At 53.0% G+C, this 70,922-nt stretch overlaps 1 protein-coding gene across 1 annotated transcript; it reads right to left on the bottom strand.

Moving 5' to 3' along the window:
* Positions 1 to 12,223: 12,223 nt before the first annotated feature.
* LOC125634749 (L-gulonolactone oxidase) lies at positions 12,224 to 58,486 on the bottom strand. Its single transcript, XM_048845881.2, has 12 exons — positions 58,264 to 58,486; positions 53,189 to 53,290; positions 52,170 to 52,295; positions 46,547 to 46,641; positions 44,384 to 44,474; positions 37,024 to 37,209; positions 27,488 to 27,595; positions 26,772 to 26,848; positions 21,790 to 21,939; positions 19,947 to 20,111; positions 18,662 to 18,752; positions 12,224 to 12,626 (listed from the first exon to the last, which is right to left on the bottom strand). Exons 1-12 carry the CDS (start codon positions 58,264 to 58,266, stop codon positions 12,498 to 12,500), a joined length of 1,323 nt encoding a protein of 440 aa, XP_048701838.1. The 5' UTR covers positions 58,267 to 58,486; the 3' UTR covers positions 12,224 to 12,497.
* Between the last annotated feature and the right edge of the window lie 12,436 nt (positions 58,487 to 70,922).

The raw sequence follows: 70,922 nt of genomic DNA, 5'->3' as shown, positions 1-70,922 counted from the left end.
GGGAAAGCTGAACATAGTGAACTGCATGAAACTCAATATATCTATACATACATATAGTTAGTTATGTTTATCTAAGAAAGGGAAAGCTAATAGAAATTAATATAAAACAGAAGCTAGGAGTTATAGAAAACTGGTAAGGGAAGCACAAGGATAACAGGAGAAAACTATGGTCAGCAGGGTTAAGGACAATAAGAAGGAGTTTTAAAAATATTTTAGGAACAAAGAATCCTAACAATAGCATTATTCATTATTGTCCATTATTGAATGGATGTATGGTAGTGGACCATTACTAGCTGAAAATGATAAAATAATCTATAATAATTCAGAAAAGGCAATAGAGTTGAATAAATATTTCTATTCTGTATTTGGGGAAAAACACACAATCTACTCATATCATACAATGATTATAACACACTTTTCATTTTATTAGTGTCTTGGGAGGATGTTAACAGCAGCTTCTAAAATTAGACTTTTTTTAAAAACAGGAGGTCCAGATAACTTGCATCCAAGAGTATAAAAAGAGCTGGCTGAGGAGCTCACTGGACAGTTAATGTTGATTTTCACTAAGTCTTGGAACATGGAGAAGTTCCAGAAGACTGGAAGAAAGCTAATGTTGTGACAATATTTAAAAAGGTTAAACAGGATGACCTGGGAAATTATAGGTTTGTCAGTCTGGCATTGATCCTCGGTTAGATAATGGAGTGGCTGATGCACTCAACCCCTGGCTATCAAACAGTTACAACCCATATTTGATAGTGATCACATCCTGAAAGAAATTTTTCCCCAAGCCACCTCTGCTGGCTTCCAAACAAACCACCAAATTGGCTAACCTCATAATCAGAAGCAAAATCCCCACAGAGCAGGACACACCAACTCAAAGCAGCACCAGATCCTGCAGAACAGATGCAAGCCTGCAGACATGTCTCCACTGCTGAGATGACCAATACTCCCCCAAAACACACCTTTCATGATCCATGGGTTCTACATATGCCTATCACAACGTGTGGTATACCTCATCCAGTGCATCAAATGCTCCAACTGCCACCATGTGTGTGAAACCAGACAATCGCTATGCCCTTGAATGGGCTCACACAGAAAACTCATAAAATCACCCTATTACCTATGGGCAAACATTTTTTATGAAGAGATCAATCCTCCTCTGATCTCTGTCCTTTTCCTCAAAGGAAACCTGCACAACACATTCAAAAGACAAGCCTGGGACCTTAATAACTCTCCTAGAGACCAAAAATCTTGGACAGAATAGAGACACTGGATTTATGGCTTATTGCAACAACCTGCAACCTAACCAACCCTCCTTTGTCCTATGACTGGTAATTAGGTGTTAATTGCCCACGTCATTTACAATGGTCTACTGCTACATATTAAACCCTTATCCTTAACCATCAGTTTCACCTTGTATTTAGCTTTGACACACTGGTTACCTTTTCCAGACCTGAAGAAGAGCTCTGTGAAGCTCCAAAGCTTGTCTCTTCCACCAACAGAAGCTGGTCCCATAGGTGCTGAGCACCCACCTGCCACAGCTGTTCCCCGGCCCCGCTCATCAGCTGTTGGGGGGGCGCCACTGTCCAACAGCTGATGGGGGATGGTGCTGCTGCCAAACAGCTGTTTGGTGGTTCTGGGAGGAGCTTGGTGGAGGGCAGAGAGCAGCGGGTGGGCAGAGGCCTCAGGGCGGGGGCAGAGCAGGGGCAGAAAGAGGCAGAGCAAAGGCGGGGCTTTGGGGGAAGGGGTGGAGTGGGCATGGGGATTGGGGTGGAGCACCCCTGGGGAGAAGGGAAAGCCAGCGCCCGTGATTGGTCCAATAGAAGATATTACCTCACCCACCTTGTCTCTATTAGGGGACAGCATTTACAATGTCACCAGAACCGCTTGCATCTCACAGTTGGTTCTTGTAATAGCTAGGCAGTAGCTATGCTCAGTACAATCCACAGAGGTAGACAGGGCTGGTTCAACAAGCTTTTACACTCACTGCAGGCCCCATCAGTTTGCATGTGTAATCAACCTGCTTGTTTGTATCTTTTAGTGTCTTGCAAATACTTGGATTCATCTACAAACCGATGTGCTCACAGTTGCCACGGGCACGTAGCTTTAAGGAGCTGGTGGAAACTGTTGTTCATTGCACTGTACCAGATGTTATAACACTGCTTGCTATTCTATATGAAGAAGACATGAGTTGCTGGAGCATACACCTACTCTCAGGAAAATAGTGCAATCACTCTTGTTTCTTGCTACAGCCTTCATGATCCCTGCAGTTCACTGCAGAGAGATCATTTTAGGCCCCGATCACCTGTTGTCTCGTCTTATACTTGGATCATATGCTCTCTGGGGCCTGTCCTTTTGTTCTGTGTTTATACAGCGCCGAACACGATGGGGTCTGGCCAGCACCGGTGCTCCTTCGTGCTATGGTAACACAATAAGAAACATGATAATGATTCTGCAAACATACACGCACTTATGTTTAAGCTGTTTGGGGTTCCATTGGAGTCAATGGTCCTGTTCAATTAGGCACATGTGTGTTTGCAAGATCAGGGCAAGTTTTAACCTAAGCTAGTAGAAATAAGCTTAGAGGGTGTTTCATGCGGGTCCTCACATCTGTACCCTACAGTTCAGAGTGGGGAGGGAACCCTGACAGGGGCCTTAAAGGACGCCTTGAATATCAAGGTCACATTGTGTCTACTCTTGGTGGAAACTGAACATCCAATGAAGCAGGGGGTTTGCTCCAATATTTTTGGCCTACATTCTGGCTGGGTAGCTTGCTCTGGGCCGCTCCCTCTGTGGACACTGTACTGTGGCCAGACAGCACCACCCAAACCCATAAATACAGCCCCACAGAGCAGGGGGGAGCATCCCTCACCTTCAGTTTCTGGAGCTGCATCTTCATCTTCTCCTTTGCCGTCTCAAACATTCCACCCGCCGCCTTTTTCTCAATGCTCTCCTTGAGGGTATTTTGCATCCTCTGGCAGGATTGCGGCCCGTGGATCTTAGCCACCTCTGTTGGAAAGATGGGAGCAGTCAGAGCTCTAGACAAGAGTGGGCAGGATTTGGGCAGGGAGGGTGGCGGGTGCTGGGTTTAGGTGAAGAAAAGAATGGCAGCCAATGGCAGTGATGGCACCACCGGAGGGGACATCTCGCTGATTCTTCTAGTGACAGTGACTTTAGTGCTGGAGAAAGGAGCCAGCCTGGCTGCCCCGGAGAATGACACTCCCTCATATTCCTCAATGCAAATGACGCCGCCATGTTCGCACGTGCCCCAGCCCAGAGTGGGAGAGGCCTCACCGCCTCAGGGCACTGCAGAGATGCCAGTGAAACTCTGAGCAGGAATTGATTTGTGCCAGATCCCAATTCCTGTTCCAAGACTCCTTCTCCCATGCCTCTTTAATCCTTCTGGAACTCCTCCACCCATCCACAAGGATCTCAGACTGACCCCTGTAGTAGAGAGAGAGAGACAGCATGGAGTATGGGGCCTGGTGAAAGACCTGATTTGAGCCCTGAATCAGAGGCTGGGAATCAAAGTCAGGCCATGTATTAAAGCAGGCGCTTACAAGTTCACTGTCCGGTACATGAACTTGGCAAGGCTCCTGCTAGTGTTGCTAAAATACAGGCATTCCTAGAGTACGTAAACACACTCCAGAAGGCTAGCACTGGTACACCCCAACCTAGCAAAAGAAAAGAGGGTTTGACAGAAGAGATGAATGGGAATGTTTTGCCTGAGACATCAGAAGAAAAGTAGAAGGGGAGGTAACAAAGAGGTGTCATGGAAACACCTAAGATGGTATGTAAGTTGTTTGTCCCAGTCTATCAATGTCGGGGTACCTCACCTTAACCCTTAGAGTGGCCGACGGGACAGCAGAAATTCCCCCTGCTGACTGAGCCGCTCCTGCCGTGGGGCACTCATGTGTTTATGTTCCCATCATCCCAATCATTAATGAAGATGTTGAATAAAACCGGCCCCAGGACCGGCTGCCAACTAGACATGGAGCCGTTGATCACTACCCGTTGAGCCTGACAATCTAGCCAGCTTTCTATCCACCTTATAGTCCATTCATCCAGCCCATACTTCTTTAATTTGCTGACAAGAATACTATGGGAGACCGTATCTAAAGCTTTGCTAAAGTCAAGGTATATCATGTCCATCGCTTTCCCCATATCCACAGAGCCAGTTATCTCATCATCGAAGGCAATCAGCTTGGTCAGACATGACTTGCCCTTGGTGAATCCATGTTGACTGTTCCTGATCACCTTCCTCTCCTCCAACTGCTTCAGAATTGATTCCTTGAAGACCTGCTCCGTGATTTTTCCAGGGACTTAGGTGCGTCTGACTGGCCTGTAGTTCCCCGGATTCTCCTTCTTCCCTTTTTTAAAGATGGGCACTATATTTGCCTTTTTCCAATCGTCCGCGACCTCCCCCATTCACCATGAGTTTTCAAAGATAATGGCCAATGGCTCTGCAATCACATCAGCCAACTCCCTCAGCACCCTTGGATGCATTGCATCTGGCCCCATAGACTTGTGCATGTCCAGCTTTTCTAAATGGTCCTTAACCTGTTCTTTCATGACTGAGGGCTGCTCACCTCCTCCCCTTACTGTGTTGCCCAGTGCAGCAATCTGGGAGTTTACCTTGTCTGTGAAGACTGAGGCAAAAAAAGCATTGAATACTTCAGCTTTTTCCACATCATCTGTCACTAGGTTGTCTCCCCCATTCAGTAAGGGTCCCACACTTTCCCTGACCTTCTTCTTGTTGCTAACATACCTGTAGAAACTCTTCTTGTTACCCCTAACATCCCTTGCTAGCTGCAACTCCAATTGTGCCTTGGCCTTCCTGGTTACACCGCTGCATGCTCGAGCAATATTTTATACTCCTCCCTAGTCATCTGTCCACGTTTCCACTTCTTGTAAGCTTCCTTTTTGTGTTTAATCTCACTGAAGATTTCTCTGTTAAGCGAAGCTGGTCTTTCTTTCTGCACATCGGGATGGCTTGTTTCTGCACCCTCAATAAAGCTTCTTAAAGTACAGCCAGCTCTCCTGGACTCCTTTCCCCCTCATATTAGCCTCACATGGGATCCTGCCCATCAGTTCCCTGAAGGAGTCAAAGTCTGCTTTTCTGAAGTCCAGGGTCCGTATTCTGCTTCTCTCCTTTCTTCCTTGTGTCAGGATCCTGAACTCGACCATCTCATGGTCACTAACTTTGTAATCAATAAACTTGTTTTACTGTTTATCTTTACCAGTGAGTTTGCCTAACATGCTTGACAAATCTGCTCAGGTTTACAGAGGCTGGTGTATATCCACTTTCCAATGATGAAGTGGTGAACCAATTAATAAACTTGCATTGCTCAAGAAAGGGTCTTGAGCAGTGCAGGACAGTATATTCCTGAGGTACGAGGCTGGGAACTAGGGGGATTTGGCTGGTGCCTCTCTCTTTTTCTGAAACCTGCAGTCTAAAAAGCTCCAACTTGGCAATGGCTTTGCTGCTTTCACTCATTTTCCTGCTTTTCTGTCCCTTCTTCTCTAGCCCAAAAGAAGCAAACAGAAAACAACGAACTGGCAACCTCCTCCTGACTGTCCTTAGCCACTACACTTAAATCTCACTTAAAATCTTTACACCAGTGTATGAAGTGCAAATCTCGCTCAGTACAACAAGCTGTGTATTTCACCCTGCTCGCTGCACCACTGTGACAGGATCCCCCGGGGGTGCAGCCTGGGACTGTGGGACCACTGTGCCACCATAACTCTCCAGCCCGGGCTGTCAATGCTTTGCTAGGGACAAGCAGCAAACCCCTCCAGGTGCTGTGATCACTCAGCACAACCACACGTGAAGGCCCACACCCAGCTAGATCGCATGAATGCTCCCAGAGCCACTCATGAAACCCACAGAGAAAGGCACCAGGGGTCAGTTCTGGTCCAGGGGGCTCAATGCAGGAGACGTGAGGAGCTCCATTTCCGTGAAGGGGTAGTAGACAGAGTCAATGCCCAGGAAATGTTCCAGAGAGGCCAAGGGAGGAACCAGTGCTGCACCCCATTGAGACCCAGGGAAGCTTAAAACTCCCAGGGATCCAGAGGCTTGGATTCCCCTCACAGCGGTCTGCTGGGGGGCTGGAAGGGAGACCTGGGCAGATCAGCAGCACCACCAAAGTCATTATGCCCAAGAACACCAATTTACATATGTTGCTCAGGCTTAACATATGAAACTAATGAAACTGAGATGGCCCCTGTAAGTAGTCCCCAGTGAGAGGCAACAAGAGTTCTTCTATTTGTCTGGAGAAACATCTCAAGAGGCCAGAGAACCAACTCTTCTTCTTCTTCTATTTCCTGTCCCATGTTAGTCAGGGTCAGTTCTTTGTCTCCAAGCATTCCTGTCTCGTGTATCTTCTTTATGTCTTCTTCCAGCATCTCAAACCACCCTTTTCTGGGTCTTCCTCATGGTCTTTGTCTTGTGACTACTAGGTCTTGAACTCTGGCCAACATATGCAATGTCTCATCATCTCATGCAACCTGGCCAACTCAGTCAATGCTCCTTCAGCTTTTCCCTGTTGCGGGCTACCTGCATCATGGCTTGTACCGTTTCACTAATTAGCCTCTCAGGTCTGGTCTTACCCATTGTCCACTTGAGCATTCTTATTTCAGCAGTGTGAAGTAGTTGTTCTCTCTTCCTCCTTGGCCAGCATTCTGACCTGTATGTCACAGCTGGTCTAACCATGGTCTTATGCACTTTGCTCTTTAATTTTCTTGGAATGTTTTTATTGCTGAAAATTCCCTTTTAGCACCAACCCAATTAGTCTGAGAGCTTTGTAGAACTGAAAGCTCGTCTCTCCCTAGTTCCCATCTCTGTGGCTTCGTTAGTCATTTAGCGCTTTACAAGACAAAGCGTGGTCCCTGCCCCAAAGAGATCACCGTCAAAGGCCCCCATCCCAACATGGGAGCCTCCCAAGTGACTTTATTATTCAGAGTACAGTAACACCTTGAGGCTCCAACCAAGATTGCACCAGGCACTGTACAGACCTTACCAAGAGACTGTCTCTATCCCGGAAAGCTGACTGTTAGAATCGAGGTGGAAGGGGAAACAGATGGGAAGCCCGTTGCTCCAGGTCACTCAGCGGGTCAACGGCACAGCTGGGATTAGACCCCAGGTCTTGAGTTCCAGTCCACTGGCCTACCGGCTAGAAAAGCCTGCCTGGAGTAGGACGGTGCATGGACACCAGTCCACGGCAGTGAGCATCCCCCTGAAGGCGGACTTGGAGCTGAGGAGATGCAATGGGAAATCCACAGGGACTCATTCAAATGGGTTTCGAGCTTTTCAGGGCAGGGACTGTGTTTTTACAGCGTGTCTGCACATCGCTTAGTAGCACATGGAGCCCGGAGCCCTGATTGGTGCTGCTGTAACGCAGATAAACAGCAGTAACAGTGTGTGTGTGTGCAACACCCCCCTCCCCCACCCCAGGAATCGGAAAGTTCAGAGATCCTGAGGACTTTGTCAGTGTCTAGCAAACCAGCAAAGCCTTGAGATTCTGCACCAGTCCCCTTGGGGCAGCCCAGCTGAGCAGAGGCAGTGCCAACAAACCAACCCCTCCATTCTCCCCGCTCGCTCCCAGGAAGAAACTCTGCCTGCTGCAGTAATCCCTGGCCGGAGGGCGTGGTCGTGTTAAGGACAATTTTTCTCTCACCTTATCGGTGCTGGAGAAGCTGCTTCTCTGGTTCCGTTCCCTGCTTCTCTCCAGCCACAGCGGCAGCTGCTTTGTGCTCTGCCCCTCCTGTTCGCTCCTGCATCTCCTCAAGGCCTCGGTGCTCCACGCCTCAGCAGCCCCCTGCGCTGGGATCAGTGTGCGGCACCAGCTGGAGGAGGTGCTGAAGCGGGACCCAGTGACGTCTGCTCTAGCATCAGTCAAGGAGCAGCATGTGCAGAGTGAGCCATTGGTTTGTAGTGCCTCACTCTAGATGGGTCAATCCAGCCGTTGTGAAATACTAAGAAACCGGGAGACGTTAGTGGAAGACTCGGATATGAGACGCTGCGATGAATGCCTAGGTCTGCAGAGAATGCTTTGTGATCTTTTCTTCCCTTCTTGGATCTAATCTACTGCAGTGTTGCTGTATCTTGTTCAAAAGCTGCTAGGGTTCATCCCAGAGGGGGCTGCATTGCAGTGATGGATAAAGTGATTTTATATATTAGCTGGTTATCTGCTTGGGACTGGGACTGGGCCCTGCTTGGCCCCTTTGGGAATTGCTGCAGTACGGATGTTAAACAATCAATACGCACATTTCAGCACAGCCCCAGAAGTGAGGCAGGTGCTTAACGTCTGCAGAGATGAAGCTCCCGTCCGACATTCTCAGGCCTAGATTCTACCTGTGCTCACCCCCAGGCATGGTGCCAGTTACCGTTACTACTGTCTGTACTGAGCGTTACTAGTGAAAACACTGAGCACCTGCAGGATCAAGCCCTAATTTCAGAGGGGATTGAACCAGGAATTCCCAGACTGGATCAGACCCCAGCTCCACCTAGGCCAGGGTCCTCCACTCCGACAAGGGACAGCACCAGCTGCTTCAGAGGACGGGGGGAGAAATCCTGCAGTCAGCAGTGATGGGGCAACCTGCCCTTGGGGGCTCTTTCCTCCCGACCCCCAGCACTTAGTTTGGTTTATGCCCTGAAGCAGGAGGGTTGACGTCTCTCTGGTGCAATGGGAGGGTGCCAAACAACGGAGGGGCTGGGGTGAGGCTGGGCGAGCGCTGCAGGCCTGGGACTGGCTGGCGACTCGTGGCGTGGCAGACCTTAGGCTCTGTCTGCACTGCACTCGGGGCAGCAGGGGTCGGCACACCGAGCTAGTTTGCTAAACGCAGCGGCGTAGCCACCGTGGCACAGGCGAGCAGCCCGCGGACGTCCCCGGGGCCCTGCGGCAGTCGCACCTCCTGCGGCAGAGCGGAGGGACCCCCAGAGATCTAGACACTGTTTTAAGGCAAGTACCTGCCGCGCTCCGGTGCTTCTCCAGCCCCCATGACCGTAGTACTTGAGCACCCCCGAGTCTTTACTGTATTTACCCTCACAGTGCCCCCGCGAGGCAGGGTAGGGCTGTGATCCCCACGGTACAGGCGGGGAACTGAGGCACAGAGACAGCTTGAGAGTGACTGCCCCAAGGTCACCCGTGCCACAGCAGGTGGCCCGAATCCCACGCTAGCCCCAGTTCAGCCTTCCCCTCCAGTGCCAGCCAGGAGAAGGCAGGGACAAAGACCCACATTGCAGGCCCCTGCGTTGTTTCTGAAAGGGAGGTTTCCTCCCCAGAACCCGTCATCTTCCTCACGAGATCCAGTGCCTCCCAGCTGGGAGTCACTGGCAAGTCACCCTTTAGCCCTGGCAGCCCCGGGGATCCTCCCCCCGGATGGCTAGCAGCATTCAGAGCCCCCATTGTGAGCCTTCTCCCAGGGGTGCCTCCACCCATCAAATTCTTCTCATGGCGTGTACAGCTGAGCCGCTCTCACGACAAGGGTCACTGCCGGGTCAGATTTCAGTCACTGGCCCTGCATCCCTGTGTGCCAGGCTGCAACGCCACATTGCAATGCCACTCAGCTTTGCGGAGCCTCTCAGACAGGGGGCCTGGAACAAACTGCCCCTTTTGCCCCCGCTCTGGGATACACCCTGGGTTTAACGGGCATATGGCTGTGGGTAGCACTGCTTTCTCCTGCGTATAAATGGAACCCACTGGCTCAGTTGGGTCTTCCTCTAGTGGCTGGTCCACAAAAGAGGATAACAGCCTGATAGATCTACCAGCGAAAGGAGCGACTCCTTTAGCTCACACAGTAAAGCTTGTGCCAGGGAAGCGGATTATTCACTGTTATAGGTGAGCAAACAAAGACTTTGATTACAACAGAGGAACTCGGATCCCCTGCACTAGGACCACTTAGGACAGTGGTGTGGTCTAGTGGAAAGGCACTGGGCTGGCACTCAGGAGACGTGGGGGTCTGTTCCCAGCTCTGCTGCTGAGTTGCTGTATAACCTGGGGCAAGTCACCTCATCTTTCTGTGCCTCAGTTTCCCTACCTAGTCTGAGGACAGTGGCCCTCAGCCACTGTGGTAAAGTGCCTAGAGCTCTCTGGATGAGCCGGTACCTAGCAAATCACCGCAGCACCGAGGCGGATGCTGCATCAACCCAGCAAGGCTGTTCCTGAACAGAAATTCCCTGTGTTATTACTGAAGAAGCCTGGAACATGAGACTCAGTGGTGAGATTCTGACCGCAAGGAAGCGGTGCCAGCCGCTCTCTGGACAGGAAGTGCCTTCACTGGCTTCTCCTGCTGTTTCTCGGAGATTCCTCTTGCAAAGCATTGCCACCCAAGAGCAGTCTCTGAGAAGCAGCCCGATCTCCACGCAGGCTGATTGCCCAGTGGTACTGTCATAAATACAAAGGGAAGGGTAACCACCTTTCTGTATACAGTGCTATACAATCCCCCCTGGCCAGAGGCAAAGTCCTTTCACCTGTAAAGGGTTAAGAAGCTCAAGTCACCTGGCTGGCACCTGACCCAAAATGACAAATGAAGGGACAAGATACTTTCAAATCTGGAGGGGGGGAAAAGGCTTTTCTCTGTCTGTGATCTGATTCCTTTGCTGGGAACAGATGAAGGATGCAAGCCCTCCAGCTCCTGTAAAGTTAGTAAGTAATCTAGCTAGAAAATGCATTAGGTTTTCTTTATTTTGGCTTGTAAATTCACTGTGCTGGAGGAAATGTGTATTCCTGCTTTTGTGTCTTTTTGTAACTTAAGGTTTTGCCTAGAGGGATTCTCTATGATTTGAATCTGACTGCCTGTAAGATTATCTTCCATTCTGATCTTACAGAGTTGTTCTCTTGTCTTTTTTTGTTCTCTAATAAAGTTCTGTTTTTTAAGAATCTGGTTGGGTTTTTTTGGGTCTTAAAAATCCAAGGCTGGTTTGTGCTCATCTCGTTTATTCTCAAGCCTCCCCAGGGATATTTTGGGGAAATAGGAACTCCAAGTGGTCCTTTCCTGGATTGTTTGTTAAATCACTTGTTGTTGGCAGCGTTTACCTAATCCAAGGGCAAGGACTTTGTGCTTTGGGGAAGTTTTAACCTAAGATGGTAGAAATAAGCTTAGGGGGTCTTTCATGCGGGTCCCCACATCTGTACCCTAGAGTTCAGAGTGGGGAAGGAACCCTGACAGGCACCTTCATTGCTCATAACTTGGTTGGGCTCTCATCTTGTTTTCATGCACAGCACCTTCCCAATTACCTTTTACATCTGGCAGGGGGAAAATAGCCCTTGTAACAAATCCACTGCTAGCCTGGACTTCAGGACTGTCACCATGCTGCACCGCACAGACACTCAGAATTGCACACTGACATTTCAACTCCTCCTTCTCTAAGAGACTAGACAAGTCTGCTCTGAAGGAGAATCACCCTTAAATGTTTACACTATAGGGCCTGTGGCACACAGTATGGCAGTTCTTAATCCATCCAGCACAGGGCAGTAATAACCCGTACACACACAGCAGTTTATTACAATATCAATAAGCTATCTTACGGCTTGTGGTTTAAATTGCTATGCAACAGCCGCTGCCAGCTTTGGGTGCCCCGTGCCCGTTTACTGTAAGAAAGCTGCACTCGTAGAACGGTGAGAGGCTCACAGATCGGTGGCAGAGCCCTAGGATGTACAGGAATCCCTGCCATAGCATGCAGGGAAAAAATGTGTATGCATCACTTCCCCCCCATGCTTAAGACTCTGCATCTCCCAACACCTCAGCTTTGTACTTGCTACGCAGCCCATCGTGCTCTCCGCCTCCCAGCCCCTTGGAGAGGTGGGGAAGGAATTTTGCAGCTAGGGAACAGATAGATGAAGCCACTTGCCTAAAGTCACACAGACTGTCTGTGCCAAAGCTGGGAACTGAACCTAGATCTCCGGGTCCTGTGCTTCAACGCACTGTCACACTCGCTCTCCCCAGCACTGGCCCTTTTCGCCTGGCGCTTGAACCTGTGACCTTGTCATGAGAGATGGGCCTGGATCCAAACACCCTGGACTCTGGGGAAGCCAGGCTCTGAGATACCAGAACCAGCCATCTGTCTAATGGAGCTAAATCTGCCTCCTTTCAAACCTGGGTCAGAATCCACAGAACTCCTGGCATGAAGATAACGCCCTGACCAGCACTTTCTCCAGGAGTGGTACCTGGGCAAAGGCCCCTTGATCAGCACATGATCCAACAGCACAGAGCCTACAGACTGTTTCCATTCACTGCTGGTTCTTTATTGATGTGTTCTCTCTGACAATGTGTTCGGAGCTGTACAGGACACTAAATGTGGACAGTCCCTGACTCAAGAGCTTCCAGCCTAAGAGATGGAGATGGGACATGCTGGAAGCCCAGAGAGATAATGGTTAGGTTCTAATCTGGGGGGACATCATGGAAGGAGCAAGTCTCACAAGGAGCATTTCTAAAGGACAGAGCATGGGAGATGGGCTGGCAAGATTCATTTCTCTTCTCCAGCGTCCCGTCCTCCCTTAATAAAACACCTTCTCCAGGTACGCGTTCAGGAACATGCCGGTGGGATCCAACTCCTCCCGGATGGTGCAGAACTTCTGGAAGCCGGGATACATCTTCTGAAAGTCCTTCCGGGTACAGGTGTGAGCCTACAAGAGAGTGACTGTGTCACACAACCCCTGCCCACAAACACTGAGCAACAACAACAGCAGACATGAGCTCTCCGCCCGCTCCTCTGGAGAGATCTACAGGCGCGTACACAACCCAGGGCCAAACACAGCAACAGAGTCCCGACCCCAGAGGATTTACAATCAGAGCGGGACTAGCTGGCTCCATCTGGAGAGGAGCAGCACAGGGTGGTATGGTTGTTACAGATGGAAGGTCTGCGAAGTCCAGGGGTGGTAGGAGCTAAAACATACAGTGAAACCTGCCCTGAAATCCCCCTGCCTCCGACACCTTTAGGGACATCTCCCTTGCTTTGTAAACCCAGGTCTGTGGCTTATTTCCAAGCCCAGCCTTGAGCGTCCACACTGCATGGTAAACCCGGGCTTACAATTGCTGGGCCCGGGTCTTCCAGTCATGCTAGTGCGTCCACACTGCACAACACAGACCTTCTGACTCAGGTCCACAGCTTGACCTGGGTCCACACTGCACAATGCCAGGGGTTGGACCTGATTCACAGCAGGGCCTGGGCTCTGACCCACCCCCTGGCAGGGTCCTAGGGCCCAGGCTCTGAGTACTTGCTGACCTGACTCAGAGTGATTGGTGTGTGGACGGAAGAGGGACTTGGTCTCAAACCTGAACCAGAGCCTGGGTTCCGTGTGCAGTGTAGACAGACCCTCTATGTCTAAGCCCTGGTCTACACTAGGACTTTAGGTCGAATTTAGCAGCATTAAATCGATGTAAACCTGCACCCGTCCACACAATGAAGCCCTTTATTTCGACTTAAAGGGCTTTTAAAATCGATTTCCTTACTCCACCCCTGACAAGTGGATTAGCGCTTAAATCGAGGTTGCCGGCTCGAATTTGGGGTACTGTGGACACAATTCGATGGTATTGGCCTCCGGGAGCTATCCCAGAGTGCTCCATTATGACCGCTCTGGACAGCACTCTCAACTCAGATGCACTGGCCAGGTAGACAGGAAAAGAACCGCGAACTTTTGAATCTCATTTCCTGTTTGGCCAGCGTGGCAAGCTGCAGGTGGCCATGCAGAGCTCATCAGCACAGGTGACCATGATGGAGTCCCAGAATCGCAAAAGAGCTCCAGCATGGACCGAACGGGAGGTACGGGATCTGATCGCTGTTTGGGGAGAGGAATCCGTGCGATCAGAACTCCGTTCCAGTTTTCGAAATGCCAAAACCTTTGTGAAAAACTCCCAGGGCATGAAGGACAGAGGCCATAACAGGGACCCGAAGCAGTGCCGTGTGAAACTGAAGGAGCTGAGGCAAGCCTACCAGAAAACCAGAGAGGCGAACAGCCGCTCTGGGTCAGAGCCCCAAACATGCCACTTCTATGATGAGCTGCATGCCATTTTAGGGGGTTCAGCCACCACTACCCCAGCCGTGTTGTTTGACTCCTTCAATGGAGATGGAGGCAATACGGAAGCAGGTTTTGGGGACGAAGAAGATGATGATGATGAGGAGGAGGAGGAGGAGGTTGTAGATAGCTCACAGCAAGCAAGCGGAGAAACCGGTTTTCCCGACAGCCAGGAACTGTTTCTCACCCTAGACCTGGAGCCAGTACCCCCCGAACCCACTCAAGGCTGCCTCCTGGACCCAGCAGGAGGAGAAGGGACCTCTGGTGAGTGTACCTTTTAAAATACTATACATGGTTTAAAAGCAAGCATGTGAAAGGATTACTTTGCCCTGGCATTTGCGGTTCTCCTAGATGTCGTCCTAAAGCCTTTGCAAAAGGTTTCTGGGGAGGGCAGCCTTATTGCGTCCTTCATGGTAGGACACTTTACCACTCCAGGCCAGTAACACGTACTCGGGAATCATTGTAGAACAAAGCATTGCAGTGTATGTTTGCTGGCATTCAACCAAAATCTGTTCTTTATCTCTCTGTGTTATCCTCAGGAGAGTGAGATCTAATTCATGGTCACCTGGTTGAAATAGAGTGGTTTTCTTCAGGGGACACTCAGAGGAGCCCATTCCTGCTGGGCTGTTTGCCTGTGGCTAAACAGAAATGTTCCCCGCTGTTAGCCACAGGGAGGGGGGAAGGTTGAGGGGGTAGTCACGCGATGGGAGGAGGCAAAATGCGACCTTGTAACGAAAGCACATGTGCTATGTATGTAATGTTAACAGCAAGGTTTACCCTGAAAGAGTGTAGCCACTGTTTTATAAAATGTGTCTTTTTAAATACCGCTGTCCCTTTTTTTTTCTCCACCAGCTGCATGTGTTTCAATGATCACAGGATCTTCTCCTTCCCAGAGGCTAGTGAAGCTTAGAAAGAAAAAAAAACGCACTCGCGATGAAATGTTCTCCGAGCTCATGCTGTCCTCCCACACTGACAGAGCACAGACGAATGCGTGGAGGCAAATAATGTCAGAGTGCAGGAAAGCACAAAATGACCGGGACGAGAGGTGGCGGGCTGAAGAGAGTAAGTGGCGGGCTGAAGACAGGGCTGAAGCTCAAATGTGGCAGCAGCGTGATGAGAGGAGGCAGGATTCAATGCTGAGGCTGCTGCAGGACCAAACCAGTATGCTCCAGTGTATGGTTGAGCTGCAGCAAAGGCAGCTGGAGCACAGACTGCCACTGCAGCCCCTCTGTAACCAACCGCCCTCCTCCCCAAGTTCCATAGTCTCCACACCCAGACGCCCAAGAACGCGGTGGGGGGGCCTCCGGCCAACCAGCCACTCCACCACAGAGGACTGCCCAAAAAAAGAAGGCTGTCATTCAATAAATTTTAAAGTTGTAAACTTTTAAAGTGCTGTGTGGCATTTTCCTTCCCTTCTCCACCACCCCTCCTGGGCTACCGTGGTAGTCATCCCCCTATTTGTGTGATGAATGAATAAAGAATGCATGAATGTGAAGCAACAATGACTTTATTGCCTCTGCAAGCGGTGATTGAAGGGAGGAGGGGCGGGTGGTTAGCTTACAGGGAAATAGAGTGAACCAAGGGGCGGGGGGTTTCATCAAGGAGAAACAAACAGAACTTTCACACCGTAGCCTGGCCAGTCATGAAACTGGTTTTCAAAGCTTCTCTGATGTGTACCGCACCCTCCTGTGCTCTTCTAACCGCCCTGGTGTCTGGCTGCGCGTAACCAGCAGCCAGGCGATTTGCCTCAACCTCCCACCCCGCCATAAACGTCTCCCCCTTACTCTCACAGATATTGTGGAGCACACAGCAAGCAGTAATAACAGTGGGAATACTGGTTTCGCTGAGGTCTAAGCGAGTCAGTAAACTGCGCCAGCGCGCCTTTAAACGTCCAAATGCACATTCTACCACCATTCTGCACTTGCTCAGCCTGTAGTTGAACAGCTCCTGACTACTGTCCAGGCTGCCTGTGTACGGCTTCATGAGCCATGGCATTAAGGGGTAGGCTGGGTCCCCAAGGATACATATAGGCATTTCAACATCCCCAACAGTTATTTTCTGTTCTGGGAATAAAGTCCCTTCCTGCAGCTTTTGAAACAGACCAGAGTTCGTGAAGATGCGAGCATCATGCACCTTTCCCGGCCATCCCACGTTGATGTTGGTGAAACGTCCCTTGTGATCCACCAGAGCTTGCAGCACTATCGAAAAGTACCCCTTGCGGTTTATGTACTCGGCGGCTTGGTGCTCCGGTGCCAAGATAGGGATATGGATTCCATCTATGGCCTCACCACAGTTAGGGAATCCCATTGCAGCAAAGCCATCCACTATGACCTGCACATTTCCCAGGGTCACTACCCTTGATATCAGCAGATCTTTGATTGCGTGGGCTACTTGCATCACAGCAGCCCCCACAGTAGATTTGCCCACTCCAAATTGATTCCCAACTGACCGGTAGCTGTCTGGCGTTGCAAGCTTCCACAGGGCTATCGCCACTCGCTTCTCAACTGTGAGGGCTGCTCTCATCTTGGTATTCATGCGCCTCAGGGCAGGGGAAAGCAAGTCACAAAGTTCCATGAAAGTGCCCTTACGCATGCGAAAGTTTCGCAGCCACTGGGAATCATCCCAGACCTGCAACACTATGCGGTCCCACCAGTCTGTGCTTGTTTCCCGAGCCCAGAATCGGCGTTCCACAGCATGATCCTGCCCCATTAGCACCATGATGCATGCATTGGCAGGGCCCATGCTTTCAGAGAAATCTGTGTCCATGTCCTGATCACTCACGTGACCGTGCTGACGTCGCCTCCTCGCCTGGTATCGCTTTGCCAGGTTCTGGTGCTGCATATACTGCTGGATAATGCGTGTGGTGTTTAATGTGCTCCTAATTGCCAAAGTGAGCTGAGCGGCCTCCATGCTTGCCTTGGTATGGCGTCTGCACAGAAAAAAGGCGCGGAACGATTGTCTGCCGTTGCTCTGACGGAGGGAGGGGCGACTGAGGACACGGCTTACAGGGTTGGCTTCAGGGAGCTAAAATCAACAAAGGGGGTGCCTGTACATCAAGGAGTATTTCAGGCAGGACTTCACGGAGGGTTCCAATAAGAAATGGTGCACCTAAGTTATCGTTCTTATTGGAACAAGGAGGTTAGCCTGGCCTCTGATTGATACATGGCTAGATTTACCTCGCTGCACCTTCTCTGTGAGTGACTGCAGTGTGACCTAGAGGAATGAGTCCCCTAGACAGGGGAGGAGGCAAATGAGTACAAAACAAATCTGGTCTATTTCTTGTTTTGACCCACTCCATCTATCTTTTACATCTTTGGCTGGCAGCAGACGGTGCAGAAGGACTGCATGCCATCCACATCTCATGGCTGCTCGGCAGAAGATGGCACAGTACGACTGCTAGCCATCCTCATCTCTTGCCTGCCTTGCTAGCATCTCTTGCTAGCAGTCCGTATCGCCTGCCCGCTCACCATAAGACGGTTCAATAGGACTGACTGCAGGACTAAAGAGAATGACCTGGTCAAGTCACTCCAAATTTAGTCCCTGCGCCCATGTCTGCCCAGGCGCTCCCAGCCGACGTGGCCAGGAGCACCTCGGACATGACGATGACGGCTACCAGTCGTACTGTACCGTCTGCTGCCACAAGGCAAGGGGTTGCTGCTACTGTGTAGCAATGCCGTACCGCGTCTGCCAGCACCCAGGAGACATAGGGTGACGGTTACCTGAGCAGGCTCCATGCTTGCAGTGGTATGGCGTCTGCACAGGTAACTCAGGAAAAAAGGCGCGAAATGATTGTCTGCCCTTGCTTTCACAGAGGGAGGGAGGGAACGGGGGCCTGACGATATGTACCCAGAACCACCCGCGACAATGTTTTAGCCCCATCAGGCATTGGGATCTCAACCCAGAATTCCAATGGGCAGCGGAGACTGCGGGAACTGTGGGATAGCTACCCACAGTGCAACGCTCCGGAAGTCGACGCTTGCCTCGGTACTGTGGAAGCGCTCCGCCGAGTTAATGCACTTAATGCACTTAGAGCATTTTCTGTGGGGACACACACACTCGAATATATAAAACCGATTTCTAAAAAACCGACTTCTATAAATTCGACCTTATTCCGTAGTGTAGACATACCCTAAAGGGACCACTTTGCTCATCCATGAGATTCTAAAGGCCACGCTTGCCCTCATGAGTCCAGACTGAAAGCTAAGCCAAGCCACCCCTTCCCCCATCTCTCCTTCGCCCCCTGCCCTAGGAAGACCCTCACCTACCGCCTGCCCCTCCTTGAATCTACTGAGGCCTTTCCCTTACCCCAGGGGGACAATGACTGATTCATGCCACCCCCACCCCTGCCTGGCCCCTAGCCCCACTGTCCTGTATATGGCTGGGAACCCGCAGCAGTGGAAATGGGGCACGTCAGAGAGGACAGGCCGGGGGGTTCCCAGATGAGCCAGATCAGGTCTCTGCCTCAGTGAGCATCCAGGCAGGCCCCACTGCACCTTTCCACCCACAGCAGCCACCCTCCTCGTTACCCTCAGAACCTGGAGTGTGGGTCAGGCCTGTCTAGTTCACGGGGTTAAAGAGCAAGGGCTGGGCTCAAAGACCAGGGCTCTGATTCCTCCCTGAGCCCACGGGCCAGGCTGCATCAGTACCTTTGCCCAGTGCGGTCGCCCCCCAGCCTTCTTCATGATGCTCTCGTAGGCCAGCCAATAGTCCAGCCGGGGCACGTCCTTCCCGTAGGGCCTGAGGGCACAGGGCAGAGTCAGTGGCTAGCAGCTGCCTCCGTCCCCCTTCACAGAGGGCTTCTTTGGCATTAAGACGACAAAGGGGGTACATGACGACAAAGGGGGTACATGACGACAAACTCATTCACCTCTTACACGGATGGGCCACTTGAGGGAGACAGAGCTACCCTCTCCTTCACAGAGGTTGTGGCTTTCCCCCCCTGGGGGATGCTCATGGGACCCACGGGAGTTTGAGCCCCTGGGCTGGGTGCTGCTTCTGTAGCCAGCCCGACTCGGGCCAGCGGTGGGGTGTGAACCTGGCACCGTCAGCGCTGGAGGTAGCAGCTGCTGGCACATGAGTTCAAGGACGAACCCCAGCTGGGTAGGGCCTGCGGTAGACTCTGCTCCGGCTCAGACTAGATGGGACAAAGACGCGCTCTGTCTCCAGGACCGGATTAAAACTGAGCCAAGGGCACCGGGGGTGAATGTCAGGAACACCTTCTCGTGGGGGAGATGGATCTCTGCCGTGCACTGTCCCGCGGGAAAGACCCATCGCTTGGGACATTTAACATCGGTCAGGACAGAGCCCCGGAGAACAGGCTGGGTAACATTTTCGGGTCTGTGTTTGTCCAGCACAATGGGGTCCTGGGGTGTTGTGGACCAGGACCCCATTGTGCTGGACAAACACAGACCTCCAGCGCCCGTAGACATCCCCACAATACGAACAATTAAGTAACAATAAGAATTCCCAGTGGGACAGGACCCAACAGCTCTTTTAATCTGGTTGTCCATGATCAAACCAACCAGCTGGGAGTAAATAATAAACTCAACAGTTAAAATCTCCATGACCCAGCCCGTATTGTAATCCCCGTGCGACATGTGGGGAAACTAAGGCACAGGGAGGCGACTTGACTGGCCCATGGTCCCATAGCCATGGAGCTGGGAACATAAGTCAGGACTCTCAAGCGAGTGGACAGTTTTTCTGCCCCTGGGCAGCAGAGGAAGGAAACTCTGGGGTCACCGGCCCACCAACTCCTAGCGGAGCACGAGCAGCGAGATCCGGATCGGCCGAGCCGTCGACGTCTGGTAACACCAGCTTCCAATGTCCACGTTAACTCTGCCTTGTGCTGCAGCCCCCGTCCTCTCGGCCCCCGGCCCTGCCAGAGCCGGAGCTGGCCGGAGCCCGTTCTTCCCGGCCCAGCCCTCGCTTTACCTGTACATGATGATGTTCATATAGCAGCTGTCTCTCTGGAAACAGGGACTCAGCAAGATGTCGTCCCCCCGAGCAAAGCGCACCTCCACTGGGTAGTGGGCCACCACTTTGGGGTTGTTCTCCAGCCCGGCCTTCAGCTCCAGCAGCGCCTCCTTCGTCTTCTCACTGCCCAGGTGCAAACGGCCCCCAGAGCGCACGTGAGCACTGGAGCCGTCATCTCGCTGCTGTGCCTCAAACCACCCGTCCCACAGCGGGGCGAGTTCAGAGCCTGACCACCTCTGCCCCTGGCGCTGCAAGGGCAGGGGTCGCGGGTCGGGACTGAGGGGATCAGCAGAGCTCTTGGGGAGGGTGCCCCTGGTTGGAATAGCAGGGGGGCTGCGGCACGCTGGCAGAGCAGAGGGGGGGAAGCTTTCATAGCTGCCTGCATCGCACTTGGCTCTAGCTGGCATTAAAATCCCTCCCTTTTGTGAGTGATTAATTTACGGAGTCGTTATCAATTTAGCTTACGGAGTCGTTATTAGAGCTAAGCCGGGACCAGAACCACCTTCCAGCCTCTCGCCACCAGCAGAGCTGGTCCCTGCAGGACGGCCCCTCAGGCTAACAGGGAAGCGATGCCGCTCTGAGTTTTCTGTGCATGTGTTTGGAGAGATTCCCCCCACATACACACGCACCCAGGGTTTAACCCCAGCGGCTGGGCCCTGCATTTCAGCGCTTCATGCCCGGTGTGCTCTCAAGAGGCGACGAATTCACCCTTCTGTGTCTATTTGAGAGGAACATGCAAATGGAGGAACCAGTTTGGGTCCTAGTGCACTGGTGGCTGGGTTACCCACGTGGGGTGGGAATCTGCTGATTGGTCCCAAAAAATGGAACAAAACCAGAGTGTGAAAGCAGTAACCCGCTTCGAGGAGTAACCCTCCAAGGGTATTAGGTACCTGACCTCAGTGGGAGTTAGGCCACAGGGAGTTAGGATCTGGATCTAAATTCTGTGGGTCTCTTCAGGTCTTCAAGTGTCAGGGGGATAGCCGTGTTAGTCTGGATCTGTAAAAGCGGCAAGGAGTCCTGTGGCACCTTACAGACTAACAGACGTATCGGAGCGGGAGCTTTCCCGAAACCTTATGCTCCAGTACATCTGTTAGTCTACACGAAGCCACAGGACTCTTTGCCGCTTCAAGTCTTCAGTAGTTCAAGGCTCTCTCAGCCCTGCCCCCACATACCCCTAAGCTGTGCTGGGCTAGCAACTTGCTCAGTCATTGCGGGGGCAGGTGGGGGAAGGGGGAGGCTTCCTTTATACATCCTTGGACATGCCAATTAATCTAACTGGCTAGGGCAGTCATGTGACCTACAGCAGTGCTCCAAGCATGCCCTGGTCCCGGGTTGAGGAGACACAAGCTGCGCTGTAATGGCTAGAACAGGGATTCGTTAGTGAGGCAGCTGGATACAGACAGACCCTGTGTTTCTCTCAGGTCTCTGCTGCCAGCATCACAGCACAGTGGGGCCCCGTAAGCCCTGGCCTGGGCCCAGCCATCCTACAAGGGATTGCTGATTACCCCAGAGCCTGGCCGTCTCGCAAACCCCCAGCCTGGACGTCCGTGTGTTCTGGGGGCATCCAACAGTCGCTGAGCAGATGAGTCATTGGAAGGAGCTTTCCTGAGCCTGGCTCCTGCCTCAGCGTGACTGGGAAGTAGGAAGAAAAGAGGCACCGTGCAATCTCTCCCCTCCCGCTAGCGTACGCACGCAGGACTGGGCCATGAAGGGGTGCAGAGTTGCATTGCACAGCCAGCAGTTCCCGTACAGCCCCTTGCACGGTCTGGGTGTGGTGGGGGGGTTCCGCAGAGCCGCTTACATGGGGATAGCCCAGTCCTGGACGTGCTGTCTGAAGCGGCACTCGTAGTTGAAGATCTTGTAGCTGAGGTTGACGTGCTCCACCTTGCCCGTGAAGAGGAGCCAGAAGAAGAAGCGATTGATCCAACACACCAGGACGGGCAGGAACGTGCTGCAGGGGAGACAGAGAGATCAGGGCCGGGGCAGAACCATGGAGAGCACATCTCAGGTCTGCCTCTGACAAGGGGCCAGGGCTCCCCAAAGGGGTGGGTGGATCTGACAGCCAAGCCAGCCCCTCAGTAGTTCCCAAAGGGTGGCACCACTCGACCAGCTGCCCCCTGAGGTCGTTAGGAGGGGAAGGGGTGATCACAGGCCATTAGGTCCCCTTTAGGAGACAGAAGGAGGCCAGGGCTGTCTCAGAGTCTGCAAGGCCAAGGGGCCCTGCAGGCCAGTTGGGGTGGCAGGAAGGAGGGTACTTGGGTTGAGCTGCCTCTAGTGCACTGTTCAGTCATTGCCCTCACACCCCAAGTTTGAGATGCGGCGCCCCCTTTTCTGGCCTTGCACCCCAGCAGAGATGTCAGCCTCAGAGCACTGCTGGGAGCCAAAGGGGCCAAAGCTCGCTCGGACATGCCACCCCCCTTAGAATCAGAGCAATGTCGGGCTGGAAGGGCCCTCGTGAGGTCCTGGAGATCAGCCCCCTGCGCCGAGGCTGTACAGTCTGGAGGCTGCAGTGACAGTGCCCTAGAGGGTTCCTAAACCTCCTAGTACCTACAGAGGAGGAGATTTCAGAGAGTAGGCTCTTTAATCTAGCCAAAGGTAGATCAAGGCAGAGCAGCTGGGAGTTGAAGCGAGATAAAGTCAGGCTAGAAATAGGATGCACAGGATTAACTGCAAGGGTAATTCATCACTGGGGCAGCTCACCTAGGGACATGGTGGATTCTCCATCATGCAGAGTCTGTAACTCAGGCCTGGGTGTCTCTTTCTAACAGATCTGCTCTAGCTCATCCAGAAGCTCTGGGCCTGATGCAGGAATTGCTGGATGAGATGTGATGGCCTGTGCTCTAAGGAGATCAGACTACTCAGCGTACTGCTCCCCTCTGGCCTTACACATCTATCAGTCTGGACCTGTGTGAGCAGGAGGAAGTTTCAGCAATATGCCCTCAGGAAGCCCAGATCATGGGCCCGATTCGAGGCCAGTGAAACTCCACCAGCTGGACGGGAGCTGGAACATGGATGGCTCTGGCCCAGGGAGTGGAAACGCCTACAGGACCCATGCAGCCAAAGGAAATCCTTCACATCAGGAGCTGTCGCTTGTATGCCAGGGACCCCCAGAGTCCCCAGCTGAGATCAGGGCCCGCTGGGCTGGGCAAACACAGAGCAAGAGACAGGTGGGGAGCAGCCTGGCTCAGGGGCTAAGTGGATGTGAAGTAACAAGCAAAGACAGGTTTCCACAGTCAAACACTCACACGCTGCATTCCCTCTCCTTGCCCTCCCACCACCATTCAGCCCCCAGCCCTTCCCTGGCCATGTGGCTCTAAGCTTGGGGGCTACCTGGGCAGTGTCAATCAGGGCTGGTTTCATCCACTAGAGGGCAGCATAACACAGTATTTCAGGGGTGGGCAAATCTTTTGGCCCAAGGGCCACATCTGGGTATGGAAATTATATGGCGGGCCATGAATGCTCATGAAATTGGGGTTGGGGTGTGGGAGGGGGTGAGGGCTCTGGCTGGGGGTGCGGGCTCCAGGGTGGGGCAGAAATGAGTTCAGGATGTGAGAGTGGGACTCCCAGCTGGGGCAGAAGGGGTGTGGAGGGGCTGGGGGTACGGGCTCCAGCTGGGGGTGCGGGCTCTGGGGATCAGGGGTTTGGGGTGCAGGAGGGTGTTCTGGGCTGGGATTGAGGGGTTCGGAGGGTGGGAGGGGGATCAGGGCTGGGGCAGGGGGTTGGGGCATGGGAGGGGTGGGGTGGTTCAGGGGTGCAGGCTCTGGGCAGCGCTTACCTCAAGCGGCTCCCAGAAGCAGCAGCATGTCCCCCCTCTGGCACCTAGGTGGAGGCACAGCCAGATGGCTCTGCTGCGTGCTGCCCCGTCTGCAGGCGCTGCCCCTGCAGTTCTTACTGGCCATGCTTCCTGACCAATGGGAGCTGTGGAGGTGGTGCTTGGGGTGGGGGCAGCGTGCAGAGAGGGCCCCCTGGCTGCCCCTCCGCATAGGAGCCAGAGGGATGACATGTCGCTGCTCCCGGGAACCGTGCGGAGCGGCCCCCAACTCTGCTCCCCATCTGGAGCGCCGGACCGGGGCAAGCTCCAGACCCTGCTCCCCAGCGGAAGCTCGAGGGTCGGATTAAAATGGCCGGTGGGCCGAATCCAGACAGCGGGCCATAGGTTGCCCACTCCTGTACTAGTTGGTTTCCAAGGGCCCTGCACAGCCACAGTACAAGGGCTGAACAAACCCCAGTGGCATGTTTCTCTGCTCAGGGAAGAGGCGGGAGATGTAGTTCAGGGCCTGGACTTAATTAGCTGTTTCCTGGGCACTAACTCCCCCAAAACACCCAACACACAAAGCTGGCAGGTAGCCAGCAGTGACCCCGTGAAATCACATCGGATGGTGCCTTTGCCGACAGCCTGCTCAAAATCCAGGCGCTCAAGGCACCTGACAATTCTCTGTGGGTGCCCTTCACGCGAGGTGGCTGCTGTCGGCAGACAGTTATCCACACAGGTTCACACAGAAATCAAACTAAAAGATTTCATTGGGGGCATCCAACAAGACCAGGAACCATTGGGTTCCTCCTCTCCCCTCACACTGTAAACTTTACCCTCTTTGACTCTGCTTGATGCACTCATGAGGCAGCCCGGCTCTCAAAAGAACAGCAGCTCTAGGGAGCAGACTGTGCAGAGATCGCTCAGCTAAGGATGAAGAGTTACTGTCCCCTGGCTGTGTCTGCATCCGCCCCTCATCCTGCCTGATCAGTGGGCTCTTGGTGACAAGGCTCAGACTGGGAGTAGGTGGGGTAGCCCTTTCTGCCTTCAGCACCTCTGGATTCTGAGCATTATTATTAATTATTTGTATTATGGTAGCACTTAGGAGCCCTAGTCACGGATCAGGGCCCCAGTGTGTTAGGTGCTGTATGTACAGAGCAAAAACTCACTTCTTCTGTGAAGGCTTTGAACACTTCTCTGCCATAAGCCAGTTACCTCCACATCCAGTATGGACCACTTACATCTGATCTGTTTAGATCTCAAGCTCCTTGCAACAGGGACTGGCGGAAGCTGCAGCTACCTGGGGAGTTTGTGGCTGTTGCCATGTGATGTACTCTGGCTACTTGGTACTTCATGGTAACAGCAGGGATAGAACTCAGATCCTCCTGCTCCTAAAGCACAACGCCTCTTACACATCTAAGCTGAGGGAGAATCTCCCTCAGCAGTAGGGAGTTGCTGACACACACAGCTGAGTGGTTTTGTTTTTAACAATAGTCCCAGGGCTTTCTGCACCTCTGGAAATGGATGCGTAGAGATGTAGAAAGGAAGTAAGGGAAAGTTCCCCCTTACTCTGACAATGGGTATCTGGAGAGTTTGTTACCGCCTGGTGGTGATTTGATATCATATTACACCTTCCATCCTAGCCCGGCCAGTCCCAACCATCCTCCCTCCCATGAATTCATAAGAACATAACATAAGAATGGCCCCAGTGGGTCAGACCAACGGTCCGTCTAGGCCAGTATCCTGTCTTTCAACAGTGGCCAATGATAGATGCTTCAGAGGGAATGAACAGAACAGGTGATCATCAAGTGATCCATCCCCCGTCGTTCATTCCCAGCTTCTGGCAAACAGAGGCTAGGGACACCATCCTTGCCCATCCTGGCTAATAGCCATTGATGGACCTATCCTCCATGAATTTATCTAGTTCTTTTTTGAACCCTGTTATGGTCTTGGCCTTCACAACATCCTTTGGCAAGGAGTTCCACAGGTTGACTGTGCGTTGAGTGAAGAAATACTTCCTTTTATTTGTTTTAAACTTGCTGCCTATTCATTTCATTTGGTGACCCCTAGTTCTTGTGTAATGAGAAGTAGTAAACAACACTTCCTTATCTACTTTGTCTACTCCAGTCATGATTTTATAGACTTCAATCATATCTCCCCTTAGTTGTCTTTTTTCCAAACTGAAAAGTCCCAGTCTTATTAATCTCTCCTCATACGGAAGCTGTTCCAGACCCCTAATCATTTTTGTGGCCCTTTTCTGAACCATTTCCAATTCCAGTATATCTTTTTTGAGATGGGGTGACCATCATCATGCTGGCTCCTCGCGGGGCGGGGACTGGCTCCAGCCAGTGGGGCTCCAACCTCCTCGTAGCAGAGGACACACCGTCGTAAGACACGTCCTGATCCCATTCGCCCTCCCCGTGGCCCCACCCCAATCCTGGAACAGCCCGACAGCAAAAGAGTCACATGAAGAAGTGACTGAGCAGCTGGAAAGGAGGAGGAGGAGCCAGCACCATGCAGCCAGCCAGTAAGCGGGTGACCGTCTGGAATCCCCTAGCTTACACAGAACATTGTGGATTCCTGGCTATTTAAAGGAGCAGTGCCACCAGTTTCTAACAATACCGAGCATGTATAGGACACTTTAGACCTTCAAAAACTAATCCTCACAACCCTCTGTGTCCCAAACCCAGCCATTACCCTCATTGCACACCTGGGGAAACTGAGGCACAAAAGTGTATGTGTGTGCTGACTTCTGAGGTCAGCAGCAGAGCCAGGACTAACACTCAGGCAGTTCCAGACTCCAAATCAAGTTTCTTCCACCCCAGATCAGGTGCCCTGACCTAATTCAGGTGGAACAGCTGGTTGCCTCTTCTCCTAGTACTGGATTTATTCTGTAGACGCAGGGAACAAACAATGAAACGTAAATCCTCAGGGGCCTGGCGTGCTGTGTCAGCATATCCCCAAGTGGATTCCTTAACAGCCATACCTGCAACAGGGCGCCATACCAAAACGCGACAAGAATCCATCCCTACCTGATCCAGAGCAGAAACTCCAGCAGATAGTATCCGGCGGCGTAGTCCCAAAACCAGTTGGCGGAGGACGAAGGAGGCTGAAAGGTATCACATGAAGGCTCTGATCAGAGATTTCCCCAGGCAGGAGGAGACTGGCAGCCCATGCCACCTTTGCCTCTCTTTCCAGGACATTCACACTGACGGCAGGGAGCATAAAATGGACGCTAGGGAATGAGGGTGGCAAAACGGACCTGCCCCCGCTCAAATCTGGCCTGGAGACTGAGGTCATACTCTTGTGCAAGGCATCATGGGGTCTTGGTTACAAGAAGTGACATGAGGTTCAGTCACCCCTCTCACCCATAGGAGGGCACCCCCGGTAGCACAGCGCCCCCGATGGGAGCGGCTTGGAATGCCACTGACTCATCACCACCATTTCTTCAAGCATGTTGGGAAACTCCAACCCAAGCGTTGGCCAGGCAGGGCGCTCTTCAGTCTGTCAAAGGGGAGGAGATCCCAGCCCCGGGAGAGGAGACCAGCAGAAGGCCCTGAGCCTGGCTCTCCCTGAGGCATAACTGGTGCCCTCTGGCATGGTGGTTTCCTCGATGCTGGGGTCTGGCATTGTATCTCAAATGGTGCCTGACCTGGTTTCTCATTGCTGCCAGTGTGTGTGTCCTTCCTCGCCCCACCCCAGGGCAGGGTGGAAGGCAGGCTCAGGGCTGCAGTGGGCTGGGCTGTACCTTGTTGGTATGATCCTGATAGATGATGCTGACGTTCTCGCTGTGGGGGAACCACAGGAAGCGGAAATATTCCGATCGCCGCAGGTGGCTGTCGAGGTTGTCGAGCACCTGCGTGGGGCAGAGAAAGAATGCAGTGAATGGGCAGGAGGCGGTGATGGGATTCCCCCCCCCCCCCCGAAGGACGTGGGTTTCATCCCCATTGCACAGATCTGGAAGCGGTGGGATTAGGGTCACACAGGGAGTTTGGCAGAGCGGGAGCTTGAGGCCAGGTCTTGGGCTTGGATGCTGAACTCCTTTCTCCGCCCAGGCCGGGTAACAATCGGAGCCCCCCAGTCCCTGAGGCCATTTGAAACGTTGCCCTGTCGCGTCCAGCCCCTTCTCCACTGAAAACCCACAGCAATACCAGTCCTGCTGTCCCCAAAGGAAGAGTGCGCCCCAGCTTGCCTGATTCAACTCAGGACCAGCTCCCCGAGAGCATCACAGCACTGAGATAGACTGATAGTGAAAAGAATCACGAGTTTATTATCAAAGGCTAAGAATTAAGGGGCAGTGAGTAAGGATCATGGGAACAGAAGGGTTACATGATCCTTTCCCCTCTCACATTCTGGAGCTCAGCTCTCAAGCACCAGGGAGTTCGGAGCGTGGCCTGGCAGGCATTCCCAGGAGCCCATCCACTGCATGGAGCCCATCCACTACTGTTTGTACGCTCTTTGAGGGCAGAGACTGTTTTGTGTCCCTGATCCTCTGGTGCAACCGCAACGTTAGTAAGTGCACTGCCTGTAATTCACTCTCACTCTGGTTTTCACCTCTGTGTTATCTAATCAGACTCACAGCACGTCTAGACAAACTGGCGGTAAAACTGCCCACACCCAAGCTGCAGTAGCATCTAGATTATAAACTCTTCAAGGCAGGGATCATTCCTTGGGAACGAGGGCACTGCGGAGGGTGGGTGATGTACGAGACCAGGAGCAGGCATGATTTAAACAACGCCACCTTTTTAACACAGCAGGTGCATGCTCCAGCCTCAGGCTGCAAACAAATGAGCCGTCAGAGGGCTCAGTGCTCAGAGCCAAATTGTTACGGGAGGAGACACTTGCAAGCTCCAAAGGCAGCAAATCAAGCAAGAGCGTCAGTTGTCACTGTCCTACCCAGCGTCGCCACTAGGGAATTCGCGATAACAGCATCCATTGAATTCAGATGCTCAGCTCCAAAAATCCCAGGTCTCTTCAACGTATGCTAAAGGAGAATCTCTGGTTGTTGGTTACAGTCTGGGATCTATGGCACACAGTTGAGCAGTTCAGATTGCATCCCGTAGAGGGCAGCGGCATATTAGCCCATATGTTACAGGCAGCAGACAGCCAAGAGCTGCTTCACTGACCCTGGGGAACTGTTCACTGATGGTGGGTATCTTGTCCTGGCGCTCAGAGCTCAGCACTTGGGACAGGTCAAGGGCCTGGCAGTGCGGGGAAGTCAGATGCGAGGGCGCTTTGTGATGGAGATAATAACTATATTAAATAGCAGCCCTGCCCTGCCCACCAGACACACGCCCTGGGGAGCTCAGAACCTCCAAGACGGTGCCTGTGAACAGAGTGAAGGCTAGTGTGGTCTGCAGCCGCCTGGCCACGGGGCTATAGGACCAGCCTATCCCTGTGCAGCCAGGATGAACCAGACCATTGTTACAAGGTTCTCTGTGCAAAGCAACTTCTAGTCCCCCTTCTGTGGGAGTTGTGTGTGGGTGCTGTCCAGGGTCCTCGCGCTGTGTACACCGCGGGTCGGGTAAGTTTAGCTGCACTGCTCAGGGGGTTGGTTTTTTCACCCCCCTGACGGACATGGTTACAGTGACCTAATTTCCTCGTGTCGACCAGGCCTGAGTTCTCTGGTGTCCACTCAATAAGAGAATTGAGCCCATTGGTACCAACAGGTTATTCAGGTCACACACAAAGGGTGCATCTACACTGCATAGCAAACTAGGCTTGGAGACTGTGTGTTTCCAATCCTGCACTTGAGCATCCAAACTACATAGTAAACTCGGGTTAACAGCTGCTGGACCCAGTCTTAGCCCTGTTAATGGGTCCCACCCTGCGCTACATGGACCTTCCAGCTCGGGTCTGCACTTGGGCTGCATCCACACTGCAAAGTGACGGGCTTGGAGCAGAAACTCAGCCAGACGGGCTCTGACCCAACCCCCAGCAGGCTGCTTGGGTCTGGGTCGTATTTGCTGACCAAAGTCAGCCTGATTTGTGTGTGGACGGAAGGGGGCTTGGACTCAAACCTAAGCCAGAGCCTGGGTTTAGTGTGCAGTGTAGACACACCAGGTTAAAGCCAGATCCTCAAGGGCATTTAGACACTTCGCTTCCATGGAAATCAACTGGAGTTAAATACATTTGAGGGTCCAGGCTCAAGTGACTCACCCAAGGTGACACAAAGAGTCTGTGGCAGAGCTGAGAACTGAAGCCAGGTATCCCAAGTCCCACTCCAGCGACTCACAAGGCCGTCCTGCCCCTCTCCAGCGGCCCTAGACGCCTGCGTGAGGAGGGCGCTCCATACATAAGAGGCAGCATGCAGGGAAGCATGGCGGGGCTGGAGGGAAGCGGATGGATGGGTGATAGGCTGGGGTCACTGGCTGAGCAGGGGAAGAGGAGTGTACTGAGATTGTGAGCTCTCTGGGCCAGTCTGTTTGTACAGCGCCTAGCACTGCGGGGGCCTGCTCCACGACGGGGCCGCTCAGCGCTATTGAACGGCCAACCGGAGAGGCAGGAGGCTGGACCGGCGAACGAGCCGGGGATGCCAAGGCAGGGCAGGATTCTGAGGACAGTGTGACTGGCCATGACCACAGCAGCCCAGAGGCTGGGGGGAGCAGAGTGGCCTGAGGGGTGGGGGGGCAGGAAGCCATGGGAGGCGTGGTGGTGAGAGGGCCGAAGCCGATGGGAGAGGGCTGCGGGTGCAGCCAAGGGGGAGGAACGTGAGGGGATGGTTATTGATGGCTGGTTCAAAGAGAGTGGAGCTGGGAGGGGGACGGGGCTGTGGTGACAGCTGAAGAGGGGAGCAGGCTCAGCTGCCATGTTGCAGCGGGGGGAGACAGCTGGCTGCTATGAGGGGGCTGCTGGGCTAGAGAATCCCCCTCCCGCTCCAAATGTCGGCACCTCCAGCCCTGCCAATAACAGGAGACGCATTTCCTCCACTCCCCTGCAAATCCAACCCCCACCCACCCACAAAATGCTCAGCAATCCGTGATCCCCAGTGGCCAGCGCCCTCAGATCCCATCTGACAGACAGCACGCCTCACCAGCGCCTCCCCGCTCACTGCTACCACTTGGGACAGGTCTCCCATCCAAGGACTGGCCAGGCCGAAAGCTACCTAGTGTCACACGGGTGGACAAGATAACTCGCTAGGTGCTGTGGGGGCCTTCACGCCTAGGGGCACATCCGCAGTGCAAATGGCCGTGGTCCCCTCGATATCAGAAGGGCTCTGCTGATTGACACCAGCTGGAGCTCCAGCCCCCTGTATGTGTCGCTCTTTGGCTCTGTGCTCTATCTCCGGGAGGGGTGGGGAGGCACCTGCCTGGCTGCTGAGCGGCCCCCTCCCCCTGGGAGCAGCTTGTCTTCGCAGAGTAGCGGAGCTGTGATGGAAGCCCCCTTTCGCTGCGCATTGCCAGTGTACCCCACCCCGGGGGTGTAACCAATGGCCCAGAGTGTTATCAGCGTAGCCTGGGCTAAAGAGAAACCCGAGGCCAGAGTGGGAAGCGAGAAACCAGGCGGGTCCGACCGAATCACGAATCATCTCCGGGCAGCCCCTGCGCTCCTCTCAAAACAGGCGTTATTGGTAATGGCCTCGATCATTTTGCTTAAATATTTAAAGCACCTGCTCTCTTGCTCTTCTCTTCCACCTCACTGGGTCAACCAATGGGAAAGTCGGGGCGCTGGAAATGCAGGAACTACAGGGCATGGGCAAAAATCCCACAGGGTCGATATGGGTATTAATATTAATATGGTGATTTCCATCTTTACACACTCACTGATTAATCCTGAGAGACTGGTGTTATCCCCAATCTCACAGACAGAGAAACTGAGGCAATGGGAAGTTATGTGACCTCAGCAAGATGAGGGAGGGCATTTCTATCAAGACAGGGAGTTAGCCTGGGACTTGGGAGACCTGGATCCAATTCCTTGCTTTGCCACAGACTTTTGGAGACCGCAGGCATGTCACTTAGGCCCAGATCTTCCAAGGCAGTTAAATACCGCTGGATAGCCCTACCCTACCTCACAGGGAGGCCGTGAACTGTTCAGACAAGAAAATCTCCTTCTTGCATAGATATTGATGCGGGCCATATCCCAGCTGTTTGGGAATGGAGTGGGGGAGTTGGGGGGTGGGGAAAGCAAATGCAGTTTTAGGTTGCATTAGCAAGCACAGCATGCAAGTCACGGGAGGTGACAGTCCCGTTCTACTCGGCGCTGGGTAGGCCTCAGCTGGAGGAGAACTGCATCCAGTTTGGGCCACCACTGTGTGGAAAGGGTGTAGAGACACTGGAAAGGATCGGGAGGCGAGCGACAAAGCTGAGCAGAGGGGTGGAATGCAGCCGGGGGGGAAAGGCTGAAGGAACTAGGTACATTCAGTTTGGAAAAGGGGGAGATTAAGAGGCAACCTCAGCATTTTACAGAAACATTTTTCCCCTTTATCAACCAAACTTGAAATCTCAAAAAAAAAATTAAAATAAAATAAAATAAAATAAAAAAATAAAAATAAAAAATATCAACTTAGTTCGCTAGGATCCATTTTCCATAAAGCCATGTTGAATGGCATTAATTACATTACCCTCCTTTAATTCTTTATTAATTGAGTCCCATAACAGCTACTCCATTATCTTGCCCAGGATCGATGTTATAATGACAGCCTATAGTTACCCAGATCATCCTGTTCACCCTTCTTAAATATTGGCAGATCTTTAGCTTTCTTCCAGTCTTCTGGAACTGTCTCAGCGTTCCTGGACTTATTGAAATCAACATTCACTGTCCAGAGAGCTCCTCGGCCAGCTCTTTTACAACTCTTGCAAGTTATCTAGACCTGCTGATTTAACAATCTCTAACTTCAGTAGCTGCTATATAACATCCTCCAAAGATATTAGTGGAATGGAAAGAGAATCACCATAAGCTATGACGAGGGCTGTGTGTTTGTCATAGAGGTCACAGATTCCGCCAGCACCTGCAGCTCTCCCAATATTTAGTCAGGGGTATAGTACAAGTCATGGACAGGTCACAGGCTGTGAATTTCTGTTTACTGCCCGTGACCTGTCCATGACTTTTATTAAAAAGACCCATGACTAAAACGAAGCCTTAGCTATGACTACATCATCATTTTCCCCCAGATACAGAACAGAAATATTTACTGAACACTTCTGCCTTTTCTGTAATTACTATTGATAATTATCCCATTTCCTTGCATAGTGACAGGTTTCAGAGGAACAGCCGTGTCAGTCTGTATCCGCAAAAAGAAAAGGAGGACTTGTGGCACCTTAGAGACTAACCCATTTATCTGAGCATGAGCTTTCGTGAGCCACAGCTCACTTCATCGGCTGCATATTGTGGATCTTCTGTATTTTCCACAGTATGCATCCGATGCAGTGAGCTGTGGCTCACGAAAGCTTATGCTCAAATAAATTGGTTAGTCTCTAAGATGCCATAAGTCCTCCTTTTCTTTTATCCCATTTCCATCTATTAATAGTCTGATACCACTGTCAGGATTCCTTTTGTTCCGAATATATTCAAAACCTCCTTTGTATTGTCCTTAACCATCAATTTCTCATGGTGTTCCTTTGCTTCCCTGATCAATTTTCAACAATTCTTAGCTTCTGATTGCCATTCATTACCATCAGCTTCACCTTTCTTCCATTTGTTTCATATATCATTTTTTATCACTGCTTTCACCTCTCCCCCAAACCAGGTTGATTTTTAACCAATATGGCCTCCTTCCTCAACTGTGGCTTTCGGGGGATCTAGCAAAGTTTTCTTAAACAATTCCCAATCATCATTGCCATTTTTCTGATTAAATTCATGCCTGAGATTGGCGCTGCACCTCCTTTGCCTGAGGTCCGGCACGTGAGCGCTCCAGTCAGCCCCGTGGGCCCTCCGGGAGAAGCGGCGTATGTGGTACCTTGGATTCGGAGAGTGAGATTGTGCTGCAGGGTCTGCACGGCAAAGGCACTGTCTTGGTGCCACCCACCCGAGTGCGCAGAGATATAAGCACCGGACTAACTACGCACATCTGCCTGGCAACTCGAATGAGCAGCTTCCACTGACCCTGAGCCACCCGCGTGGCAGCTGGAAGCAGACTCTGCAGAGCAGGGTCACCCGTGACAGGCCATGAGACCCACTACCTCTCTCCCATGTTGTGACAGTGGAACTCACCCGCTAACATGGCCTGTCTTCGGGAGAGACCCTGATGGTTTAAGCCCTATGGACCGGTTCCTTGGGCTGAGTGGAGAGAACCCTATAGCATTGCATGGAGCAAAAGCAGCAGGAAAACAATCCCATAACCGCCCCGCCCTGCCCCATATAATGATCATTGTCTCTCCCAAACACGCCTTCCTTGCAATTCTGCCCCAGTTGGGCCCTGCAGATTTCAGAACAAACTGGGGGCTGGACCCTGTGCAGGGCAGGTGCTGAGTGCCAGGTGCACACGCCCAAGGCAGAAAGCAGGAGAACCGGATCCTGACTTGACTAGAAAGCTGCTGCACAACCCCAGGTCACTCCTGCCTGGGACTGCTCATTAGCACCACGAGGAACATGCTTAAACCCCGTCACGTCAGACACTCGCATTCGCCCGCTGTGCCTGCTCATTTATTACCCCGCCCCCCTGTGAGTAAGGCGGAGGGCCAGACAGGAGGGCTGCACCTAGCACTTAACCGTGTTTGCACGCACCGCCTGAACTTGAGATGGAAAAAGATCAGCTTCAGAAGGGACACAGCCAGGCCCACTTTTAATAATACTTGGCTCTTACCTAGCGCTGTTCATTGGCAGATCTCCTTGCAAAGGAGCCTTGCAAAGGAGGGCAGCGTCATTCTACCCATTTTACAGATGGGAAAACTGAGGCACAGGGAGGGGAAATGGCTCGCCTGAAGCCACCCAGCAAGCCAGTGGCAGAGAGTTGGGAATAGAGCCCAGGTCTCCTGAGGGCCTGTTTTGTGCCCCACCCACTAAGCCATTTCCAGCACCTAGGATGTTTCCATGACATCTTTAAAAGAATGAATTCCATGAGAATGCTTCAAACATCTGAGCCTTGCCCTGCAGCCTTGAAGGCTGCTGCATTTGGCTAGTCCATGGACACCAAAACATGAAACTGACCAGAAACAAAGAATGAAACTGACTCAATTCACTCTCACTCTCCAGGTTGGGATAAATGCAAAAAGCAAACAAACACCATCAGCGGGAAACAGATTTTTTAAATATTTTCAGTTGTGAAAACTAGCTGGCATTGTTGGTGAGGCAGTGAACCCATTATAAATGTTTGGGGACAGATTTATCACCCGGCTCTGACAGCACAAAGCAGCTGCAGACCCAGTGTGGCTGGCTGGTTGAGTTGGATTTACGGTGCATCCTTCAGCTAAAAAGGAACCAAACAAATCAAGAAAGCAAACGTTGCTTGTCCTGCCACAGCCTGTGACTCAACTGAAAATAACCAGTTTCCTCCCAGGCTGCATTGCAGGTCCCCTCTCCTCAGAGTCCCTAATAGAGAGCCCAGCTGCCCTTGTCTCCAGGGTTAAAGCAAATTAAGGCCCTTGGTTCCCCTTTCTCCACGGGACACAAACAGTCTGAACGCCCCTTTCCTGAGTGTTAAAGTAAAATTAACTCACAGGCTCCCCTCTCCATGCAGCCTGTACTCCCACCGTGATTACCCTCTGCCCCCATTACTCTCAGCAAACAGTTGCCCCTGCCTTTGCTTCCTCCTCTGATAGGCCCACCTGCCTCTCTGGGAGGCTGACAGACTCACTCCAGCTGACTGCACCCCGCCCATGAGCCTTTGCCTACCAATCCAGAGTCCTAGAGCCCTGGACTTCCTGCCCCAGCCTCCTCCTGGGCTACCTCAGCACCCGAGAGGGGTAGCAGGGCCGGTCACAGGCTACTGTGCAAAGCAGCCAGAGCAAACGGGTGGGTCCAGCCCATCACTTTAATGTTGTCAGTGTCCCTCTTAAGAAATAAACCCATTCATCCCTGTGATACTAAGGCAGCCAACTTGCCTCAGTCCCCCCTCTCCTGCAAACACTGGCTGCTGCAGACCCGGCTGACTTTGCCTTACCCCCAGGCACCTGCCTGAGAAATTAAAACTCCATTTCCAAAGAAACGAGACTCCCCATCAGTCACTGAATCGTCGGCGTGAAAGTCTCCATTTTTAAAGATCACTCTGTTCCCACGCTGGGTTGCACCATAAATGCATGTGGGAAGTTGTCATAAATATAAAGGGAAGGGTAAACCCCTTTGAAATCCCTCCTGGCCAGGGGAAAGCTCCTCTCACCTGTAAAGGGTTAAGAAGCTAAAGGTAACCTCGCTGGCACCTGACCAAAATGACCAATGAGGAGACAAGATACTTTCAAAAGCTGGGAGGAGGGAGAGAAACAAAGGGTCTGGGTCTGTCTGTATGCTGCTTTTGCCAGGGACAGAACAGGAATAGAGTCTTAGAACTTTTAGTAAGTAATCTAGCTAGGTATGTGTTAGATTATGATTTCTTTAAATGGCTGAGAAAATAATTGTGCTGAATAGAATAACTATTTCTGTCTATGTATCTTTTTTGTAACTTAAGGTTTTGCCTAGAGGGGTTCTCTATGTTTTTGAATCTAATTACCCTGTAAGATATCTACCATCCTGATTTTACAGGGGGGATTTCTTTATTTCTATTTATTTCTATTTTTTATTAAAAGTCTTCTTGTAAAAAACTGAATGCTTTTTCATTGTTCTCAGATCCAAGGGTTTGGGTCTGTGGTCACCTATGCAAATTGGTGAGGCTTTTTATCCAGCATTTCCCAGGAAAGGGGGGGGGGTGCAAGTGTTGGGAGGATTGTTCATTGTTCTTAAGATCCAAGGGGCTGGGTCTGTAGTCACCTAGGCAAATTGGTGAGGCTTTTTACCAAACCTTGTCCAGGAAGTGGGGTGCAAGGTTTTGGGAAGTATTTTGTGGGGAAAGACGCGTCCAAACAGCTCTTCCCCAGTAACCAGTATTAGTTTGGTGGTGGTAGCGGCCAGTCCAAGGATAACAGGTGGAATATTTTGTACCTTGGGGAAGTTTTGACCTAAGCTGGTAAAGATAAGCTTAGGAGGTTTTTCATGCAGGTCCCCACATCTGTACCCTAGAGTTCAGAGTGGGGGAGGAACCTTGACAGGAGTGTAGTGCAAGTGTGGGATATTCCTTAACTGACTGCAGTCGCTCCCCGTCAGCCTGAGCCAGAACAGCTTGTCTTGCCATGCACGGCATTTCACCTGCCGCGGAGGCCACTTACGAGAGGGGCCTATCGTTTTGTCCTCCCGCGTCTACCGTGGACATTACGGTACCTCCTGGAGGGTGGAGGGGAAGGTGGTCTCCTGAAGGTAGAACTCCGGGACGCACTGGAAGGTGATGGTCAGGACCACGCCCAGGCAGCCGAGATGCAGCCGAGCGGCCTGGAAGATTTCAGCGTCGACGGACTCAGAGCACTCCAGGATTTCCCCCGAAGCCGTCAGCAGTGTCAGAGCCACCACCTGTCGGGGGGAGACAATGATGTGTCATTCCCAGCCACAGAGGCTGAGCAAGGCTCGCCCCGTGGGGACTAGCTGGCAGGGCTATGGAGCCACCCCCGGTCTTCGCTATAGCCGTCACGCTTACCCTACCCTTGGCAGCCGTCAGGCAGCTGGCGTGCTGCTCAAGCATCTCCTTGAGTTCCCTTATACTCCCCCCTCTGTCTACACCCATCGGCTGTCTCTTGTCTCATACTGCGATTGGAAGCTCTCTGGGGCAGGGATATTCCCTTTGATCGGTGCTTGCAAAGTGCCTGGCGCCGACGGAGAGGGGAGGAGGTTCATGACTGAGGCTTCTGGGTCCAAATCCTCAAATCCCATCACTGCAGTCAGTGGGAGTTGGAAGCCGTTTGAGGACCTGTGTCCGAGGCACGGCTGCAGTATGACTAGTTAGAGTACTCGCTGCCTCTCTGGCGGTAATTACACACATAGGGATCACTGCTAATGTAGGACTTGGGATACCGGGGTTTGATTCCCCTGCTCCGCCACAGACTCCCTGCATGACCTTGGGCAAATCACTTAAACCTGGATCCTTAAAGGTGCTTAGGTGCCTGACTCACATCAAGATCAATGGGAGTCAGGGGCGTAGCCTATAAAATGCCTTAGGCTCAGAAAAAAAGTAGTAATGAGGCTTTGGCCTAATATAACAAGGTCCCAGGTGTCTAATGACCTTTCAAAAGCTGGGCCTTGGCCTTTCCGTGCCTCTGTTTCCCCATCTGTTCCATGGGGACCGTAGCACTGCCCTGCCTTGCAGGGACCTTGTGAGATTGGACAGCTGCTGGGTCTGGCAATGCAGCCAGGGAACTCCCTAGCACATGTGGCCTATTGACGGGCAGGCCCTGGTGGCATGGAAGGCTCTATAATAACTCCTGTTAACACTGCCCGACGCTTTAGGACAGGAAGTGAAGCGGGTTGTTGTATCCAGCTGAGCCTGCAGGGGGATTTTAACTGCATCATTTGGAATCTGACTAGGGCAGAGGTGGGCAAACTATAGCCCGCGGGCCACATTCGGCCTGCGGGACCATCCTGCCTGGCCCCTGAGCTCCCAGCCGGGGAGGCTCGCCCCCGGCCCTGCTGTCCCCCCTCCCCCGCAGCCTCAGCTCGCCGTGCTGCCAGCGTGGGAGGGGGCTGCACTGCGGGGGCAGGGGAGAGCAAGGAGGGAGGCTCCCCGGTGGAGGCAGCCACAGGGGAGCAGGCGGGCAGTGTGGGTGGCGGGAGCACAGTGAACGCGGGCGGAGGATTCAGGAGGACCAGGCAGCCGCGCAGCCGGCCGGAGAGAAGCAGTGCTTTGAAGGGGAAACCGCTGCTTCTCTCCAGCTGCGCGGTTGCCCCTGCTCCTCCCGAGTCCTCCGCCCGTGTTCACAGGGCCGCATTCTGAAAGGGGCTTTAGAGGGGGGGTTGGATAAAGGGTGGGGTCCTGAGGGGCCGGTCAGGGGGCGGGGGTGTGGATTGGGGGCGGGGCAGTCCGGGAGCAGGGGGGGTTGGATGGGAGTGGGGTCCCGGGGGGAGGCGGTTAGTAGCGGGGGGGTCCCAGGAGGGGGCGGTCAGGGGACAAGGAGTAGGTGAGGTTGGATGGGTCGAGGATTCTGAGGGGGGCAGTCAGGGTGGCAGGAAGTGGGAGGGGGCGGATACGGTTAGGGTTTGGGGTGGCACAGCCTTCCCTACCCAGCCCTCCAGACAGTTTTGGAACCCTGATCAGGCCAAAAAGTTTGCCCACCCCTGGACTAGGGCCTCACCATCCTGTGAGGAAAAGCCCTGGGATCCTCCATGACCACAGACAGTCAGGACCTTGGGTTTTATAACCCCTCCGTGAGACGGCACCTCCAACAGCCCCCTGCCCCCTGCCACCGCATTGCTGGAATGTACTAGCTCAGAGAGAGCAATGCCATTTGGAATATCAGCACCTCGGTTTTCCCTCCTCCAGGCACCAGCCCTGTTTAGCTTGTGGGAAATGATGCGATCCCTGGCCCGATGACATAAAACTAATAATCCCTAGCTCTTGCAGCAGGAGATCTCAAAGCACTTGACAAAGGGAGAGTCAGCTTTGTTATCCCCAGTTTTTTACTGGTTGGGAAACTGAGGCACGGGTAGGGGACATGCCTTGGCCAAGGCCACCCAGCAGGCCAGAGGCAGAACTGGGATTTGAACCCTGGTCTCTCAGTCCAGCGCTCTACCCACTAGGCAATACTGCCTCCACTCCTGGTGTCGTGAGCAGAAAGGACATGCCATGCTCTTTGCATGCTTCATTCCACAGGGGGCCCTAGACCCAGCAGTGCCAGCTGCTGCTGAGGACAGGGGCGCTGGGAGGGGAATTCACCTTCCAGCAAAGGGCCAGCAGGAGGCTGTGGCCCAGTGAAGTGCTGTCTAGGCCTTGTGGGTGATTTCCCCCTGACAGAGTATGAAAGGGACCCTTCTCCCGCAGATGGCGCTGCCAAGTTGATTTTGGACCTGCATTTCCAAATTAAAAACATAAGCACCATGTCTGTCCTCTTTCCTTCTGCTGTTTATGTCCACGCTCTGTCACCTGCCTGCTTGCAGGAAAACGACGTCTGATTTCCGAGCCTGCTGGTGCAAAGTATCACCGTGTGGCAATATGAGCGAAACCCTTGTGACTGGCTCTGGATGGGGGATTTTTGGTGGGGTATTTGTGGTGTTCAAAAGAAGAGTGGAGGGTACAAAACAGGTGCACAAGGGGGAGATTTACTAGCCACAACAGGGTATTGCTGTGGGCTCAAAGAGGTTTGTACTGTAATACTGAGCTAAAGCAAAATCCCTGAAAGGGATCGGCTGATCATCTAGAAAGCTACTGAACCCAAGTTCTGTTGCTCCAGGATCTCTGTCCACGTGCCCAGAATATAATTGCTGCTCAAGTTGCAGCTCTTACACAGACAGACTGCAGGTGGATTAGAGCTCACTGGAGCTCACAATGGAGGGAGGTGACCAGTGAGGTCACCCAAGGATCTGTACTGGGACTTGTGCTGTTCAATGTATTCACTAATGATCTGGAAAAGGGGGTGAACAGTTACGTGGCACAGTTTGAAGGTGATACAACAGCTATTCAAGAGAATTCAGTCCAAAGCAGACTGTGAAGAGTTACAAAGGGATCTCACAAAACTTGGTGACTGAGCAACAAAATGGCAGATGAAATTCAACGTTGATAAGTGCAAAGTAATGCACATTGGAAAAGATAATCCCAATTATACATATAAAATGATGGAGTCCAAATTAGCTGTTACCACTCAAGAAAGAGATCTTGGAGTCACCATGGATAATTCTATGAAAACTTCCACTCATTGGGCCACAGCAGTCACAAAGGCTATCAGTATGTTAGTAATCATTAGAAAAGGGATAGAAAATACAATAGTGCCACTATATAAATCCATAGTGTGCCCACACCCTGAATACTGTGTCCAGTTCTGGTCGCCACGTTTCAAAAAGGATACCGTGGAATGGAAAAAGGTTCAGAGAAGGGCAACAAAGATGATCAAGGGTATGAAACGGCTTCCAGATGAGGAGAGACTAAAAAGATTAGGATTGTTGATCCTAGAAAAGAGACGACTAAGGGAGGATATGATCGAGGCCTATAAAATCACGAACAGTGTGGAAAACATGAATAAATATTATTTACCTTTCCCACAATAAAAATATCAGGGTTTCACTGATGAAATTACCGGCGGCAGGTTTAATACAAGCCAGGGGAAGCACTTTTGCACACAACGCACAAATAGCCTGTGGAGCTCATTGCCATGGGATGTTGTGATGACCCAAAGTATAACGGGGTTCAAAAAAGATCTGGATAAGTTCCTGGAGGATAGGTCCATCAATGGCTATTAGCCAAGATAGTCAGGGATGCAACACTAGGCTCAAGATGTCCCTCAACCTCTGATTACCAGGAGCTGGGAGCAGAAGACAGGGTGGATAACTCCATAATTGTGTTAAGAACATAAGAACGGCCATATTGAGTCAGACCAATGGTCCATCTAGCCCAGTGTCCTGTCTTCCGACAGTGGCCAGTGCTAGGTGCTTCAGAGGGAATGAACAGAATAGGGCAATTTACCAAGTCCATCCCCTGTCGTCCACACCCAGCTTCTGGAAGTTAGAGGTTTAGGGTCACCATGTTCTGTACACTCCCCAAGGAGCTCTGGTACAGGCCACTGTCGGAGACAGGACACTGAGCAAGATGAACCATGCTCTGACCCAGTCTGGCAACTCGTATGTTCTTAGTGGCTTGGCCTTGGGACACAGAGCCTTTCCTTATGCATAATGAATCATTTTGAGCCACTCTGTATCTAACTCTGCAGCTGTGATCGAGCCCTGGAAGCACTGTTTTGTAAGGAGCTCAGAGATATTATAATATAGGTGGTCGAGTAGCATGCCCAGTAATTCAGGTTGCTCAACACTTCCCATTATAAGACCCTGTTTTCAGTAGCTGTGCCAAACTTCATCCCATTGACATGCTGCTGCAGGGTGAACTTTTTTGGAAAATTTCAGTCAAAACAATTCAGCCATTTCCAAGAATGAGACGAGGGAAAAATAACTTGTTTTGCCCGTGTTAAAACATTCTAGTGATCTTTTCTTTGAAAAGCTCCAGCACCCCCATGCTTAGGAGCGGGAACTTGAAATTTGGCAGTCGGATACCTATGGCAGTGAGGGCCATATAAGCACTGAAATAAATATCTCCCAGGGTTCAAATTCCTGGTACCTTGGGCACGGGTGAACCTCAGCCATCCCTACTCCCGACAGGAGGGAGGCTGGTCCTGTGGTTGCAGAAATTCACCGGGAAGACTTGCCTTGCCACTTACTGCACTGTAACAGGCTGATTTATTGTTGCTTATTATAATTTGCTTTTCAGGTACTTTATGGAATTTTTGACAGCTGCTTGTGAATTTTTGGTGATGTCTGTTCTCGAGAGGCAGAAGCTGCTTGGCTGTATATCGATCCCCAGCCACCCTGCGCCCCATTCAGTCCGCTCCTCTATCACTTCACTTATTTGTCATTTCTTAATGCCCTGATTTTGTATGCATTTGTCAGACACGATGAAAGTGGGTAAGTCTGCTCTGGATCTAACTCTGCAGCTAGGATCTAACGGTGGAAGCATTGCTAATTCTGTACTGAGCTCTGAGATATTAATGATGTAGCAGTCAGGGGACCTGAGCCTGTGTGCCTCCCAAGCAGAGGGGCTCTTGCTGCTTTCAGTGGAAGTCCCATAGAGGGTTTGCAGGACTGGGTCCTGGATCTTTGACCCTGCCCAGCAGTGCCTGACCCTTAGCATAGCATTTCCTGGGGATCTCATGTGGGTCGCTCAGCACAGAGCAGCAGGGATAGTGTAATATAGTCAGCAGTCCCTTCCATGGCTGCCGAGTCCAGGCCAGGACTGAAGGAGACCCTGTTTAGTGACGCCAGGCAACACAAGGTGCGAAAGCTAAAGGGCCAGAGAGAACCACAGGGTCCGTCTGTGTCCAGCAGCAGCATGTCCCAATAGACCATTCCCTTTATATTCAGTAAAACCGAGTCCTGTTTCTCCTCTACCAAGAGAGGGGGCACTCTGGGGAGCCGGGGGAAGGAAGAGAGAGAGAGGAACAGTAAAAGAGGTGAAAAGAAACAGCCGTTTTCACTCCTTTGACTCCTCCTGGCTCCAGCAGCATAAGTTCATTCCTCCAGCTGCTCTAGACGTCAGTGATGGAAAAGATCTGCTAGGGCCTGGAGTTCATTCCCTGCTAAAGGAGGATTGTTCCCTATGGCTGACTGGCCTGGGCTTTGTCCAGTTCAGCTAGGATAAGCTGCAGGCAGCTGGCAAGCCCTGTTGCGCTAAATGGCACCGTAAGGGGTATGGTCTGTTCTGTGCCTTCTGCGCCCGTAAGAGAGAGAAGATCGGAGACGGCGCCTTTGCCTGGCGCATTACATGAATTGGATCCTCACGGCTGATGTCAGGCCATAGAGGCTCTGTGAATGTGCTGTGTGTGACGGGTGATGCAGGATGGGACGGGCCAAGCTAGTGGTCTAGGAGCAGCAGGCTGTGCTGGCCGGGAGCAGATCAGAATTAAAGCCCTAGGTCCCTTGTGATAGGCCAGGACATGGTATCCAGGGGACCATGTGCTCAGTCCCGGGTCTGCATGTCAAGCTGTTCTCAGCACTCCAGGGAGAGCCATGCTCAGAGAGCCGGTCACCACAACACAGGGCCCAAGACAGGTGGGCAGAGCATGAGGGGAATCCTGTCCAGACTAGCCTGGCATTGAGACCCAGATCCTGCCAGATGGTCATGCTGGCGAGAGGCACGCGATGCGCCCATCATACGCTCTGGTGGCACTTCCAGCAGAAAGCAATTCCTGCTCTCAGAGTGCTCAGCGCGGCCCCATGGGGGCCAAGGACTAACCGGGGTGAGGAGTGGCAGCGTGGTCTAGTGGTCGGAGCGCAGGAGCGGGAGCCAGCCTTCCAGCACTTGTTGTATGGCCTGGGGCACCTCACTTCACCTGCCTGGGTCTGATTTCCCCGCCTGTAGATTAGGGTTAATGATGTCGACTCTCCTCTCTCCGGGGGTGTGAGGAGGAGCCAGGAACTGGGAGGTGAAGGGCATGAAAGGACCAAGCGTTTGTTACTAACCCCTCCCACTTCTCCCTGTTCAGGGACTGAAAGCAGCAGCAGGGCTGGGGGGCAGGACGGGGTTGGGGTTGGGGGTGTGTGCAATATTCCAGCCCTGGGGAGGAAGGCATCAGCTCACTTGACACCGGGGAAAACCCGCCATCTGCCGGGGGCCGTGAGCAGAGACCCCCTTTGCAGGCAGTGCAGCCTCAGGGAGTTTCCTCCCTCGGAGGCTGGGGGCTGAGCAGACGAACTGGACCCTGAGCTGTGAATTCTGAGATGGTTTGTAGTGGGGGATAAACAGCATCCTGTGTCTGACTTGAAAGGGGCCAGGCAAACTCTTCCCGGCCTAGTTACGGGTTCAAGGCCCTGCCCTGCCTGATTCAGCTCCGGCACTTGACTCGGGGTCTGTCACAGGCCAGGTGAGCGTGTCCTACCCCTCGGGGGTCTCCCTCTCTCCCCCAAGAGCTCGTTTTCAACCAAACCTATTCTGAAACTTCTCACCCAACAGCATTCTGGTTCCCCAGCCAGCCCTCGTTCCGCCAGCTCCGGGCCTTACCTGGGTGGGCAAGATGCCATGTTTGATACCCGTGTTGTGTGTCCCCGTTCCAATAACCCCAGCGGCCGCCACTTCCGAAACGGCTCCTAAGCTGCACACAGACAAAGAAACGTCATCGGCAGTTAGTTGTGGTTCTTCCCAGACACATCTCTCGAGACGATATTGATTAATGTGACACCCAGAACGAGGGCCGTTAATTGCCAGCTGTCCCAGATCAGGATGTGCCAAGCCAATGTAATGCACCCGCTGCTTCGTATCAAACCGTGCTGAGATCACAGGCTGGTGGGCAGGGGGTCCAGACATGGGCCTGACACTCCGATTCAAGACAGTCCCTTTGATGCTCTCCCAGGGCCTTAGGCTGATCTCAGGGAACGTCACCCATTCCCCAAATCCACGGCATGGACCCAGTGCCAGGCATGTGGGACTTGTGCATGGGACAGGTCGAGCCCTGACTGCTTCTGGGCACTGAGGGGGCATGTTCATATGACACCAGCTGAAATGGGACCCACGCCCATGGTCCACCTTCCCTGCCAGCATCCGAGATCCCCTGCTACCGGGGTAACCTGCAGGTCAGCTCCACTAATGGGGAGCTGCTTCCCTGGCTGAGCCCAGCTGGAACGCAGCGTGCTGGGACAGCGCAGGGGGAAGGGACCCACAGCCCCAGCGCGCCGACCGCCTGGCCACTGGCTGTTATTGGGCAAGACGCAGGAAATCCAAGCAATGGGGAGACCTTAACCTGGGATGTAATTCTGAGTGAGGAACGTGGTTGGAATTGGTTTGCAATGGACCACTAAACCCTCTCGCGTTTATTTTCCCACGTGCTATGGAGAAACACTGGGTGAAAATTCAGCCACAGCACAAATCTCTAATGCTAGAAGTAGGATCTCGATAGGTCACCTAGTCCAGTCCCCTGCTTTCAAGACAAGACTAAGTAATAACTAGACTATTCCTGGTATGCCTCGGGAACTACATCATTACAGAGTGTACAGTCTTTGGGACAGGGACTGTCACTCACGACGGGTTTCTACAGTACTTCTACAACGGTGGCCTGATCTCGCTTGGGGCTCGTACAAGAGAACAAATAAACAATGCACGGTGACCACACAAAACGGATCGTTTACTTCTGCAATTACCCTCTTTGTCACGCCCCTGAGGCATGTCTTTTTGAAATCCTATCCAAGGCCTGGCGAGCATCCTGTTCAGTCCGTCCCCAGGAGCCCGGATTTACTGCAGCGTAAACTCCGAATGACCGAGGAATCAATCGATTCAGTTACCCAGTGATTAAAGAGTATGCTCTCCCCTAGTGTCAGTGAAATTCACATATCTGGTATGACCCACATGGCCTCCGCATTTTAAATCTACAGACCTTTCTAACAGTGACTGTTTTTAAAAGGCTTTGAGGAGGGGTTCACTAAACTTCTACTTCAAGTCCATAACTTCTGGTTGAGCTATAGCTCATCTTTTAGAAATAGACTTCCGCTCGTGAGTTAAAGACTTCCGCTATAGACCCTGCCCCTAGGTAAATTGTTCCAGTGGCTATTTACAATCACTCTTAAAATCTTGCCCCTTTTCTAGTCTGAATTTGTCTGGCTTCAACTTCTAGCCATCAGCTCATGTTAGGCCTTCATCTCCTAGACTGAAGAGCCATCTATTGGGAATCTCTTCCCCATGTCCTGAACTCCCAGCAGGGAAATCTATTGCCAGTTTAGAGCCAAGTAAGATAAATCATTGATCTTGGGCATGCTGTTGAACAATACAGTGTGTAAGTAAAGTCTTGTCTATACAGGGAAGTTTACTGATATAATTACCATGTGGACTCTTATTCCGGAATAAGAGAGCCTTTTTTCAGTTTCGCTTATCCCGGTAACTTTCCCTGCGTAGATAAGCTCTAGATCCTGGCTTGGGGCAATGAAGGAGTCCAAAGATCAGAAAAGCATTAAGACAGAGTAGCAGCCGTGTTAGTCTGTATCCTCAAAAAGAAAAGGAGTACTTGTGGCACTTTAGAGACTAACAAATTTATTTGAGCATAAGCTTTTGTGAGCTACAGCTCACTTATTTATCTGAGCATAAGCTTTCGTGAGCTACAGCTCACTTCATCACAAGTACTCCTAAAAGCATTAAGGTTGTCCTGAATAACACTGAAACAGCAAACAGCTCACTTACTTGGCCAGGGCCAACCCGTACTTGCTCAGCTCGACGTTTAGATCAGACAGGAGGATTCCCGCTTCCACCATCACTTGCCTCTTCTCTTCATCCACCTGCAAGAGATAAGCTCTGAGGACTTGTATTCATGGCCTAGAGAGAAGCCCCCTGCTGCTTGTCACCACCTCTGGGCACAATTCGCACTGAGAATCAACCCCTTTGCTGGGTGGCTGTATAGAACCGGAAGGCGAAAGCCAAACCGAGGTGGTTGGTTGGGTTCTGTTTGGTGAGAGGAATGTGAGGTGATACATAGCGTTCCATGTCTGGGCTGCGAGTCAGAACCTGGCCCAGCTAGGCAGCAATTGCAAATTGGCTCCTTGGTGGCCTATGAGCGGATGTGTCTCATTCTGGGTCCTAGAGGACAAGTGTCCCCAGCAGAAATCCCACCAGCACAGCTGGCCCCAGCTGGCCTCCTTGAGAGTCTCAAATGTGCCACGGAGTGTGGACCCACCTTCCCGTGTCTACAGAGAGGTCCTTGCTGTTGAAGCCCACTGTGTCTGGGGAGGGATGGGTGTGGGGGGGGGTGTGGGGGGAAGCTTGCCCTAACGCTCTGCCAGCTCCATGAACAGAGGGGACTCCAGGCTTGGAACCGCTTCATAGGACAAGAACCCACCTGAACTTTAGACAAAGACTTGAGCCAAACTCTCAAGATGACCAGAAGTTGAGATAAGGTTTTTTGTCTCCCCCAATTGTTGTATTCTCAGGTGACCCTGCATTTCTGCTTCCAGCCAGAGGCCCCAGAGAAAAAGCAGCTCTCCTGATATTTCCAGAAATAGGAATTCAAGACCTTATACACCATCCTCAACTTCCAAAGCAGGACAATGCCTGGAGGGAATGACTCCTCATGTCCTTCACTTTATCTCTCAACAAGACAAGCTCCTGGCCAAGGTCACAAATGGACCAAGAGCCAAGCAGGACACCTTCCCTTTCCTGAAGATGCTGCTGGTAGAAGGTAAACGTGGACAACATGCCTACTCGGCAGTCACCGGTGTGACTATGCAATGAATCCAGGCTCCTCGCAGAGCACCTCCACTGGGATTATTGTGGTTTGACCCCAGCCTCTGAGCTACACATCCTGAAGCTTCCCAAGTAAAACACCCCAGGGGATGAATCCAAGGGATTTAGCATGGACCAATATGCAAAGGGGAGATGGTGCAGAGAGCCATGTTGCTGGAGCCAATGCTCTTCCAGCCCAGATCTTCCTCCCTTAGCTCTGCCAATGCACCTCGGCCTTGACCGGCAGCCCCCTTGCTGTGCCAACCCACATTTTCATCCCCTAGCTCTGCCAACGCACCTCGGCCCTGACCGGCAGCCCCCCTGCAGCTCCAGTCCTTTCCCTTTCTCCAACCTTGCTCAGAATCAGACCACTTTGCAGTATGGAGAAAAATCCACCCACCTGGGACTTGCCTGACCCACCCAAACCATTCCAGATTGTGCTCTACAGGACTCAACGCCTCTGCCCCCACCCTGTGCACTGACTCCCTTGTGCCCCCCGGCCCCTTGCTCTGCTTGGGGACACCGTCTATTCTGGCTCATGCCCATGCCCTGTAAGCCCTGCTGTCACTGCTCAGCCAGGCTAACAGAGATGCTTCCACCCCTGCAGTTCCACAGCCCATTCATTAACCTTGCAAGCTATTTATTTCAGTCCCTAAGAGCAAAAGCCATCAGGGAACAGGCCTTGCCTGTAATTAAAAGCCGCAGCTGATTATCGGTAATGACTGAGCTCTGGTGATTTATTAGCTTGGAATTAGCAGTGTTCACTGTGGGGCCACCCACCTCCAGTTGTCACAATCTGTCAGTGCCAGGCCCCAGACAGGTTCAACCTGCCCCCTGCCCTGCCACAGCGAAGAGCTGGAGGGAAGGGGAGTAGAAATCAATGTGCAGCAGCAGCAGCCAAAAAAGCAAACAGAATGTTGGGAATCATTAGGAAAGGGATAGATAATAAGACAGAAAATATCATATTGCCTCTATATAAACCCATGGTACACCCACATCTTGAATACTGTGTGCAGATGTGGTCGCCCCATCTCAAAAAAGATATATTGGAATTGGACAAGGTACAGAAAAGGGCAACAAAAATGTCGAGGCGTATGGAACGGCTTCCGTCTGAGAAGCGATTAATAAGACTGGGACTTGTCAGCTTGGAAAAGAGACAATTAAAGGGGGATATAACAGAGGTCTATAAAATCATGACTTGTGTAGAGAAAGTAAATAAGGAAGTGTTATTTACTCCTTCTCATAGCACTAGAACTAGGGGTCATCAAATGAAATTAATAGGCAGCAGATTTAAAACAAACCAAAGGACATATTTCTTCACACAACGCACAGTCAACCTGTGGAACTCCTTGCCAGAGGATGTTGTGAAGACCAAGACTATAACAGGGTTCAAAAAAGAACTAGATAAGTTCATGGAGGATAGGTCCATCAATGGCTACTACCCAGGATGGGCAGGGATGCTGTCCTAGCTTCTGTTTGCCAGAAGCTGGGAATGGGTGAGAGGCGATGGATCACTCTGTTACCTGTTCTGTTCATTCCCTCTGGGGCACCTGGCATTGGCCACTGTTGGAAGACAGGATACTGGGCTAGATGGACTATTGGTCTGACCCAGTGTGGCCGTTCTTATGTTGATTGTGAAGTGTGTATAAGAGCAAAGCACAGATTAAAGAAACACTACTTTATTACTATATACAGCTGGTCATAATGTTTTGAATTTAGAGTTTAAAATGAGGCACAATGTTGAGGATACTTTTCATAAAATCATAGAATCATAGAATCTCAGGGTTGGAAGGGACCCCTGAAGGTCATCTAGTCCAACCCCCTGCTCGAAGCAGGACCAATTCCCAGTTAAATCATCCCAGCCAGGGCTTTGTCAAGCCTGACCTTAAAAACCTCTAAGGAAGGAGATTCTACCACCTCCCTAGGTAACGCATTCCAGTGTTTCACCACCCTCTGAGTGAAAAAGTTTTTCCTAATATCCAATCTAAACCTCCCCCATTGCAACTTGAGACCATTACTCCTCGTTCTGTCATCTGCTACCATTGAGAACAGTCTAGAGCCATCCTCTTTGGAACCCCCTTTCAGGTAGTTGAAAGCAGCTATCAAATCCCCCCTCATTCTTCTCTTCTGCAGACTAAACAATCCCAGTTCCCTCAGCCTCTCCTCATAAGTCATGTGTTCTAGACCCCTAATCATTTTTGTTGCCCTTCGCTGGACTCTCTCCAATTTATCCACATCCTTCTTGTAGTGTGGGGCCCAAAACTGGACACAGTACTCCAGATGAGGCCTCACCAATGTCGAATAGAGGGGAACGATCACGTCCCTCGATCTGCTCGCTATGCCCCTACTTATACATCCCAAAATGCCATTGGCCTTCTTGGCAACAAGGGCACACTGCTGACTCATATCCAGCTTCTCGTCCACTGTCACCCCTAGGTCCTTTTCCGCAGAACTGCTGCCTAGCCATTCGGTCCCTAGTCTGTAGCGGTGCATTGGGTTCTTCCGTCCTAAGTGCAGGACCCTGCACTTATCCTTATTGAACCTCATCAGATTTCTTTTGGCCCAATCCTCCAATTTGTCTAGGTCCTTCTGTATCCTATCCCTCCCCTCCAGCGTATCTACCACTCCTCCCAGTTTAGTATCATCCGCAAATTTGCTGAGAGTGCAATCCACACCATCCTCCAGATCATTTATGAAGATATTGAACAAAACTGGCCCCAGGACCGACCCCTGGGGCACTCCACTTGACACCGGCTGCCAACTAGACATGGAGCCATTGATCACTACCCGTTGAGCCCGACAATCTAGCCAGCTTTCTACCCACCTTATAGTGCATTCATCCAGCCCATACTTCCTTAACTTGCTGACAAGAATACTGTGGGAGACCGTGTCAAAAGCTTTGCTAAAGTCAAGAAACAATACATCCACTGCTTTCCCTTCATCCACAGAACCAGTAATCTCATCATAAAAGGCGATTAGATTAGTCAGGCATGACCTTCCCTTGGTGAATCCATGCTGGCTGTTCCTGATCACTTTCCTCTCATGCAAGTGCTTCAGGATTGATTCTTTGAGGACCTACTCCATGATTTTTCCAGGGACTGAGGTGAGGCTGACTGGCCTGTAGTTCCCAGGATCCTCCTTCTTCCCTTTTTTAAAGATTGGCACTACATTAGCCTTTTTCCAGTCATCCGGGACTTCCCCGGTTTGCCACGAGTTTTCAAAGATAATGGCCAATGGCTCTGCAATCACAGCCGCCAATTCCTTCAGCACTCTCGGATGCAACTCGTCCGGCCCCATGGACTTGTGCACATCCAGCTTTTCTAAATAGTCCCTAACCACCTCTATCTCCACAGAGGGCTGGCCATCTCTTCCCCATTTTGTGATGCCCAGCGCAGCAGTCTGGGAGCTGACCTTGTTAGTGAAGACAGAGGCAAAAAAAGCATTGAGTACATTAGCTTTTTCCACATCCTCTGTCACTAGGTTGCCTCCCTCATTCAGTAAGGGGCCCACACTTTCCTTGGCTTTCTTCTTGTTGCCAACATACCTGAAGAAACTCTTCTTGTTACTCTTGACATCTCTCGCTAGCTGCAGCTCCAGGTGCGATTTGGCCCTCCTGATTTCATTCCTACATGCCCGAGCAATATTTTTATACTCTTCCCTGGTCATATGTCCAACCTTACACTTCTTGTAAGCTTCTTTTTTATGTTTAAGATCCGCTAGGATTTCACTATTAAGCCAAGCTGGTCGCCTGCCATATTTACTATTCTTTCGACTCATCGGGATGGTTTGTCCCTGTAACCTCAACAGGGATTCCTTGAAATACAGCCAGCTCTCCTGGACTCCTTTCCCCTTCAAGTTAGTCCCCCAGGGGATCCTGGCCATCCGTTCCCTGAGGGAGTCGAAGTCTGCTTTCCTGAAGTCCAGGGTCCGTATCCTGCTGCCTACCTTTCTTCCCTGCGTCAGGATCCTGAACTCAACCAACTCATGGTCACTGCCTCCCAGATTCCCATCCACTTTTGCTTCCCCCACTAATTCTACCCGGTTTGTGAGCAGCAGGTCAAGAAAAGCGCCCCCCCTAGTTGGCTCCTCTAGCACTTGCGCCAGGAAATTGTCCCCTACGCTTTCCAAAAACTTCCTGGATTGTCTATGCACTGCTGTATTGCTCTCCCAGCAGATATCAGGAAAATTAAAGTCACCCATGAGAATCAGGGCATGCGATCTAGTAGCTTCCGTGAGTTGCCGGAAGAAAGCTTCATCTACCTCATCCCCCTGGTCCGGTGGTCTTTTGCTAATTTCCTCCTGCACCCCTGTTTTTTTGGCCAGTTGGAGAGTTGCCTGAAAGTTCTTTATTTTGGGACATTTCAAAATTTGAGGTTTTCTTCCCCAAAATTCCAAATGGGATAAAATGTTAATTTTTTTTGGTGATTCCCCCCCTTCTCCTTTTTTGATCAGCTCTCACTGTTATTGTTACTACTATGATGCACAATAATTACCGATTTGCATTTGTAGGAACGTTACACCAATGTGTCCCCCACCCGTAACACCTTGGGGAGATCCCAGAGCCTGGCAAAGCAGGGACCTACAGTACCTTGAGGATCTTGTTCATCTTCCCCATTTGAACCATGAAGTCATCCGTGCAGGCGATGTCCGAAGGGGAATGTCCACCACCGACCACCTTCACCCTCTTACTCCGCTGCCTGGCCAAATCCAAAATCTGTAAAGACATCACACTGTGAGTGCCGGCTGCTCTTCAAAGGCACTCTGAGTCCTGAGCACATGGAGAATCAGTTGCCCGCGGGACTCGAACCCAGGATGCTTGTGTACAAGAGTAGCAGTGAGACCATTTGAGCTGGATGACAATAGAACACAGCAAGCGTTTGTGGTAACACTGCTGTCCTCCCTAGGCCTCCAGCCACTAGAGGGAGCAAAGCTTTACCACAGCACAGGGGAATAAACAGAGCAAAGTTGCTAACGCATAAGCACCCAGTAAAATAAAATCTAGCTAGTCATCCTCCAAGGGGCAGTAACTGGTGTATTTACCCTGACCACCCCTAGGGGTGAAATCCACCACATGCAGAGGGCCAGCCTGAGGTTTCGGCACCCCTTAAATGGACTGAAGTGGTGCCTAGACCTCGTGTTGAGTCCCCCAGGATTTCACCCTGAGTCTAAAAAGGCTGTTTTGCTGTGGAGTACAGATTCTCCTCCCCTCCTCCTCCTATTGTTAGTTCCAATCAGAGAGAGGGACGGTTCTAAGAAGCTGCAGGCGGATTCTCCCTCACTGACAATGTTTCGATCAAGACTGGATGTTCTTCTAAAAGCTCTGCTCTGGGAATTATTGTGGGGCAGGTCTCTGGCCTTTGCTATACGGGAGTCCAAACTAGATGATCACTGCGATCCCTTCTGGCCTTGGAATCTCTAAGGGTAGCTGTCAGAGAAGATGCTCATGCTCTGTACTTTGGAGGCTTCGGTGGTTATTTTGCTTTCCTGGTGAGGGCTGGGTTGGTACTCAGAAGGAAGGGAGGAAACCTCAGCCCTGAGCCTTCCACCTACCAATTCTGCCTTGGCTTTTTATTCCAACGGACCATACGATCGAAACTTCCTTCTTACCTCTTTGATCTCCTCCACCGATGTTGGCTGGAAGTACAGTTCTGGAGAGGATCCATAGGTCCTGGCCCAGTTTTGGAACTTGACCCCTCCCTGGCCGTGAACCTAGGACAAAAACAAATCAAACCTGACAAAGGGAATGATTTTTTCCACACAACATGCGATTAAACTGTGGAACTCCCTGCCACAGGAAGTTATTGAGGTAAAGAACTGAACAACATTGCAAAAGGATCTGAATATGGATATGGATATCAGGCATATCCAGAATGATCATAATTAATGACAACGGAATTCTGGAAGGGATATTCATTATTGGACCTCACGCTTCAGGGCTTATGCCAGTCTCTAATTATGAGAAACCAGGATGTGACCTATATGGGGGCAGATTATCCCATAAGCACATACTGTGGGGTTTCTTACTTCTTCCTCTGAAGTCTCTGCTACTGGCCACTGTCAGAGAGAGGACACTGGGCTAGGTGGACCTTGGGTCTGATGCTGTCTGGCAGTTCCTATGTTCCCTTGACAGCACCAATCAATGGTCAAAACCAGAGGAGAGGGGACAATGGGATCAGTATACCCAGCTACCCAGCCTGCCTTTGCAGGTCAGATCCGGAGCGACGAACAGCCCCTGGTAATCACCCTCTGAGGGCTGTGCAGAAGCCAGGCCACGTGCAGGGCACGGATGGCCTCCACCTAATGCCTAGAGCCCAGCGCTGCCGATGGGGACTAGCACTGGGCTTTGGACAGGAGAGTGTACCACTGTCTCCTCGCCGAGTTGGCCACTCCAACGGGTGGGGATCACTCAGCTATCTCGGCTGAACAGCTTCCGGGGAACTTCAGGGACTGTCAATCCAGCGCCTCTCGCCAGCCCTGTGTCCAAACAGGGTCAAAGGGAGGGACTTCAACACACCCAGCAGCAGCATGATGGGGTCCCACGATGGGGTCCCACGTCTAGCATGGCTGCGGGAGCAGGGACAACTCCAGAGAAATGCTGGCAAATGCTCCCCATGCTCAGCCCCCACCCTGCTCCGCTCCTACCCCAAACACTCCCCTGCTCCCTATGCAGAGCATCCACCCCACTCCCCTCCTATCCCGGACACCCCGACTGCTCCCTGCTCCCTGTGCAGAGCCCCCACCCTGCTCCCCTCTTACGCCAAACACTCCCCTGCTCCCTACATAGAGCATCCACCCCGCTCCCCTCCTATCTCTGACACCCTGACTGCTACCAGATCCCCATGCTCAGCACCCACCCTGCTCTCCTGCTACCCCAAACACTGCCCTGCTCCCTACACAGAACATCCACTCCACTCCCCTCCTATCCCTGACACCCCAACTACCCTCCCGTTCCCCATGCTCAGCACCCACCCCGCTCCCCCCTTATTCCAAACACTCCCCCGCTCCCTACACAGAACATCCACTCCACTCTCCTCCTATCCCTGACACCCTGACTGCCCCCGATCCCCATGCAGAGCCCCCACCCTGCTCCCCTCCTACCCGACAGCCCAAGCTGCCCAAGTCCATGCCTAGGGGCTCGGACAGGATCAGACTTGGACCACGGGTGTGGAGCTGTCTCCTCGGGCTTCGGAGAAGAAACGCGTTACAAAGCAAGCACCAACACAAAGGCGCAGGAAGGTGCAGTTCCAGCCCCTGGGTGCCCAGAAGCAGTGGAGCTGACCACAGCTCGCTCAGCCACAGGAACGCCAGATCCCCCCCCGGCCCTCCACTGCCCAGCAGCAGGCAATCCCTGGCTGCCCCTTTGTAAACGGCTCTCTAACTGCAGCCGCAACCCTCTGTATGGCCACCCAGTTCCCTGCGGGTGCATCCACACTCTTTGTAAACCCAGGGCTGCCCGATCCAGGCTTGTGGACTCGGCATTTCCGCGCCTGCACTTGAGTGTCCAGGCTGCATTGTGAGCCTGGGTTTCCATTCGCTGGAGCCGGGTCTCACACCTGTGTTAGCGCGTCCCTCTGTGCTCCGCCCACCTTCTGACTCGGGCCTGTGTCCACACTGCTCAAGGACAGGGCGTGGACCCGAGTCACAGCAGGGCTCAGCTCTGACCCATGCCCCAGCCAGGACCGAGGAGCCACATCCTGGGTGCTCGCTGGCCCGAGTCAGCCTGATGTGTGTGTGAACGGAAAGGGGCTTAGGCTCAAAGCTGAGCCAGCCCCTGCGCATAGCCTGGGAGGCTCGGCCACGCAGAGTCCTTAACGCCAGCGAGATTGCTGCTCCTGCTGGGGAAATGGGCCATCCACAGGGAAATCCCTCGGCAAATGGGCACCATGAAAAGCCAGCGTGGCCCACGCCAGCCGGATCTGGAATCGCAACTCTTGGATTTGCAAGGCATGGTCATCTCCCTCTCCCCTGCCCTTCTCCTAGACATGCCCACTGCTTAGACCTGAGGGGGATCCTTTTCATAGAATCATAGAATCATAGAATATCAGGGTTGGAAGGGACCCCAGAAGGTCATCTAGTCCAACCCCCTGCTCAAAGCAGGACCAATCCCCAATTAAATCATCCCAGCCAGAGGGCTTTGTCAAGCCTGACCTTAAAAACTTCTAAGGAAGGAGATTCCACCACCTCCCTACATAACGCATTCCAGTGTTTCACCACCCTCCTAGTGAAAAATTTTTTCCTAATATCCAACCTAAACCTCCCCCACTGCAACTTGAGACCATTACTCCTTGTCCTGTCCTCATCTACCACTGAGAATAGTCTAGAACCATCCTCTCTGGAACCACCTCTCAGGTAGTTGAAAGCAGCTATCAAATCCCCCCTCATTCTTCTCTTCTGCAGACTAAACAATCCCAGTTCCCTCAGCCTCTCCTCATAAGTCATGTGTTCCAGACCCCTAATCATTTTTGTTGCCCTTCGCTGGACTCTCTTCAATTTATCCACATCCTTCTTGTAGTGTGGGGCCCAAAACTGGACACAGTACTCCAGATGAGGCCTCACCAATGTCGAATAGAGGGGGACGATCACGTCCCTCGATCTGCTCGCTATGCCCCTACTTATACATCCCAAAATGCCATTGGCCTTCTTGGCTACAAGGGCACACTGCTGACTCATATCCAGCTTCTCGTCCACTGTCACCCCTAGGTCCTTTTCCGCAGAACTGCTGCCTAGCCATTCGGTCCCTAGTCTGTAGCTGTGCATTGGGTTCTTCCATCCTAAGTGCAGGACCCTGCACTTATCCTTATTGAACCTCATCAGATTTCTTTTGGCCCAATCCTCCAATTTGTCTAGGTCCCTCTGTATCCTAACCCTGCCCTCCAGCGTATCTACCACTCCTCCCAGTTTAGTATCATCCGCAAATTTGCTGAGAGTGCAATCCACACCATCCTCCAGATCATTTATGAAGATATTGAACAAAACCGGCCCCAGGACCGACCCCTGGGGCACTCCACTTGATACCGGCTGCCAACTAGACATGGAGCCATTGATCACTATCCCAGCATTACAAGGGAGGAAAGCCAGGGTCTGTCTTCATTGCAGGTGGGCGGAGCCTCCCAGCCCAGGTAGTCAGACTCTTGCTAGCAATCACAGTGCGGACCTTTAAGAGTAGCAGCCGTGTTAGTCTGTAGTCGCAAAAAGAAAAGGAGGACTTGTGGCACCTTAGAGACTAACCAATTTATTTGAGCATAAGCTTTCGTGAGCTACAGCTCACTGCATCGGATGTAGCTCACGAAAGCTTATGCTCAAATACATTTCTTAGTCTCTGAGGTGCCACAAGTCCTCCTTTTCTTTTAGTGCGGACCTTGCGGCTCAAGCCCACCCAACTCTACAGGCTTGAGAGCCCTGGCTCTGAGCTCCCAGCTATTGCTTGCGCACTGCTTTGTGGCCGGGTAGCCGGGCTGGGGGGCTCGCTCCCAGCTGCAGCGTTGACACCCCCTTTGGCACACGCAGCAGACCTGGATTAGAACTCCAAGGCTGCTTCCTCACTTCTCTTTCAGCTCCCCTCCCCAGATCCTCTCCTGGACCCTGCCCTCTCTCCCCCCCTCCCCACTGTTGGTGCAAGAGCAGCCCTGCTGCATCCACTCCCCATCTGCTGCACTCCTGACACACTCCCACACCCCCTTTGCTTGTGCACGGATAGTTTCGCTTTGTGTTTGCACTCTGGGGACCCAGTTTGTCTGGAAGAGGCTGTACAAATGAGGCCCTTTGTCATTGCATTGTCTCTTCTCCACATGGGGCCCCTAGCAAGCAGCCAGTTAGCTATTTCCTATCTCAAACTCCTGCCTGGGAGACAGATTCCTTGGGTGGGGGTGGGGGGGTTCCTCCAGGACCAGGGGCTTGGGGAGTGGCCAGCAGGGCATGGGCCTTGCTTGCATTACTACTATCTGTGCTGAGCACAGAGGCCCCCCCGCTTGTCCCCCCCCCCCCGCCCCCTTTCTCAGCACTTATTCCACTGACCAAACCCAGCCCCCAACAGCCTCTGGATTACAGCCACAGGGCCAGGCCAAGTCAGTTCTGGTGGGACATTCTGCAGAAGTTTTCATTGCTTTCAATTTTCCCATGATGGTTTTTTTTTCCTATGAAAAACCTAAACCAAAAACTGAACCAAAAACTCAGTGTTTGGTTAAACAAAAATGTTCCCTTTTCAAAACACACGCATGTTCCAGCTAATCAGTCAGAACAAAATAATTCTGAGTATCGGGGGTCGCCGTATTAGTCTGTATCCACAAAAACAACGAGGAGTCCGGTGGCACCGAAAAGACTAACAGATTTATTTGGGCATAAGCTTTCGTGGGTAGGCTTTTCGTGTGGGTTTCTACTCACAAAAGCTTATGCCCAAAGTAATGCTGCTTTCCCGAGCCCCAAACCTGACCATTGGGTACCAAAAGCGAAGTGGTTTTGGGTGTGGGGCCTGTTTGCTTCATCAACAAGTTGGCTGTTGGTCAAAGAGGCATTGTTCGTCCAACTGCATCCCGCCCCCAAGTTACAATTTTAAAACTCTCCCCCACGTGTGCTTTGCACCCCCGCCTGCCCCTGGATTATTCCTGCACTGCAGAGCCGCACCCTTCACCCTCACCCCTGCTCCCAGAGGCCAGAAGCAGTTTCCTCCAGGAGCAGATCCTTACCATCGTGCTGGTTTCGCTGGGGTCCGGTCTCTGACCAAAGCAGGGTCCTGGATTGTGGCTCCAGGCGAAGGGGGGCTGTGGTATGTGGGGGGCTGGGCCCAGATGGAGCAGAAGAAGATGAGTGTGGGGCGTAGGGAGACCGTTCTCCTGACTTGCATGAGCAGCAGGGAGCAGCTGCTGAGTCAGGCTGGCTGGGTGCAGAACCTGTTTGGGGAAGTGTCTGGCCAGCAAAGCACCTCCCTCCTCCAGGCGAAGAAGGGCTAATGAGTAACCGCACTCGCCTTGTCTCTGCAACCTGCCCCCTGCCCTCCTCTGAGCAAGCCAGGCCCCAGGACACAGGGGGAACCATGGCAGATCTGATCTCTCAGACCTGGTGCCCCCCCGGGCCAGCTGGAACCAAAGAGGGTGGACCAGCCACGCACGGGGCCTCCCCAGGTGGCCTGCGTGTTACATCCAGGTCTGGCAGGAAGCGGATTGGCATCTGGCTCACGCCTCCTGCTGCCTCCGGGAGCCACCTAGAAAAGATACAGGACACAAACAAGTGCTTCCTCCTGCACTGTCGGCTTGGGCCTAGCCCCCTGCCTGGCTCAATCGGCACGCGGCCGGGGTGGAGGGCACTGGGCCAGTTTTAAGCCGGGCGGGCCTCTTTGGGGCTGGTCTGTCCCCCGTCCGTTACAGACACAAAACCAGGCGTGCTTTTGTCCAGCATCAGACAGGGGCCACCCTTTCGGAGAGTGTGCCATACATGAGGTACCAGCGTGCCCAGTGTTCGGGGAATGTGGGAGTGGCCACCTTGCCCTCCGTGGCGGCTTTGGCAGAAGGACAGTCCAACGGTTCGAGTACAAGGCTGGGGCTCCACCACGGGCACTCTGCATGACCCTTGGCACGTCACTTAGACTGTGTCTACACAGCAGCCGGGAGGTGGCGCTCCCAGCCCCGGTGGACACACACCTGCTAGCTCTGCTGGAGCGAGTGCCTACAAATAGCGGCATGGCCGCGGCAGCAGGGGGTATCTGCTGGCATTAAATCCCACCTGCCCCCTGGGGCACCGGGCAGCCATGGTGCAGTTTTCAGGCGCTCGCTCAAGCAGAGCTGCCATGTGCGGCACTGGGAATCACACCTCCCAGCTTCTGTGTAGACGTACCCACCGCATCCAGTGTTTAACGGGGTGCAGGTGGGAGCCTGGTAGGGTTTCAAAAGTGCCTAGGCCCCAGATCCTCCATGGTAATTAGGTATGTAACCAGGTCGGCCGCTTACTGTCTCCACAGCGCCTCCTCATGGCCAGGGGTGCCACCGCAGCGCCCCACCCTTGTTTCCTCCTTCACAGGGCTCCTCAAACAGACTCCACCCAGTCCATGGGAAAATTTGGGGCCCAAATTATTCCATCCTCAGGTACACTCTGGCCCTCCAGTTCAGTGTCTCTCTTCCCTTAGTTGGGGGTTCCCATCCCGCTTGGCCAGAGCTGGGTCCCAGTTCAGCGCCTCTGCAGGAGCCAGTCTTTGCTGCATCTTCACGCCAGATACAGGGTCTCAGGTTTCTGTTCCTGAGCATCCCCCAGGTTACGACCCGGCCTCCCCCCACAGCTACTTCTCCCCACCACCCGCCCCCTGGCAGCTCCCTGCTCCCTTGTGCAGAGAGATAGGAACTCGCTGCCTGCTCTCAGCTGGGGCTCATCTGGTCCTCAGGGCTGGCTTAGTCTCAGGCTCTCCAGCCCATGGGCAACCATGCTGTTACAAAGTGCCTAACTCCCACTGTAACCAATGGGAGTTAGGCACCTAACTACATTTGAGGATCTGGGCGAAAATCCCACAAGAAATCTGCATCTTTAGGCAAGTAAACACCTTAACAAACCTGGCCCTGGGGCTCCCTGTGTGAACCGGGTGTGGTGAGAATAAATCCATCCAGAGGACGATAACAACCGTCCCTAGCTCCCAGGAGACCGGCACTAATAACAGTGACTGAAACCCCAGCGCCTGGTCAGTGCTGCAAGAGGGAGAAAAACAAATGCCCCCAATTGTCCCATGCTACACACTGAGAATAGCTGGGCTGAGGTATCCCGGGACCCCCTTCTCCCAGACCCCTGGCTGTCAGAGCTGGACCCAGCAAACAGAGGAGGTTGTAGGTTAATAGCCAGGAGCATTCCAGGCCTGGGGTTCCCATCTCGTCTAAAAGCCCGCTCGGAAGTGCTGGCTCTCGGGAGCGTTCTCTGGGGGCAGACAGCTGCTGTGGGGCAAAGCTAAGGGAACTCCCCCCACACACACACATGCATGCAGCTCATGAAAGGAAAAGCCATAACTATTCATCACGTCCCCCGGGACAATGAGTGCTGACCGCAGGAGGGACGATAAATCTGGACCAGGCGATCTTTAGGAAGCGTGTGGGGGCCTCTGATAAATGATCTACGGCCAAAGAAATGGCAGGTGGCGAAAGGGGACTGGCTGTTAGCAGCTCTATTATTAACTTCATAATTAGCTGCAGCTGCTCGCAGGCTGGGTGCAGAGGTGCCCGGCTGGTCCCCTGTGAGAAGAGCCGGCCGGTCACAGGCAAGGCTGGGGAGCGCGTGCCAGGCATCCTTTAGGTGGAGTTATGAAACAGTGTGTCAGGAGGCAAGGACGTTGCTTGTTAACTCCAGGCCGGGATGTATTTATGTCATAGAGTTTCAGGGCAGAAGGGACCAGCGGATCGTCTAGTCTATCACAGGCCACCAGCACCTGGCCCATACGCCACTGAGCTCTGGCTCAAATCCCTGCTGGTGGGGAGGCAGCTGCTTTATAAAGCTTCAGAACCTGCTCAGAAGTCACTGATCCCCAGGAGCTGCCAGCTCGTGCTGAGCCGGGCGGTTTGCTGGTATCTAGCAGTCCCACGTGTCTTTCCCGTATTAAGGATGAGAGGGGAGTTCACTCTCCACAGCTCATCAGTCGTTGCACTGCCCACAAAGCGTTAAAATGGTGCCCAATGGGACACTGGCTTTTCTGAGCTGGAAAACTTCCTACCAGAGATCGGACTCCAGCTGAGATCGACTCTTGCTCCCGCTCCTTTTTGAACCAGGGGCGTAGAGGCCAAAGGCCCTGGAGCCTGTTCCCCAGGTCTGATACTTTGCCTACCCCATTTCCTTAATAACCGACATATTCTCTCTAACGCTGATGACCTTGGGGCTTTTTGCTACTTGGCATAATGGCGTCTGCATCATCTTCTCCCGGGGTCTTCAAATCGCCCTGGGAAACTCCTTGAATGGATGGGATCTAACATTGCCCCTCGATCCAATTCCCCACAGACGTTTTCTTAGCCACGTTTGGTGCGAAGAAGTGAATAATTCTGGGTACAGCCCCTGTCCAAGTGACACATTCACGCCGAGTTCCTGCGGCTCTGTAGCGGGATGATCACCCCACTTCTGCCCTGAGAGGGTTAAAGAAGCCCTGGAGAGGGCTGCGGCTGTGAAAAAGCTAGGCTGATTGGGGGAAAGCAGCCACAGTTCTGGTCAGCCTGATCAGGGCCCAGCTGGCCCTTATATGAGGGCAGTGGGCCAGAGGCTGACGGTCTCTCTCTAGCTTCTGGAGAGACAGGACCTTGCTGCCCAGGAGCTGGACAGGGTACCTGGAGTGGAGCATGGCTGGGAGAAGGCCAAGGTTGCTCGGGAGCTCCACCCTGGAAACCCCCCAGGCTGCAGGCCTTGTTAAAGGCTGGGAAGGGTACTGGGGTTGCAAAGGCGCAGCCCAGGGTAGACAAAGACAGCAGGTCCAAAACCCTCCTTGCTGATGATGAATGGCTTATATATTGCAGTCTGCCCCAGTGAGCAGGGGCTAGATGGTGACTGGCAGTAGCCACTGAGGTAAGGTGGGGATAGAGGGTAGGGGGTTCCCCGGGGAAGGGAGACTCGGAGATTGGGGGTTACTGCTGGGGGCAGAACCCTGGTCTAGAAGGGCACCGGGGTCCAGGAGGGACACGGGGCCAGCGGTGGGCAAGACACCGGCCGACAGAGGGCACTCCGGAGGCTAGAGAAGCTAATTCCCTGGACGACCAGCAGGAGGCGCCATGGTGGTGAGTCCCGCCCCGCCACAGGCTCCGTTAATTCATGCTCCTGTTATCAGACCTCAGCAAGCTTTGGTCCAGCGGCGTAAAATGCAGTTGTGTCTGTGACCCTTGAATGCAAGGCTGGGCGACCATTGGAACATCGGCCTCTGTAACAGATCAGCAGCTTTGATTCAACACGCCAGCTGGGCAGGACCAAAGGTCATTAAAAGCTGCACAACGTGCCCACGGCCTATTCCACAGCTTCATCCCCAGGCCGAGGGCAAAGTGCGACCTAGCGAATTAGCCGCTTAACAGAGGCTGGTTGGTACATTCCAATGTATCGGCGAGTGAACTAGTGCATGGTTCGTCCTCTTCCCACATTGCCAAAGGCGTTCTGGGCAGACTCAGCTGCTGCAGATTCTCAGCCCTGCAGCGGGTCCTTTGGGATTCTTAGAAGTGAACTTACTGTTGCTAAACAAGGTGAAGGCTGGTGACCAATATGCTCTGCTCACAGAGCATAGGTGGAAGCAGTGGGATATTTCCATACGTACCATCATCCCTTATCAACGTCCTTCAGCCATTACCTGGAGGGGCCAGCTCCTGGAGAGAGATGGTGGTTCAGAGTTCTATTCTCACTCAGCCCTAGGTAGCTGAGATAAGACTATTCCTGGGGTTTGCCAGATTGAAACAGGACTAAGACCACCCTGTCATTTCACACAGATCCAGTATCCTGGCTTCTGACAGTGGCCAGTGCCAGATGCTTCAGAGGGAATAAACAGAACAGGGCAATTTGTTGAGTGATCCATCCCCTTGTCATCCAGTTCCTTGTGTTAGTTTTAAACCTGCTGCCTATTCATTTCCTTATGTGACCCCTGGTTCTTGTGTTATGTGAAGGGGTAAATAACGCATTGTGGAACTATCCGCCGTGACTCCAAGAGCTGTGTTCAGCTGGGCCTGGTTTCCGTGGGTGGCTTTTCCAGCGAGTTTTAAAGGCCCATTCCCAGTGCTGCTGGAAGTGCCGGCAGCTCAGAGCTGAGTGCGTCTGTGCCTGGATCCGATGAAGTGGGCTGTAGTTCACGAAAGCTTATGCTCTAATAAATTTGTTAGTCTCTAAGGTGCCACAAGTCCTCCTGTTCTTTTTGCGGATACAGACTAACACAGCTGCGACTCTGACACCTGTGCCTGGATTGTCTTTCCCTCCACCCCGAGTGAGAGCAGAGTGAGGGGTTCAGGTTTAGTGACTCCGAGGGCAGCTGGGCTGGGCTGCCCCCTCCCCTTTCACAGTTCAGCCATGCTGATTAAATCTGAACATTTGCCACCGGGAGAGACTTCTGCTGAAATCTGTGGGGTTTTCACTGTGGAAAGGAAGGGCGTGAGTCTGAGGTTTTCAAAGTGCTGGTAAAAGCAGCTCCGGAGACTGAAGCCCTGGGGATAAGTTCAACACAGCTGGAGACAGTGCTGGCTTCCCCCACACCAGTCCCTGCCCATGTGCCCCCGCCCTGCCCCACAGGGACCAGCCCCTAGTAGGGAAAAAGGAACTCAACTTCCAGCCGTGGGAGGGGAGGGTCCTCACTGGTGTCAGTCAGCACAACTCCACTGACATCCATGGGCACTTTGCCACTCCACCCCTTGCTGCACAATAACAATGCTCGTTGGTAGCCTTTTCAGAACGCAGGCACCGTCCACTGGGATCTGAACTGGGACCCTCCCCACTCACTGCATACAAGCCATTGAACGAGCATCAGAGGCAAGCCTTATTCAGGGCAGAGTCCAGCCCCCGGCTGGCAGAGGAACGAGAGTCAGGGCCAGGCACTCGCATGAGACTCAGGAGATGGGGGTCCAACTCTGCGCTGTGCCCCAAACTATGTGACCTTGAGTGAGTCCCCAAGGACCAGATTCACAAGCAATCCCTGCTCCAGTTTAAACACCAGGGTCACAAGCAGAGCAGCTGGCTGCTGAGCATGTCTGAAGGTCTGGTCCCAATTGTGGGTGCTGAACACTGGAAAACCTGTCCCTTAAAAAAAACAAAAAGCCCTTCCAGTGCCTCAGTTTCCCCAGCTAGGAAATGAGGAAATATACATCATAGGGCTTGCGAGCTGGTATGGTGGTGCGGGCTGTATAAAGGTGAGAATGTGCCACTTTCTCAAACATCAGTGGGGACCCGTAAGAGGAATGTGGTAATAATGGGGCCTACAAATGTACCCTAATCATGAGCTCCGCTGTGAGGAGTCAGTGAAATATTAATTGGGCCAGGGAAAAGCAAGACTCCCCCTGTAGCGCAGTGATTGGGACGCTCACCTGAGAGGTGGTAGATCCCGGCTGGAACCCCTTCTCCTCATCAGGGAAGGGGAAACTTGCATCACGTACCTGGTGAGGACCCTAGGCTATGTATTATGCAGGAGAGCCTTCTTCTCCCAGCTGGTTTGTGTCATTCCACGCAGCCGCTGCGTATGCCTACCGGATTGGGCCCCACCGGCGAATCAGGCAGAGAGCACCTATCTTTCCCTGGTTCGTGAATCACAGGCATATCTCTGAGAGCGGGGCGGGGCTTGGCACCGCCTCTCTCATCAGCATCTGGCCTGCTGGCTTTGTGGATCACATTCTTAGGCGCCTCTCCCCACGACTTTTATAGGGCACCTAGGTCCCTAGCTCAGGCTTTGGGGATCACAGTGTTGTGCCTGTGATTTTCTAGGCACCTAAAAGTTAGGCACTGCTATGCTCATTCCTCATTCTAGTGCTTAGTTGCTCTGTGCCTCAGTTTCCCCATCTCGACAGTGGGGATTATCACACCGCCCTGCCTCACAGGGGTGTTGTGAGGAGAAATACATTAAAGGTTATGAGGGCTTTGTTGTGATGGGACCCCTATAAGGACCAGAGAGAGTTGGCCAAAACCCACTGATTTAGGGGAAAATTGGAAAACAAAGGGGGAACCCATATTGTGCTCGGTTTGACCATGTCTGAATAATTACACAAGGTGCCGGGATTTCAGAGACTCCAGCACAGAGATGCCATAGCTCTCGCAGTAATTGTCCGCATCTCTCGGTGAAGCTCCCGTCACCTATCGCTGTTCTGTGCTCGTCAGCCGTCGCCCGGCATAACGACCTTTCCTTCTCGCCACCCTTCCCCTTTCCCCTGCGGATCTCAGCGTCTCCTTCCACTGCGCATTCGACACACACAGCTCGCAGAGAAGGAGAACAAGGGGGGAGAGAAAAATCAGACAAAGGAGACGTCCTCCCAGCCCAAGGGCCGGGCAGACGAGACAGGCCTCCGCTGGAAACATGGCCTGTTCCAATCCTCACACCTGCGGATCAGCCTCCATCTCGAGCGCTGCCCTCCACCGCTGCCTTTTCTCTTGCATGATGGGGAAGCTGGTTAATTCGCTCCAGGGTGGCCAGAGGCCTCCTGTTATGTCACAGAACAGCAGCTCCGCGGAGGAGGTCACTGTACGTGCTGACACTCAGCTCTCCGGGCCCTTGGCGATCGGGTCTTAGGCATGACGGAGCAGCCCGGGACCCCGCTATGAAAAGAGGCTGCGGGGCAGCGTGGTTGGGGGTCTGGAGCCAGACCCTCTGTTGGTATAAAGCAGGAGAACTTCATTGGTGTCACTGGAGCTGGGCTGATTTACACCAGCTGAGGATCTGTCCGATCGTTACCAGGCTGGGCGGTCTCTGGGTCGCTGGTTCTGACCCACGTTAGGCTGGCAGTGAAGAGAGTTTAGGCCCAACTCTTCCAAAGTGGCCCATGGTTTCCGGGGGGCTCTTCTCTTTTCTACGTCCCGCTGAGATTCCTGCAGGCAGCTTTTCCGAGGTGCTGAGCGCCAGGGGCTGCCGTAGGAGCCAAGTGGAGTTGTCAGTTCTGAGTGCCCAGCACCTCTGCAGCTAGCTCCAAGGTGTAGCAGGTTGGATGCCCAGAAACAGGGACGCCCACAAAGCGGGGGCCCTTGGGGGACATACAGGGCTGAGGGATTATCGGCTTCCTTCTGAGCACCCAGATTTCCTATTCGTTTCTCCTTTGAAGAAGAGGTCAGAGGATGTAGGATGACATATTTCTTTTAGTTCAGGCCACGGGGCTGTTTAGGAGCAGTCAGAGGTGACCAGGGACACTGGGCGCCTGACCTGAGACCCTGATTCTCACCCCCACTCCAAAAATTAGATCCCTTAAAGGAGAGCCAAGCTGGGCCCTCAGAAAATGGAGGCATCTGAGATCACTAGGCCCGGCTGAAGATCTTGGCTAGGAGGATGAGGGGTGTCATCTTGTGAAGGCCCCAGCAGTCCTTGCACGCAGCACGGTGCAGGTCGAGAAGGAGGGTGGAAGATCTGTTGTGGTGTTTATCGGCCACATTGCAGCCTATGCTCATGCTGTGCTAACTATCCCGTATCTCCAAGTTGTGGTGATTTACTCCACAAAGCGGCTTCTTGTTCCCTCTGAAATATCCTTCTCTCGGCCATGTGTGACTGGCGCAGATTTGGTTTTGCTGAAGTGTTTCTGCCTAATTCCACTTGTCCAGTTTCCCCCCCAAGTCTGTTTTCCCCTCGGAGTTGTTGGGGACACTGGGGCATGGCCACTAGGTAACTCGAGGGGATGGAAGACCACGAGTGTCGATGAAGCCCCCTCGCACTAGGCCCAGGTGTCCTTGGCCCCCCCTCCCGCCTGGAGGCACTCGCAGCAGCTCTGCGTACTAGGCCCAAGTGTCCTTGGCCCCGCCTCGCCTGGAGGCACTCGCAGCAGTTATGCTGAGAATCTGCAACAGTATGTTGCAGAGTCAGACTGCCTGAAACTAAGCAAGGCCAAACAGGGCAGATATGGAAGAACAATGCTGAATAAAGCAGCTTTATGTATGGTTTAACAAATGATACAGAGAATCAGGGAACTAGCTGGGAACTGGATTGGCTGGCTATATGGATACTTGGGGCAGCTTGCGATTGGATAAGTATGCTGGGAAAAAGGATGTATAAAAGCCCGTGTAACTTCCTGCTCTGTTTGAAGGATTTGAGGTTTTATTCTCCCTGTACCTTTTTGCTGCTGCAAATAAACTTTTCTGCTTCTCCACCCCGTTGTGATTATTGGGTGCAGCACACCGGGTAATGAACCACTCAAGCTGTTGTTCAGCCTCTCGGCCCTGGGTGCCGGCAACAGAGTGAATAATTAGCCCGCTCCTTTGCTCACCACCCTGCCTTTCCTAGGGCGGCTGAAATACCTGCTTCCCAAACACTGGCCTTTGGTCCTGCCTGCTCCATGCCTGAGCGCATCCCTGGCCTCCTACAAGCTAGTGCTCAGCACACACCAACGCCGGCTGCTTTCGGTCACAGGGTCTCTGTGCGATCGGCCCAGGGCAACTTCTCCAGGCCCTGAGCAGAGCCGTTCTGGCTCCTGACAGCTCACACGGGAAGCTCACCTGGCAGAGCCGCTACCTACAGGCTACGAGGATCCCAAGTGCTTTGGGAAACTGAAAAAAAAATCAGACCTCCCCCATATATGCCTTACTGACCTTTGGGAAATGATTATAACCATAGTGATCTCTGGTGGTAACTGGCTGGTGGCCCACTGAACTGCCCTCCTCCTGTGGGAGAGGGCGGGTGCCTGCGTATCCCTGTTGGAATTGCCGTTCAGCCTTTCTGCCCCAAATGAGATCAGGAGCCCGCGGTGCATCCACATAGCGAGCGACCCAGTCATTGCCCCGCAGAGCTTGCAGTCTAAGTGCTGGGGAGCGGGGCGTGGGCAGTGTGGCCTAGTGGACGCAGCAAGCTTCAGGAGGAGGGAAATCAAACCCAGAGTCAGAACCAGAGTTAGAGGGCGGATGCCAGAGCCAAGGGTCAAGCCAGAGACAGAACCAGGAATTGGAGCCCAGTGTCAGAACCGAAATCAGGGGTCGAATGCCAGAGCCAAGGGCCAAGCCGGAGTCAGGGTCCGAGGCAGGGCCTGGAGCTGCGGACCAGAATGGGGGTCCCTGGAGTCAGGGAAGGCAGGAGAAGGGCTGGGTCCTAGGCAGCAGCAGCAGCCCTCAGCTGGTCTCCTAAGAGCAGATCTGCTGATCCCCTCAGCCAACGGGCGGTTTGGCCAATCAGGTGGCTCAACTGGGGCCCAGCTGGACTCGTTAGGCTGGGGAGTTTAAGCAGGCAGCTGTGGGTCCTTATTCCTGACACTAAACACACTGAATGGGCAACAGGCGAGAAGGCAACCAACAGCAGGGAGAAGGAAAGTGACTTGCCCAAGGTCACAGAGCAAGTCAGTGGCAGAGCCAGGAAGAGCCACTCCATCTCCTGCTTCTCCGTCCACAAACCAGGCCACTCTGCCACACACTGACTGCAGAGAACAAGCAGCCCTAGGAACAGGCCACCAGCCCGCTTAGCTCAATGTGGTCCTCGCTAATTTTGCAACTCCTGGATCCAGAATGGGCTTAGCCGGGCTCAGGGGTTGATCTGCTGCCTTTGGTGCTCAAAGCCCTTACAAGAGAGGAGTGAGGTACCGGCACTGAAAGGCAGGAGCAGACACTCGCTCCGCAGTAGCTCACTGGCAGCCCTGGAATCTCTCTTAGCGGGAGAGGGCAGCCCTAGCCAGGCCCATAATTCTTTTATAATCCACAGCCACCATACGATCAAACTGCATTCACAACCATTAATTAATCCTTATGTCCATGCAGACAGAGCCACACCCCTTCCCGCACTCCGAACCCCTTGGCTCCAGCTCGGAGACCCCTCCTGCACCCCAAAACATTCATCCCTGGCCCTACCCAAGATCCCGTACCACCAGCCGGAGCCCTCACCCCCCCACACCCTAACCCCCTCCTCCAGCCCAGAGCCCTCTCCCGTACCCGAACCCCTCATTTCTGGCCCCACTTGGAGCCTGCACCCTGAGTCCAGAGTCCATACCCTCACCCCCGCACCCCAACCACTGCCCCAGCCTGGAGCCCTCTCCTGCACCCCAAACCACTCATCCACAGCCTCACCCCATGAGCCTGCATCCCCAGCTAGAGCCCGCACTCCCCTCCCGCACCTCCCCCTTCTCCAGCCCGATGAAAGTGAATGAGGGTGGGAGAGAGTGAGCTACAGAAGGAGGGGGGATGGAGCGAGCAGTGGGCGGGGCCTCAGAGAAGGGGCGGGGCAGGGGCAGGGCCTTGGGGAAGGGGCGGGGCAGGGGTGTTCAGTTTTGTGCGATTCGAAAGTTGGCAGCCCGAGTGGTTGGACTCAGGCCCACATCATGCAGTGACGTTTGCCCAAGTCTGTGGCCAACGTGGGACTTGAATCCAGACCTCCAGCATCCCAAGTCTCAGACACACCACTGCCCTTCCTCTCTGCCAAAGTTATTGTCTCCCAAAGCTCCTCCAGACGTACCTGGGCCTCTTCAGCTGCCCGTTGGCCAGAACCTCTGGAGGCAGCTGAAGAAACGCCCCCCTCCCTCTTCGCACGGCGGGGTCTGAGCCCGAGTGCCGTGACGGGGGCTGGACGCCACAACCTGGCCACACACAAGGAGAGTGCGTCCAGCTGAGCCGCCCAGACACTGGTCTCCTCCTCGCTTCCTTCCTTCCTGGGGGCTCTGCCACTGCAGAGACTGCCTCCAGTTTATTCTGCTTCATTCAGGCCATAGCCGCAGGTCGAGGTAAACCAGTGAATGGGCTTTGACATGTGAACAGCCTCTTCTTCCCAACCCCCGCCCCCCCCGGACCCCACTCCCTTGGTCCCAGCCCCCAGAGCCCATGCTCCTATTCTTGTGCCCCTGAGGACGGGGAGGCCACAGACGGGACGAGGCCTTCCTAGCTCAGTCTAATGCCACTGGGAGGCGTGGGCGTGACGGTCGGTGGTGCGGAAGTCCTCTTTCTCTCCCTGGAGACGGGGCAGGCATGGTGCGCTCCCCCACACTGCCCTGCTCACATGCCGTGGGCACGGGCCATGCCCTGCCCTGGAGGGACTCTGCTGGGGGCAGAGGGTAGCGTGGAGTTAGTCTCTGTGGCTCCCTCCGCCACGGGTGCCTCTGCCAAGACTGCGACTGATGGCGGGTTTTGGTGGCCACACTTTCACTTGGAACTGGACTGAGACCCAACAAACTCACTCCACCTGGAACAGTCATCGCCTGGGCTAGAACCGAACCAGCCAATGAGAGAGTTGAGATCCTCTGTCCCACTGCTACTGAGTTGTCCAGTCCCTCGGGCTCCTGTCAGGAGGAGGGATATGGTTAATTTCTAGGCCTCCCGCTTGGCGTAGGCGTGGGAACTATGGGTGCGGGGTGGGGGGTGGGGGAGGGCTGCAGCAACCCCAGCATTTATGTGGGGCTCCACTGCTGGCCCTGCGCCCAGGGTCCCAGCTGCCAGCCCCGCACCCACCCCTAGCTGTGGCCCCAGCCTCGGCCCCCTTACCCCTGTCCAGGTCCCCCCCCCTCCCGGAGACACATCCCTGCTCCCGGCCCAGGCTCTGGGGGCGGACAGGTGGACGGGGGTAAGGAGGCTGGCTTTCAGCACCCCACTATTAAAAGTGGCCAAGTGCCACTTGCCGCTCGCTCGGCACAGGCAGGTTTCTCCGGAGAGTGCTAGCATGGGGCTATTCCTCTGAGCTGGTGGAAGGCTTTGCTCACAGAGCGCGTGACACCCAAGGGAACTTTAACCACCAAGCTGAACGCCGACAGGCTGAGCTGGAGACGGACGAACGGAACAGCCA

This window comes from Caretta caretta, chromosome 3, assembly GCF_965140235.1.
Source record: "Caretta caretta isolate rCarCar2 chromosome 3, rCarCar1.hap1, whole genome shotgun sequence".
NCBI classification, from domain to species: domain Eukaryota; kingdom Metazoa; phylum Chordata; order Testudines; family Cheloniidae; genus Caretta; species Caretta caretta.
Note: the sequence above shows the minus strand (reverse complement) of the source record. Positions and strands in the feature narration are given on the sequence as shown.

Bases quoted from the DNA above. Each gene is read 5' to 3' on its own strand.
- LOC125634749 (XM_048845881.2), bottom strand. The intron at 20,112-21,789 runs GTAAGCGGCTCT...GCACCTGGGCAG, and splicing joins CAGGACTGGGCTATCCCCAT to TGAGAAGACGAAGGAGGCGC. The intron at 12,627-18,661 runs GTACTGATGCAG...ACTCTCTTGTAG, and splicing joins GGCGACCGCACTGGGCAAAG to GCTCACACCTGTACCCGGAA.